Genomic DNA, 72,089 nt, shown 5'->3' with positions numbered 1-72,089 from the left:
ACAAAGCTAAATGAAGGCAAAGCTTAAAAGTAGTGACAAAGTTCAAAAGGATGATAAAGTTTATGGATTCAAAAAGATCAAGAAATAAAGATGATCAGAAGCTCAAAGATAATAGAAGAACAAGGACTTACTTGAAGATCAAAAGAATATGTTTTTAAGGATGTTTTGTATGTAAGTACTTCAAGTGAACTTAAAAAATAAACTGAATTGAAGCCCTCATAAAATCAAAAGAAACTTGGAAGTAAAGTTTTAGTAAAACCCTAAAGTATGTTTTTCAAATCAAAGAAAAGAAGGGTTTAAAGAATAAAAGTTTTTTTAACAAAACAGAAGGGCCAGGTGACTGCCTCTACATGCCAGGCGACTGCCCAAATTAAATGAATAAATTTTAAAGAGGCAGTAGGGTGCTAGGCGACTGCCTGAGAATAGCCAGGTGCCTGGGTGCTCATGTCAGACGTCTGCCTGAGTTCTGGCAGGCGACTGCCAGTGTTCTGTGTTTTAAGTTTCTTCTATGGCAGGTGACTGCCAGGTCGTGTCAGGTGACTGCCACTTGAACGTTTGTTTAAAAACTTCCAATGGGAATATTTTTTAAATGGATTTTTTGGGCACTACTATTTTGAAAAATTTGGGGATTACTTCAAGGAAACTTTAGGAGCAAGGAATTACTTTTAAACATCTATAAATAGCCCCAAATTTCAAGGAATTTATACACCAAGAAATTTTCAGCAATAAAAGTTCTCTAAAAAGCTCTCAAACTCTCTTGTGTTCATCCAACTTCAACTACTGAGTTACTCTTGACACAAACTTCAAAGTAAAGCCTTCAAAGTCTGAATCTTTCAATACTTGGAAGATATTTGGCGATCTAAATTCAATATTGAGCTTCAATCCTTTTATATTTGATTTACTTTGAAGTATTCTTGTGCAGATTGTTGTACTAATCTACTCTATAGTGAGAGTGTCTTTTGTACAAAAAATTTTCTCCATCTTGGTTCTTGTTTATAGACAATTCAAGGTTGAAGAATCGTTGGACCAAATGAGGGAATATTGTTTGGAGAGGCGGTCTCTAACCTAAAGGAAGGAGTGATTGTAATCGACATTATTCCACCCATCAACAGAACTCAACTAGTGAATCCTTTGGTGGTTTGCCAAAGGCGAGGACGTAGGTTGGGTATAAGCCGAACCTCGTAAAACCTTGTGTCTCTCTATTCTTCCTTACTCTTTATTTTTCAGCAATACTTACAACCTGCGTGTATGCTTTAAATTGTTAAATTCTGAGTGTATGGTTGTTAAATAGACCTGAGGATAATTCATTTTGTCTTGATCAGCATTGATGTTGGTTGATCATCCTAAACTTATTAATCTGAAAGTTTGTTTAAAAACTCAACACAACGAAGAAGTGTGAGTTTGGAATAACACAGGGCTTACATAAATTCAGCGTGCTTTACAATTTATTACAAGGCTATTGATACAAGGATCAAGATTTTGATTATCTTGTTGATTGATTGTGGTTGAATTGATTTTGTGTTTACTTTTTATAAAACAAAGTATTAAAAAGAATATAAGTTTAAAAATCCAATTCACCCCCCCCCCCTCGGCGGTCATGGGAAGCTATCATAGAAAATTCCTAACAAGAAGTTATAAAAAGATCTAAATGGCAAACATAGGAGTAGCTCCTTTTGGAGAGGGTCAATCCTCAACTCTTCCACTAATCTTTTGTGGACATAACTGCACTTTTTGGAAAAAGAGAATGCAAATCTACCTCCAACACATGGATTGGAAAGCATGGGAAGTAGTCAAAGATGGAGACCTTATTCCCACTAAAATTGTAGATGGAAAACAGATTCCAAAAGAGAAAAAGGATATGATCGATTCAGATTATAAAATGCTTCAAATAAATTCAAGTGCTCTAAATGCTTTGTATTGTGCTTTAGATGCTAACGAATTTAATAGGGTCATGGCTTGTAAAACGGCTAAAGAAATATGGGACAAATTAGAAATCACATATGAAGGAACTATTGATGTTAGGGATAATAGGATAGACATGTTAACAAGCGAATATAAGGCATTCAAGATGAATCCAGATGAAACCATATCATGTACACAAGATTCACTCACATAATCAATTCCTTAAGTGCCTTAGGAAAAACTTCTACCTCCTACGAAATGATTAGGAAAATTCTAAGAGGCCTTCCCTCCATATGGGAACCAAATGCTACAGAAATTACCGAAGGAAGAAACCTTAAGACCACCTCCTTAGATGAACTCATAGGTTCACTCCTTACCTATGAAATGACTCTAAAAGAAAGAAATCCTGAACCAAAGCATAAGAAATCTATTGCACTAAAAGCATCTAGCCATAACTCAAGTGAAGAAGAAAGTGAAACAAGTGACTTAGATCAAGATGAATTAGCATTCATCACTAAGAGACTAGGTAAGTTTTATAGAAGGAATAAAAGATTTCCTAGAAAGTTCAATAAAAGGAAAACTGAAAAAGGAGAATCAAGTAGAAAATAAAATAAAAGTAAAAATGAACCCCCAAATATGTTATCACTATAAGAAACCAAGGCATATCAAATCGGATTGCCCATTGCTCAAGAAAGACAAGAAGAAAAAGAAGGAAGCTATGAAGGCTCCTTGGGATGACTCAAGCTCCAGTGAAACGAAAAACGAATCAAGTGGACAAGAGATGTCAAACATATACTCCATGGCGAATGATGAAGAAGTAAATTCCTACTACTCTTCAACAGAATCTTGCAATGAATCTTGTGATGAGTCATGTGATAGTATGCCCTCATACAAGGAATTACAAACCGAATTGTTTTCCTTACATAAAAGATTCATAAAAATTTCCAAAAGAAATATAACCTTGAAGGATCAAAATAAAGAACTATTAAAGCAACTTGAATCATTCAAAACCATTGAAAAAGATAAAGACTCTTGTATTGAGAAGTTAGAGGAGGACGTAAGTAAAGTAACTCAAGAATTAGGCAAAACTCATAGAGAAAACTTGAATAAAAAGGATTTAGAAGTGAATGAACTTAAGAAATTAGTGGAGGATAAAGAAAAAAATTATATATAACTTTACAAAAGGTAAAGATAATTTTGAAAAGATGATTGGACAGCAAAGGCTTCATGGGAATAAAGAATGAATAGGTTATAATAGTAAAACAAATAAAAAGAATAAGAAATTATACATGGGATACTTCGTTAAGGAAGCCAAGCACTTGCTAGTACTTCCTCAAACAACAAACATGAACACACTACTTGCTATGTGTGCAAGACTAAAGGTCACGTAATGTTTGATTGCCCACTAAAAAGGAAGTATATTAAAGTACAAGGAGAATGGAAAGTTAATAATGGAACTAACAACAAAACAAAGAAAGTCAAAAGGATTTGGGTTCCAAAGACTAACACAATGAATCATCCATTGCAGGTATGTTTTAGGACAGCATCATCAACGGACAAGTGGTACTTGGACAACGGGTGTTCAAGACACATATCCGGCGATAAGACCAAGTTTACCTCTCTAAGAAAAAATGATGGAGGATATATCACCTTCGGCGATAATGCCAATGGTAAGATCATTGGCATCAAGAGAATAGGTAAAAAACCTTCTATTACTATTGATAATATGTTATTAGTAGAAGGATTAAAACACAATCTTTAAAGCATTAGCCAATTGAGTGACAAAGGGTTTGAAATAACCTTTAAGAAAGAAAAATGTGTTATCCAAGATCCTAAAGAAAATAAAATCTTGTTTATAGCTCATAGGATAAATAATGTTTATTGTATAAACCTTGAGAATCTAATGAATCAAAAGGTAACTTGTTTGGCAGCCATGAATGAAATAAGTTGGCTATGGCATAGGAAGTTAGGACATGCTTGCATGGACCTATTATCCAAATTATCAAAGAAAATACTTATAAAAGGATTACCAAATACCAACTTCATAAAATTCAAGATGTGTGATGCATGCCAAAAAGGAAAGCAAGTTAAAACAAGCTTTAAAAAGAAAAAAGTATATATCTACTAAAAGATCCCTAGAACTATTACACCTAGACTTATTCGGTCCAACTAGAACCTTAAGCCTAGGAGGAAAACAATATGTTTTTGTAATAATGGATGATTATTCAAGATTCACTTGGGTATTATTCCAAGCAAATAAAGATGAAGCTTGTAACATGCTAATCATCTTATGTAAGAAATTACAAAATGAAAAGGGATTTAATGTAACAAGTTTTAGAAGTGATCAAGGTAGGGAGTTTAGAAACAAAAAGGTTGATAAATTCTATAATGAATATGGAATAAATCATAATTCCTCATCACCTAGAACTCCACAACAAAATGGAGTTGTAGAAAGAAAAAATAGAACCCTACAAGAAATGGCAAGAACAATGATAAACGAAAATAACCTACCTAAATACTTTTGAGCTGAAGTTGTAAATACGGCATATTATATTGAAAATAGGGTGTCTATAAGATCAAGTATAGACAAAACACCGTATGAACTATGGAAAGGTAGAAAACCTAATATCTCCTACTTTCATGTATTTGGATGCAAATGTTTTATCCTTAACACTAAAGATGATTTAGGAAAGTTTGATGCAAAATCTGATGAAGGTATCTTTTTAGGCTACTCTACAAATAGAAAAACCTATAGGGTTTATAATAGAAGAACTCTTACTATCATTGAGTCAATACATATAACATTTGATGAATCAAACAATTATGAAAACAAAATTAAGATTGATGAAAAAGAAGATATCTCACAAAAAGAAGAAGATCTTGAAATAAAAGAGGAAAATATTAATGAAACTTCAAATGAAAACATTGTAGAAAATTTAGAACTACCTAAAGAACGGACATATGCTAAAATTCATCCAAAAGAACAAATTCTTGGAGAAACTTCAAAAGAAATAACTACTCGAGCCTCATTGAAAAATATTTGCAACCATTATGCCTTTTTATCTCAAGATGAATCCAAGAATATTGAAGAAGCCTTACAAGATGACTCTTGGATTATAGCTATGCAAGAGGAACTAAATCAATTTGAAAGAAGTCAAGTATGGGAACTTATACCTAAACCCAAAGACAAATCAATCATAGGAACCAAATGGGTGTTTAGAAATAAAAAGGATGAAAATGGGATAGTTATAAGAAATAAAGCTAGGCTAGTAGCACAAGGTTATAATCAAGAAGAAGATATTGATTATAATGAAACTTTTGCCCCCGTAGCAAGAATGCAAGCAATTAGAATGCTCTTAGCTTACGCAGCCTATAAGGACTTCAAATTATACCAAATGGACGTAAAAAGTGCCTTCTTAAATGGATATATATAAATGAAGAAGTATATGTAAAACAACCTCCAGGTTTTGAAAATTCAAAAAATATTGATCATGTATTTAACTTAACAAAAGCTTTATATGGATTGAAACAAGCTCCTAGAGCTTGGTATGAAAGGCTAAGCAAGTTCCTAATTCAAACAATTTTTCAAGAGGAAAAATAGATAGTACTTTATTTATAAAAACCAAAAATAAAGACATGCTTATAGTACAAATTTATGTTGATGATATTATTTTTGGAGCAACTCATGAGGATTCGTGTAATGAATTTGCTAAATCTATGCAAAAAGAGTTTGAGATGAGCATGATGGGAGAGTTAAATTACTTCCTAGGATTACAAATGAAACAAGCAAAAAATGGAACTTTCATAAATCAAACTAAATATATTAAAGACATGTTAAAGAAGTTTGATATGGAAGAAAGTAAACCTATAGGAGCTCCCATGACTACCTCAACTAGTCTTGACAAGGATGAAAAAGGGAAACAAGTAGATACCAAGGATTATCGAGGCATGATAGGAAGCTTACTTTATTTAACAACAAGTAGACCAGATATTATGTTTAGTATATGTATGTGTGCTAGGTTCCAATCAGCTCCTAAGGAATCACACCAAATAGCAGTTAAAAGAATCCTTAGATATCTACTAGGCACACTTGAACTAGGCTTATAGTATCCAAAGGGAACTGAATTTGAAATGATAAGCTATTCCGACACAGACTTTGCTGGAAACAAGATAGATAGAAAAAGCACAAGTGGAACGTGTCATTTTCGAGGACACTCTTTAGTCTCCTGATCTTCAAAGAAACAAAACTCTGTAGCATTATCCACAACAGAAGCAGAATATATAGCAGCAGGGAGTTGCTGTGCCCAAACATTGTATATGAAACAACAACTTAAAGATTTCAAAATTCAATATCAAACTATTCCAATAAAATGTGACAACACAAGTGCCATAAATATTTCAAAAAAATCCAATATCTCACTCAAGAACAAAACATATTGACATAAGACATCACTTCTTGAGAGATCATGTGCAAAACAAAGGCATAATGCTAGAATTTGTAAATACAAATGACCAATTAGCTGATATATTCACAAAACCACTTTCTGAAGAGCTATTCATATTCATTAGAAGAGAATTAGGGATGATGCATATATGAGAAGTAAACTAAACAAGTTCACTACTTGGTAGGCGACTGCCACCTAGGTGCTAGGCGACTGCCATAACACTGACTTTCAAGGTTTTTTGTTTGACAGGTGCCTGCCTTATCCTAGCAGGTGACTGCCTCGCGACGGGTAGGGTTTAAAACCCTATTTTATGTCCTTTTAGCTTCCATCAGGTGCCTGGCACTTCTCCTCTCTCTCCAAAAATCCTCATTCCTACTCTTTTCCAAAAAAAATCCTCTTCCAAATCAGCCTGAAACCGTGAATCAAACCTACCCTCCACATCAAATCGCATAAAAACCTAGGGTTTATTAGCTTCTCTCTTCAAAATAATCATGCCATGGATCAAATCGGTTGGTAACAAGGGTTCCTCCTCCTCCACAAGAATCAACAATGATGAAGTAGAGAAGTGGTTAGTAACTCCTCATGCTAAGAAACTCTATTGGAATCAAATCGCTTCAGCCGAACCCATCCTAGGTAAAATACTTGATGTTACATTCTTCAACTCTAATTTTCCTGAAATCATGGATTTTTTAAAGAAAATTGGGTGGGAACGGTTTAATACGTATCAAGCAAAAGGATACTATCCAAATGTGGTTCGGATTTTCTATGCTAACATGGAGAGGTTTGAAAATGGGATCAAAACAAATCTTCAAGGGCAAAATATTCATCTTACTCGCATATCTTTGGGAAAAATTCTTCATGTCAAGCCAGAAGATTTTGAGGTTCACATTGTTGAGAAACAATGGATAATGTCCCAAGGATTTACTTCAGAGGAATTTTTACCCTTAGTCATAACTGATACACCTATCTCCTTTGGGCATCCACCTCTTTACAAACAGCTCAATCTCCAAGCTTTAATCTTGCACAAACTTATTACATATAATATCGTACCACGTTTCAGTTCTCATGATCATATTTCCTTCTTAGATTGTTTTGTTATGTGGTGTATTCTTAAAGGAAAAAAGCTAGATCTTCCAAGTTTACTTATCAAATGGATCATTATGAAAGTTGATGTCCCTCGTGTCATTCTACCATATGCTGGGACGTTAAATATGGTATTTGCTCATTTCAATGTTCTCACACCATCATTTAACTTCACTAGCAAAACCCATTACGATATTTTTTCTGATACTATTCTTAAGCATATGGGATATAAGCACTCTCTTCAAGGGTGGTTTCACAAGGGACATAGTCACATCTCATCTGCACCACCACCTCAGTCTTCCATGCCAGCCCCTTCAGTACAGCTTGACCTAGAAACTCCTTCTTGGTTCGTTCCATTTTTTAATCACTATATGACCTTCAGTGGTGGCATGCAATCTGGACTTGGTACACTTAGGGAGAAGGTTTCTACTGTGGAAACTCATTGTTCAAGCCTTGTTCAGTGTGTTGACAAGATTGAGAAACATTTGGCTAGCTCTTCCAAAGGTAAATCTCAGATGGATATCAGCTCTACTCCATCTAGTGATGATGAATTTGCTGAACAATCTGGTGAACAAGAAGAAGAAGAAGAAGATGAAAGTGGGTCTATGGAAGCCTTTGATTGATGTATCTCATCTATGTGTAATTTAACACTTTTGTCTATGTATTAGTATCTCTGAGTACTTCACCAACTAGTATTTCTCTTGTGTTTGTAAGATCTATGAGTACTTTGTTCTACAACACTTCACTATGTTGTTTTTGTATCACTCTCTTTTCCTTTTTAATTAATGTCCAAAAGGGGAGAGTGTTTGAGAGAAGGAAGTGCAAAAATGCAAAAATGAATTATGCTATGGTTTGTAAGACTATGAATATGTATGGAATACCTTGTATGATGAATATATATGGGTATGAATTCATTTTGCAAGTGACATGGTTTGTAAAAATATTTTTGGTATATCATGCTTGTTGAAAGGGTGGAGCTATGAGCACTATTTCTTATTATTATTTTTGCTCTCGATTTGTCATCATCAAAAAGGGGGAGATTGTTGGCCTTACAAGGATTACAATTCTTATTTTCTTAATAACAAATCATGATATGTTTAATATGGTTTATTTCAAGTGAAAGTTTTTCAGGAAGAAGGCAAAGCTTAAAGGTAGTGACAAAGCTCAATGAAGGCAAAACTTAAAAGTAGTGACAAAGCTCAAAAGGATGATAAAGTTTATGGATTCAAAAAGATCAAGAAACAAAGATGATTAGAAGCTCAAAGATAATAGAAGAACAAGGACTTCCTTGAAGATCAAAAGAATATGCTTTTAAGGATGTTTTGTATGTTGGTACATCAAGTGAACTTCAAATATAAACTGAATTGAAGCTCTCATAAAATCAAAAGAAACTTGGAAATAAAGTTTTAGTAAAACCCTAAAGTATGTTTTTCAAATCAAAGAAAAGAAGGGTTTAAAGAATAAAAGTTTTTTTTAACAAACCAAAAGGGCCAAACGACTGCCTCTACATGCCAGGCGACTGCCCAAATTAAATGAATAAATTTTAAAGAGGCAATAGGGTGCCAGGCGACTGCCTGAGCACAGCTAGGTGCCTAGGTCCTCATGCCAGGCGATTGCCTGAGTTTTGTGTTTTAAGTTTCTTCTATGGCACGCAACTGCCAGGTCGTGGTAGGTGACTGCCACTCGAACGTTTGTTTAAAAACTTCCAACGGGAATATTTTTTAAATGGATTTTTTGGGCACTACTATTTTGAAAAATTTAGGGATTACGTCAAGAAAACTTTGGGGGCAAGGAATTACTTTTAAACATCTATAAATAGCCCCAAATTTCAAAGAATTTATGCACCAAGAAATTTCTAGCAATCAAAGTTCTCTAAAAAGCTCTCAAACTCTCTTGTGTTCTTCCAACTTCAACTACTGAGTTACTGTTGATACAAACTCCAAAGTAAAGCCTTCAAAATCCGAATCTTTCAATATTTGGAAGATATTTGGTGATCTAAATTCAATATTGAGCTTCAATTCTTTTATATTTGATTTACTTTGAAGTATTCTTCTGCTGATTGTTGTACTAATCTACTCTGCAGTGAGAGTGTCTTTTGTACACAAACTTTTCTCTATCTTGGTTCTTGTTTATAGACGATTCAAGGTTGAAGAATCGTTGGACCGAACGAGGGAATATCGTTTGGAGAGGCGAGCTCTAGCCTAAAGGAAGGAGTGATTGTAATCGATATTGTTCCACTCATCGACAAAGCTGAACTAGTGAATCCTTTGGTGATTTGCCAAAGGCGAGGACGTAGGCTGGGTATAACCAAACCTCGTAAAACCTTGTGTCTATCTTTTCTTCCTTACTCTTTATTTTTCAGCAATACTTACAACCTGCATGTATGCTTTAAATTGTTAAATTCTGAGTATATGGTTATTAAATAGACCGGAGGATAATTCATTTTGGCTTGATCAGCATTGATTGCGGAAACCGAAAGGGACTACGGTTGTTAATCATCATAAACTTATTAATCTGAAAGTTTTTTTAAAAACTAAACACAAAGAAGAAGTGTGAATTTGGAATAACACAAGGCTTACATAAATTTTGCGTGCTTTATAATTTATTACAGGGCTATTGATACAAAGATCAAGATTTTGATTATCTTGTGGATTAATTGTGGTTGAATTGATTTTGTGTTTACTTGTTATAAAACAAAGTATTAAAAAGAATATAAGTTTAAAAATCCAATTCAACACCCCCCCCTTCTTGGGAAGCTATCCTAATTTCACTAGGTACCAATTATGTGCATACAAACATGTTTGCTTATTTGTTCTATTTTGTTCAGAAGAGACGTTTGAGTTTTTATAACTGTGGGATTTGGAATATGAACCCCTTTTCAAAGATTTATTTCTTTTGATTCATAAGGGTTTATCATTCTCTATTTCTTCCTTTAAAAAGATAATTTTTAATATTTTCTTGATTTTTTTTCTTTTCTAAGGTGGCATGATATTTTCTTAGATCTTTTAATTGTTTTGCCAACCTTCTATTTTCATTTTTCAAAGATATTTTTAGTTTAGATACCTTAGCTAGAAGCTTATGCATTTTACATAAAAAAATTTCTAGTTTATCATTCAAAAGCATACTTCCATCATCAAATTCAACACATGATTCATTACAAAATTTAACACAATTATTACATGAATCATTGCATGTGGCATTTACAGTATCATCACAAGCTTCAACAAATGATTCAACACATGATACTATACGACATTCAGCACAAAAATCATTAGTATATGTATTACCATCAAAAAAATCATTAGAGGCAACTGTTGATTCAACATATGATATATTACAGGCTTCGGCATAAGAAACATCGCATATATTAAAAATCAGTGAATGTGGTAGAGTCAGAATCATATACCTCATCGTTTACCAATGCAATTTGATCATGATTGTGGCACGTAACATTTGGAGTGGCAGTCTCCATTTCTTGGGTCACTCCATACTTCCTTTCGAGTTCAACCCAGATTTCCTATGCACTTTTACAGGCCACAAACTCAAGCAAGATATCAGAAACTAAAGAGCAATATAAATGTTGGCCTTACAAGGCTTAAAATCTTGTTATCTTATTTGGATGCTAACAAATAAGTAGAATTTAACGTATTTGTGTGAGTAATGTTATTTCAGGGCTCATATATGAGAAAGCAAGGTCAAAGTGCCCTGATGAAAGCAAGGTCAAAGTGCTCACAATGATCAAATGAAGCTTAAAAGACTCAAAGCATGGATTTAAATATGTTATAGCATGGATTTAAAGATGATATATTAAAACTTGAAGAATATGAGGACATGAATGATTTGTTGAAAGCCAAGGAATATTAAAGCCAAAAGATTCAAATAAAGGCAAAGTGAGAAAGCTCAAAGAATATGAAAGTTTGAAGAAAATATGGACTCAATCCAAGGACAAAGTATGAAGACTCAAGAACCTAGAATGAGAAAAGTCTTAGAAGTCTTTATGTAAGTACTTTAATGTTTAAATATCGTTGGAAATATTATGAAACTCTTAGGTTAACTTCTTGGACCTAGATACCTTTTAAAATACTTGAAAAATATTTTTATAAGGTCAAAAATTATTTTATAAAGGTTAGAATCATTTTTGGACGAAAAGCACCAAAAAGAGTTTTTCCAAATGCTGTTAGTTTTTATACATCCACATTGAGGTGCATGTTTCACTATCAAAACCTCCTTATTTTTAAAAGTTTTATACATGAAAGTTGTAGGATTTTATCTTATATTTCTTTTGACACTAATAAAACCTAATTTGGAGTTACATAAAAAATGTTATGATCAAAATATTGAAATAGGGTCACAGCTGTCAGCCAACTGAACACTATTCACGGGAGGAACTTTAACTGACTGAACAGCACACAAAACCACTTCAGATGACCGAAATGTAACTTCAAATGTCTGAAAAATAACTTCAAATGACTGAAGATTAAGTTCAGTCATTTGAAGATTTTTTGCTAAATTTTCTAAAGAGGCAGAACCTCCTCAGACGACTAAACCCGAAAGTTCAATCATCTGAACACTTTTAACGGGCATATTTTTCAAAAGTTTTTAAATTCAAACTTATATTGCTTGGGCTCCAAACTTTATAAAAACTTGGGAAATTATCTAAGAAAACTTTAGCAACAAGGAAACAAGCTTGAAAGCCTATAAATACATGGTTTTGCAAATCAAAACATACCATGAATTGAAAAATCCGTTTTAGAAGTTGAAAGCACTCTTGTTCTTCCAAAGCTCTCTTGTTCACTCATTACAAATATATTTTGCTGAGATATTCTGAAGTTCTAATCCTTCCTTCTCTGAATTCCTACTGCTAATCCTCATCTAAGAAGGATATTGGTGAATTCTACACTTAAGCTTCATTTTATTTCATATTGATATTTTACATTGAAGTATATAGTGCTGACCTTGTACTAACTTGCTCTTTGTGAGAGCATATTTGTATGCATATTATATCTTGTTTCTTGTAGTTCTTTTATGTTCCAAGGATTGTTTGGATCTTTGGCTAAGCAAGGGGATATTGCTTAGAGAGGCGGGCTCTAACCTAAAGGAGTGACCGAACGAAGGGACATCGTTTGGAAAGGCGGGCTCTAGCCTAGTGAAAGAGTGTTTAAGCGTGGGGTATCACTTGTAAAGGTTTTGTTCCACCCGTCAATAGAACATGTTTAGTGAATCCTTTGGTGGTTTGTCAAAGGCAAGGACGTAGGCTGGGTATAAGCTGAACCTTGTGAAAATCTCCGTCTCACTCTCTCTTTCCCTATTCTTTATTTTCAGTGCATATTTAAATTACGTGGATGGTTTAAATTTGAAAATCATATAAACTACGTATATTTGGAAATCAAACAAACTTAAGGTTTAATTTTGATTTTGGTTGCAAAAACCGAAAGAGAGTACATTGGTTGAACCATTCTTTGCGGAAACCATACGGGAGTACGTTACTTGGTTAAACACCAAAGATAAATTAACTGAGAGTTTATTTGGATTCTGAATATTTGGAAAGAGTGATTGGATGATGCATTGAATATTGTATTGAAGGAACAAATTCATATATACAGGGCTTGGTTCAAATTCATATTAACAACAGGGCTACACACAAGCTAAGAATTTTTATGATTGTTTGGTTTGATCATCATGGTAAATTGATTGGTTTGGTTGAAAAGTTGATTACTTGTTTGGTTAAGTAATAAGTGTTGTGGTTGAAGATTGAATGTTTACTTAGTTCTTATTTGATTGACAAAATAGATAAACAAGTAAAAGAATTGGTTAAATATTAAAAGAAGTTAAGGACTTTAAAAAGAATTAAAAAGAAAATTTTAAAAGCCAATTCACCCCCCTCTTGGGAAGCTATTCCCAATTTCAATAATAAGTCCATGGCATGTGAATTTGCATGTATAACATTATCATCATTTTCAACTACAGGTATGCAAATTCCTTTATCAATCACTTGCCAAACTTTTCAGTTCACAGATTTAATAAATATGCTCATTCGACAAAATAATGGAGGATGGGAAGGTGATCGTCCCTCTACGAATGGGGATACACCAACGAGAGCCATTGCGATCTTTTACAAAAGCTGTTAAGCCTAGTGCAACGAGGCTCTAATACCAATTGTTAGGAATGATGTATTCCCAAGAGAGGGGTTAAAATGGAATTTTAAACTTTTTCTCCTAGATTAAGTAAGATATCAGTATTATTTCGCAACCTAGGGTCTTTCTAAGCAATCCCAAATGCGCAGATAAGATTAATATGCGGAAAGTAAATCCTGTCCAACATTCACAATATAACATACACGTGCAGTAAATAAATTTGTGGAAAAATAAAAGCACACACGATATGTTATCGGGGTTCGGCCAATACTATCTACATCCTCGCCTTGGCTCACAAGTACAAGGTTTACCACTATTGCTCACTTAACGGGTGGAGCGGCACCCGTTACAACTAGGTCAATTAGTGGGGGTGACCTCAACCTAAACACATCTTAATAGGATGGTGCACCTAACTTTCCTAACCGGGTCAAAGCCAATTCGGGACTATTTACCAAAACTAGTCTTCCTTTTCAAGCCCTTGCCTGGAGTACAATAAGGAAATACAATTTTTTGTGTACAACCAAATATGCTTCTTAAACTAAGTAGATGTATACCAATATGCTCAACCAAGTAATGCACTCATATATGATAGGATATCAAGCTCAAATGAGATTTTGTTAACCAATGTGGAAACTCTCAAACAGGATGTAAATCAATGTGTGTATATGAGAGTGGGGCTTTTGATGTCAAGCCAACATGCTTGTAATGTGAGTAATCATAAGCTTTCTATAACCCTTACAAATATCTCAAACAATATTTCTCAATTATCAAGCACGGTAGATAATAAGGTTTTCAATCTTGCTAAAAATGTTTTCATCAAACCACAAATCAAGCTTATATGAAAACTTGCAATGAGTATGCAAGATCTTAAGTCACATAGGGGTTTTTCCTAATCAAATATTTATGAATGAAATATTATAGGAAAAACCTTAGCTAACTCTCCAAAAATCAACTCATAATCAAATATAAACAAGGGAGAGTTTAGCTTTATACAAAAAGTATGAAGAACACTACCTTCTCTCAAGATTAATGACTAGATGAGTATAGGAGGTAGATTTTTGCAATACGATTGAAGAGATATGAAGATATAGAGATTTTGGACAAAGATATTTTCAGAGAATTTTTCCTAATCTCAAATCCTAATCTATGCTTAATTTTTGCAAATGAAGGGCTATATATAGAATTTGGAAAAAATATAGTCGTTGGGGACACGTTGGGTATTTTTGAAAAAGATTAAGTAAGTTTAATTAAAGTTAACCCAGTTTAACTATTGGTAAAAATTCAACAACCCGAGAAGTTCGGTCGACCGAACTTGAGGTTCGGTTGACCGTACTGTCCAATTCAGTCGACTAGGGAAAAATTGAACTGAAAGTATGGTTGACCATCTTGAGGGTTTCAGAGGCGATTTTCCAAATCCGCACAGTTCGGTTAACCAAGTCATTTTGAACTAGGAGGTTCGGCCAACTGGGCGGTTAGCATTTCCCACGTGGTGGTTCGGTCAACCAGGGCGTTGTCCATATAATTTTGGTTGGTCGACCGAGCGGTCAACTTGTTGACTTAGGGAGCTTCGATCGACCAGGTCTTGCCAATATACTTTTGGTCGGTCGACCGAGAGGTCAACATGTTGACCCAGTTGGGGTTCGGTCGACCGAGTCATTTTCTCTTTGAAATGCTGCTCCTATTCATATGATGATTAACTTAAATTTGATAGGGCATTCATTTATGCATGCATGGGAAACTTAAGGTCAGTCTAAGTCTTTTTGAGCTTAAACCCTATCATACATGATATGCATTAATTATTACAGACCATAATGGCTTAAATATTACATGTCCAATTAAAATAGAAATACAACAGATAAATATTCTAGGTCTTTATTTTCTTCAAGTCCATGTGCATCATATAGAAACCTCCAATTGATCCTGCACACAAACTCATCAAACATTAAGTATCAAGGTATTTGTCATAATCAAAACGGGATCTAACCTATAAGGTCAACACAGGATATTAAGGTTGTGGCTCAATTGAATAAATTTTGGCGCTAATGTCTTTAATATCTAGAATTCGCTTCCGTGGATTAAACCATGCATATTCAATTATAATTTTAGTTAAAATAAAAATAAAATGATTATGTAAATTTAAAATATAATTAAAATAAAAATATTCATAAATTTTATAATTTAAAAAAATACTTAAAAATTTAAAAAATATTTATAAAAATAATAAATCTTTTAAAAATATATTATTAACAATTTTCGATGATCATAGAGCAATAAGTTTTTGAAATATTATAATATAATTAATTTTTTATTTTCTATTTGATTATAATATTATTCTAATTTCCACTTATTGTTATAATTAATTCCAAGTTGCCTTCTTTTTTTTCTTTTTGAATAAGGATATTCGCATTGCCTCGAGACCCTTTCCCAAATTAAAGCCATTTGTTTCGTTTCTCCAAAAAATATCCTTTTTTTTTTTACCCTTCATTAAAAAAATATCCTTAAAATAAATTTTTTTAAAAAAATTAAAAAAAAAATTTTTTTTTTTTCATAGATGCTTGATTTTCTTTTCTCAACCACCATCATTAAAATAAAATTTTTTTTTTAATAAAAAAAGAACCTTACCCATTTGAACCCTTCCGGATGATTTGTATGATATAAACCCTTCAATAAAGTAGAGAAAACTCAGGAAATGGAAATAAATTATCCAGCAAGGCCCGAGTCATTGAAAACAACAGACGTGAGGACTGCATTGGCTGTCTGCTCTCGCAATGAGAAAGGGTGAGTGAGTGGGTGAAGTGGTTGAACCTAAAATTTGTTGGAATGATCAGAGAGATCTACTAAAATTTGCTACCATAATGATTAATGATTGTTATTGCTTTTCTACTTTCTTGGTTTTTCACGGTTTCACCAAATCTGTATCTTTTTTCCCAAGGAAAATAAATTCAAGCTGCAAATAATCTTCTCTATGGATGGCAAATGAGTATAGGGCTTGTTCAATGAGACATTTTTTAAGCCTCTATTTGGATCTAGAGCTTTGTTTGAAAGATAATAAAAAGAAAAATAATAAGGAAATCAATTTTGTAATAGATTCGACTTTGTTTTAATATAATTAACATATTTTAGAAAAATTCCAACGTTAGAAGTATGAGAAAAAAATCAATTTTTTGTTCATTGATTTATTATATATACATATATTTCTATTTCTTTTCACAATGTTTTCTAACTTCCGAACCAACATAAAATTGCTTTCATACATGGACAATTATTCAATCAATCTTATTAATATAAAACAACACACATTATTAAACTAGTTCATGTCTATGTGCATGTATCTGATTTGAGAAATATGCTTGTATCTGATTTGAGACATATATATATATATATATATATATATATATATATATATATATATCTCAAATCAGATACAGGCACATAGACATGAATTAGTCTATGATCTTATATCAGTGTGCCTTGCACCACGGACTCCAATGGGTGCGTTTCGAATCTTCTGCAAAGTTCCAAAAAGATACGGCTACCTCCTTCCCTACTTAGATATGTGACTTTTATGGGGAATCACACTTGACTTGGGGTGAAGGTAGGACCTCTCCCTTTTATTTATATAGCAGCACAAGCACATGAGTCCTATCCATCACGGACTCCTTGTGCAAACAAGGCCTAGACACAATACCATCCCATGGTCTGGTGTTTTAAGGCCGATAACAATTATTATGGTGATCACTTTACCATAAGACATTTTAATCCATGCTCTCTTATGTCTGATATCCAATTTAATCTAGGTTTTATATATATATAAACTATGTAAACCTATAAATTGTAACAATCTCCTACTTGTACAACAAAGTTAAGTTTAATTAAAAACCTTCTAATTAGAATACACAAAATATCGCCACAACAAGGAATATTGACCATGAGCAAACACCATCTAATATATATAATGACCCATAACGAGATTATGCATATCCAACCTTACAAAGATTCGTATCCTATAAACATACTAATGTCATACATGTCAAGATACACATAACCTCGTGATCGTGCACTAGGTCCATGATGAAATCATGTATATCCAACAAGGCAAGTATACATACTCAAAAAAGGCGTGAACTATACATTGTAAAATCATACACAATCTACAACATAGGAGTGTAGTCAAAATAACATGGCAAAAATGTGATCAACTTGTCTATTTTGCAAACAGTCCGAGCATTTGTCCAAGATGTTCCACCTTCAAGGAGCTCATTGAGATTAAATTGAACTAATGCCTCAATATATCACACAATGAAACTGGGCCTAAATGTCTCCAATAGCCTCAACATCCTTCGCGATGCATATGCTTCTTGCATAAGTCAATCAAGGTCAATATCAAACCTATCTCTGAAACATACCATGATGAGATTAAACCATAATTTCTCTATGTTTCATAAATGAGGCTTACATCAGAGTATTTAATTGAGATCAATATAAAAAATGTTTCATCATGATACCACAACCTCAAAATTCTTAAATAAGACCAAACAAATGCCTTAACAGATACATATATAAGTTGTAATATGGTCATAACAAATTTAAATAGGTGTGCACACATTATAACAAGAAATCATTAAATTGATCAATAATTATTATTCTTGAGAACAATACAATCATAAAGACATAATTGGCATCTATCATTATGATGCGCTCCCACTAGCTCAAATACATCAAAGCGTTTTGACTACACCCATGCCAGTCACATGCTCCAGAAAGACTTTAGGGGTCAATCCCTTAATTAGTGGATCTTCTATCATCTATTTTGTGGCTATGTGCTTAATATGAGTATGCTTAATCTTTTCTCTAAAAAACAAATATTTGATGTCTATATGATTTAACCACGAAGAATTTTTGTTATTTTAAGAGAAACTAATAGCACCTATATTATCATTATATATTAGTAGTGGTCTCATAATGGAATTAATCATATGGAGTCCTATAAAGAAAAGTTTATGGTCTCTCTTGGCTATATGGTTCATTGGGGGACGAGATCAAGCTTCAAGAAATAGTGAATAGTCTTCCATAACCACAAAATTTGATAAGTCGCCTCATAACAGGCAACAAACTCTGCCTCCATAGTCGAGGTAGCTATAAGAGTTTTCTCAACACTCTTCTAAGATATAACCCCTCCTACCATCATAAAAATATAACCAAATGTGGACTTTCTATCATCCAGACATCCTACACAATTTGCATCAAAATAACCAATCATCTCAAGGTGGTCCAATCGCCTATAAGTGAGCATGTAGTCCTTAGTGCCTTGCAAATATCTCATGACCTTCTTTGCAACCTTCCAATGACTCACTCAAGGACTATTCAAGTATCTACCAAGCACACTAATTGCATAAGCAATATCTATGTGCGTACTTGAGCATACATAAGACTATCAACATACGAAAAACAAGGGATCTCTATTATATATTTTCTACTATCATCATTTTAAGGACATTGTTTTCTTAAGAGTTTCTTCACCATTCACTATGGGTGTTGCACATGATGAACAAGATTGCATATTAAATATATTTAGAACTTTCTCAACATAAGTATTATGAGATAAATCAAGAACATGCTTTGATCTATCATAGCGTATTTGTATGCCTAGAACCAAAGAGGCATCACCAAATTCTTTTATATTAAACTGTAGCAATAGCATCCTTTTTGTGTCTATTAATACATGCATTGTAGATACCCTAATTTTTACCTGGTCATTTCAATTGTGAAATATTGGTCATGAATCAAATTAGTCCAAATTTTGAAGGTTGGGGTTGTTCATCATTAATTGACAGTTCCTAAGTTTCTAAATTGATCGGGTTGCAATTTGATTTACTTAGCCATGTTCATAAGTGTCCTTAATCGGTTATTTCATGGAAATTTAAGTGGGGTTAGGAATGTTTAAAAATCAATGGTATTGTCAAAATTGTTTGGTTAATTGAACCTTTCAGGAATTTTTAATTCCAGTTTGTTTCATACACAAGTGAGAGGCCGACATGCATAATGAATGAAGATATTTTATTAACTGGGCACATGCTCAAATACAGGATACAAAGAAATAATGTACAATGCTAAAATTACAAAATAAATATAGGAGAAATAAAAATCAAATCAAAATCTTCAATTATGCCTGTTGGAATATTTTAAAGCATCCTTTAGGGCCTTGTTCATCAAATTGGAAAGAAAATGTGAGTGAATTATATGAAAAATCAAAAGGAATTAAGACATGTGCGTAGAAGTTATCTCAATGGAAAACCATTTTGGAAATAATCTTCTAGTGAATATTATAAAAGATCAGACGAAATTTGAAATGTTCCCTCCTCATACTTGCTGCTAGAATCTCCATTGATTGGAGAATCAGCCCAATCACAAGAATTGGGGAACAAATCATTGTTGGAAGGAAAGCCAGCAATCGATCATTGCTGGGAAGGAAAGAAAGAAGAAAAAAACTAACTGGAACTTGCCCAAACTAACCTAATACCAACCCTATAAATAGGGAGTCTCGCACAAAGCAGAGGACACACAATAGAGACAATAGAGAGAATAAGAGACATTTGAGAGACCGAGAGAAAGAGTGTATACTAAGATTAAGGAGGACAGACGCTAGAAGAAAGAAGTTGCAGAAGTAGATTGCAAAAGCTATAGCAACATTGCAAGGCTCCTAAAAGTTGGAGCCAACCCCTCAAGTTGCACACCCAATAGTGCCAAACCACCCCATCTAAAGAAGGCACTTCATAGTGCCTACATTCAGAACACATGAGGACATCCCAAAAGAAAGCCCTAGACTAACACCTATAGACTCACTAACAGGAAAAGAAGACCGGAGGAGAAGAAGACAGAAGGTAAACAAAATGACATATCCTTCCTGAATTACATGCTATAATATGATGCCCTATGTATGAGACTCTGAATACAAGAATTCAAACCCAATTTTTCGGTTCAAACCTCACTGAACCTAGCACTGACTGAACCTTGAACCAAACCCCATTGAACGTAGCACCGAACTGAACCTCTAACCAAACACTAGTGAACCTGGTGTTGCATTGAACTCAAACCCAGGTCCACATATTTTAAACCCCCTAGGGCCCAAAAATTTTTAAAACCCCCAAGCCCACTTGCTTTAAAAAACCGAAGTCCACCTATTTTTAAAAAGAAACCCAGACCCACTTGTTTTAAAAACTCAAAGCCCACCTATTTTTAAAAGGGACCCGAGCCCAACACGTTAAAACCCATGGCTTATTTTAAACCAAGCCCATTCATTTTTAAACCAAGCCCATCTTTTTTAAAAAATAACTCAAGCCCAATTTTTTTAGAAAATATCTGAAGCCCACTTTAAATAAACCAAGCCCACACCCATTTTTAAAAGAAAACCAAAGATTGTCTGTTTTAAAAATAACACGGGCCCATGCTTTTCAAAATAACCCGAGCCCACTAACCTTTTTTTTTTACCCAGAGCCTATTTTTCATAAAAGAAACTAGGCACACAAAACATTTCAAAACTAAGCCCATAAAACATTTTGACCCAACCCAGCACATGACCGAGTCCACGCGAGCCCCCTGGGTTGACTCGTGTGAGTCAACTCCATAGCAACTCAACGGGTTAGGGTTCGGATGAGTCAACTCATCCCTGAACCCTAACCTTCTAAATTTGAAACCCTAACCCACCCAAACACGACCTAGAAAATCAATAGTCAATCCATAGACAACAAAGAAGGCAACGCGCACAAACAATCACATAGAAAGATCAAATAGAAAAGGAGGGAGGGGTGATACTTATCTTTTACACCTTTAGAAACTAAGTGGGCCTCCACTAGGCTTCAAATCGGATTTCCCCTTTGGAACACCTTCTGGTTTTCTACTGTTTTCCATTGTAAAGGCAAACAAAACTGAGGTTTCAGTTTAACACACAGAGAGAGGAGCTGTAAAACCGGAGTTAGAGTTTTTTATTTTTGAGAGAACAAAGAGGTATAAGGCTAGGGTTTTCTAATTTTTGAAATAATAGGGGGTTTTAGAAAGGGACAATATGAAGATTTAAAACCCTAGGGTTTCAGATCATTCAAGAGGAAAACAGACAGTGAAAGAGGGTGTAAAGGAAAGGGTGGAGATAGAACAGAGGGTTCTCTTTCCAAAATTGTTAGGTATTTAAGAGATCCAAGACAAACAGAAGAGATTTGAAACACTAGGGTTTCGGATCATCTGAGAAGGAAAGGAGAGAGAAAAGAGAGTCACTGAGAAGAAAGAAAGAAAAGAGAGAGAGCAGAGAGAGCTTCGGATGGAAGAGAGGGAAGTGAATGGCAAAAATGAACGAAAAGATAAAATTTTACCTTTTGTATATTTAATCTCGCAACCACCAGTGCACGACACATGGCGCCCCCTTTTCTATACATTCAGGGTGTTACACGGTTTCCTTGTAGTCGTTTGATTTGTGTTTCTCTGTGACGGCCACGATGGTGCCACATCAACGATCTGAGTTATACTCCATTGTCCCATTCGATGGCCAACACATGGTCGATGGACGTCACATTGACACCATCTCTTGCACGCTTTAAGTATGCGTATATATATAAATTGTGTAGGCCATGTGTCCTCACTTAGAGACGACACATGGTCTGGTCTATGGACCCTTCTTGGTTCTCTGCGAACTAGTTGATCTCACCAAACCAACTGTGAACCAGTTTCCTTTTTATTTTCGTTATTTATTTTGTATTATATTATTTATTTGATTTTAAATTTGGTAAAAATATGGGAAAATCACAAAAAATTAGGAAAAGTCAGGAAAAATTATAAAAAAATATTTTTGAGGTTAGAAAATTGTTTTTACACACTTTCATCCAGAAAAATTAAAAAGTGTCACACATTGATATAACCTGTATTCTTCCTTACTGAGAGGTGTCTCACCCCTATTGTACGTACATATTTTTTAGGTCCTTCGGGTAATCGGAGCTAGCTTCTTGGTGTAGGAGCGTGGTTGTCGATGTACTACGGATAGCACTTAGGTAAGTGCTAGGACTTTTGTTCTCGGGTTGTCATTTTGGGGTATAGTTGGCAACCGAGTGTATGTTTTGTGCTATGGAGTTTGGACTCCTTTTGTATAGACTCTAGTATGGTACCATGTATGTATAAAAAGGCTTTGTTCTGCTACATATATTCTGTTTTATATGGATGTGTATAGGGTGCTTGGGAACCCCATGGGGTTAGACCCTCATTCATTGTACTACATCGATGGTATTTTATATGATACAGGGACAGGTTAGGTTACTAATTCCCCCCTGGGTCCCATTTTCGAGTTCGGGGTATGACAACTTGGTATTAGAGCTAACCAGGTTGTTAGGTCTTGCAGACTTGGTTAGGCATAGTTGTGTGTACATACCAAAGTATAGGATGTTTGATGTTGGTAGAGTTGGTTGAGGGTAGTTCCGTTGCTAGACCGGGACTTGTTGGAGGTATTCTATGTTTTTCCTGGAATGACGATTCCAATAAAATTAGGGCAGACCATTGATGACTTTCGTGTCAGTTTGATAGGACAAACCTGGACCTGACAGGGAGTAGTTAACATGATTAGGGATAGATAATTGTGTTAAGTGTACATATTTACGTGTTATAGGAGTCTTGATAGAACTTTATTGTGTTACAACATGGAGCCTAAGGATAATACCTGGGAAGTGGCTTTGAGGAGACTGCGAGTGACAAGTCTCCTACTTTGCCTCGAGGATTGACAAGGCAGGTTTTGCAGGAGATCGGGCGGAGTGTTAGGAAACACGAATGCTCTCCTAATGTTGCGGGGTGCACCATTGAGAGGTTTACATGCATGCATCCTCCGACGTTCTCTGGGGGACATAACCAAACGATAGTAGAGGACTAGGTGGAGAATACTGAGAGGATCTTGGACGTCTTGCACTGCACGGATAGGCAGCAAGTCCTTTATACTACCTTCCAGCTATATGGGGAGGCGAGTCGATGGGGGACTGCGGTGAGTCTGTTCGAGAAGTAGAGAGTCGGTCTAGTGGAGATGACGTGGAGTCATTTCAAGGAGGTGTTCTTTGATACATACTTCTCGACTTCTGTACGTGACACTAAGTCGGATGAGTTTTCCACGTTGACTCAGGGAAGTATGACGGTGCAGGGGTATGCTGCTCAGTATATAGAGCTATCCCAATTTGCATCGTGTTTGATCTTGAACGAGTACGAGAAGACTCGGAGATTCGAGAAGGGCTTGAGGAAGGACATTCATAGATTGGTGGGTATGCTTCAGATCCATGATTTCTCGATTTTGGTGGATAAAGCCACTGTGATTGAGACCGGTATCCAAGAGCACGAGGTGGATTAGGAGCCGAAGAAGAGGACAACACCTTCTGGTTCTCAGTCTGGATCTTATTAGGGATCATGGAGGAAGAGGAACAGGGGCTCGGGTTACCATCAAAATACTAAGTGCCAGGGTTCTCAGGTGGATCAGTCTCATGATCGCTGTATTAGATGCCACAAATGGCATGATCATGCATACCAGCCGTTTGGGGGCAACTGTTACAACTGTGGCCAATCAGGTCACATGGTTCAGGATTGTCAAGCGCTAAAGATGGGTACGCCTTCTTTGAGTTAGAATTGAGGAAGTAATCAGGTATCCCAGAGGACTTATCAGGCAAACACAGCTCTGGAACGAGTGTATTCGCTTACTCCAACAGATGTTGAGCATGCGGGGAATGTGGTGACAGGTACTATGATGTTGCTTTTAAATAGAGCTGTGGTTTTATTTGATTTGAATGCGACTCGCTCCTTTATATATGTAAATTTTGTGAAACTATGTGGGGTGGAGACCCAGGTCATGGATGAAGAGTTGTTTGCAGTTACACCATCTGGGAGTGTATCATTCTATAGGAAGATGTTGGAAGACTGCCCAATGGTAATTTAAGGGAAGCTGCAACCAGCAAATCTCGTGGTATATGACATGTCGGGTTCAATATCATTCTAGGGATGGATTGGTTCTCCAGTTATGCTGTGATCGACTGTCATAGGAGGGTGGTAGTGTTCAGACCTCCTGGGGAGCAGGAGTATGAGTTTGTAGGATCGTGTGTGCGTTCGAAACCATAGATTTTATTGGCATTGCAGGCAAGGAGATTACTCTTGGATGGATGTCAGGGGTACCTAGCTTGTGTGAAGGAACTACCGTGAGATGAGTTGAGACTCGAGGATATTTGGGTAATCAGCGAGTTTCCGGACGTGTTTCCAGAAGATCTACCTAGTTTACCTCCGGATCATAAGGTGGAGTTTGCTATAAAGTTACTGCCTAGCAAGGCACCGATCTCTAAAGCTCCATACCTAATGGCTCTAGCAGAACTTCAAGATTTGAAGGAGCAATTGCAGGAATTACTGGACAGAGGTTTCATTCGACCTAGTGTTTCACCTTGGGGAGCTCCAGTACTATTTTTGAAGAAGAAGGGTGGGTCGATGCGCATGTGCATTGATTACCATGAGATTAATAAGGTGACTGTGAAGAATCGCTACCCTTTGCCTCGTATAGATGATCTCTTTGACCAGCTATAGGGTACGCAAGTCTTTTCGAAGATTGATCTATGATCAGGGTATTATCAGGTGAGGGTCAGATCTGAGGATATTGCGAAGACTACTTTTCGAACCAGATACAGCCACTACGAGTTCTTGGTTATGCCTTTTGGGTTGACAAATACTTTGGCAGTATTTATGGATCTTATGAATAGGGTTTAAAATCTCTGAAGGAGGTGTATTAAGGTTTAGGAACAGACTGTGTGGTCCGAACGATGATGAGATCAGAAGGACGATTCTGGAGGAAGCGCATCGTTCGTTATATATGGTACATCCCAGCAGTACAAAGATGAATCGAGATTTGCGTGAGATCTTCTGATGAAATGGTATGAAGAGGCATATTGCTTAATTCGTGGAGCAGTGTTTGACGTGTCAGCAGGTGAAATCTGAACATCAGAGCCCAGAAGGGCTGTTGCAGCCTTTACCTATTCCGGTGTGGAAGTGGGAGCATATTTCCATGGACTTTGTGACCGGATTGCCACCAGCTCTTCACGAGCAGAATGCTATCTGGGTGATTGTGGAAAAATTGATGAAATCTGCTCACTTTTTATCGATGAAGGTTAGCTATCATTTGAGTAGGCTAGCAAGTATGCATGAGATTGTGAGAATGCACATAGTATCAGTGTCCATTGTATCAAATCGAGACCCAAGGTTTACTTCTCGATTCTGGTCGATCTTGTAGGAAGCACTGGGGACAAAGCTTACTTTCAATACAGCATTCCAGCCTCAGACTGATGGACAGTTGGAGAGGATGATACAGATCTTGGAAGATATGTTGTGAGCTTGTGTGTTAGACTTCGGTGGTAGCTGGATACAGTTTATGTCACTAGCAGAGTTCGCTTATAATAATAGCTTCTAGGCTAGTATCGGGAAGGCACTATTCGAGGCTTTGTATGGTCAGAGATGTTGATCTCCTCTGTATTGGAAGGAGGTTGGTGAACGTCAGGTGTTAGGACTTGAACTTGTGCAGTAGGCATCTGAGAAGGTGAGTTTGATCCAGGAGAGGATTAAATCATCTTAGAGTCGGCAGAAGAGCTACGCAGATGTTCGCCACCATGAGTTAGAGTTCGAGGTGGGGGGTTATGGTATTTTCTAGGATCACTCTGATGAAAGGGGTGATGAGATTTAGGAAGAAGGGCAAGCTGAGCCCAAGGTACATCGGACCATTCTAGGTTCTTAAGCGAGTGGGTCCAGTAGCCTATAGGATTGCACTACCCCCAGCACTTTCGAGGGTCCATGATGTGTTTCACATATCCATGTTGAGAAGGTACGTGTTGGATCCTTCACATGTTATTAGCTATGAGGATGTGGATATTGAGGATACTTTAGCATATGAGAAGATACCTATTCAGATTCTAGATCGTAAAGTTCAGAAGCTTCGTACCAAGGATATACCGTTAGTGAAGGTATTATGACAGAACCATGAGAATAAGGAAGTTTCTTGGGAACTGGAAATGGAAATACGCCAGAAGTATCCACAGTTGATCTAAGTATGTGTACTATATCCTACTTTGGGTTGGAATAGGTGGTTGGTTGTTGGGAGTTTGTATGTTGTAAACTCCTGAGACGGTTTATATATGTAACCACAGTATTCCTCCAGCATAAGTGAGGGTATGCATCTATTGTGATGGGGCTACTTTGTAGTAGTCGTCAGTTTTCTTTTTTTTCTAGAATTGCGTATATGAATTTTCTTGTATGTTGAGTTTGTGAATGAGAGATGGAAATTTTCGAGGATGAAATGTTTGTAAGGAGGGGAGGATGTAAGAACCCGAACCATGATAGGTGGGTTTAATTAATTAAATGAGGGGCAAAAAGGTAAATTAAGTAGGCCTCGTCGACGAATCCAGAGTTCATCGACGAAGTCTTAAGGATACTCGGTGATGAATTTCAGAGGCTCATCGACAAGGAGAAGTCGAGAGGTATTGGGAAGTGCAACAAAATTTAGGGTTCATCGACGAGGAGAAGCCAAGGGGTTTCGAAAATGTGGAAATCCCAGGCTCGTCAATTTAGGTCATGATCTCATCAACGAGAAGACTATAAGGCCTTGTCGACAAAGTCGACGAGGACGCAATACGTCGTCGAGAACGGCTGAGTCAAGGGTACTATAAATAGATATTTCCATTACTTCTCAGCTAAGAAATCTCATTTTATCTCTCTATCTCTCTAGAAACTAAAACTTGGTCTCCATCTTTCTAGATTTCTTTGTCAATCGTAACGAGAATCGTTAATTTGAGGTTACCATGAGGATCGTGGAAGGATTATCTACAAGTTTTACAGATCAAATTTTCAGTTCGGCTGTTTTTGGGTTTTGGCATAAAATTGAGGTAAGGCTCGGTTTTCGTTTTTGTTCCAATAGTTTTGTAGAGAATGGAGTCATAAGTATATTCTGTACTATGGGTTGTAGGTTTTGGAACTCGGTTCGCTGTTTAAGGGCCTTAGAGTTCGAGATTTGCCATTTGGGGAAAAGCTAAGGGGAATTGTGTTTATATCGGTTATTTTCGAAATCGAACTCGGTGGAATTGTGGTCCACGGTCCTATGTGCGTTTTGGTTACTCATTTGGGGGGATCTAATGGGTAAATTTATGGGTTTTTCATGATTACAGTTTTGGGAAAAGGAGGCGACAAGCTGCATCCCTGGTTTTGTTGGAAAACCATGTGTATATGGTGATTTATACTGTGTAATAAGGATAGTCGTGCCTTGACTTGTTTAAACTGTATACAGTTGGAAAATCATGATTTTAGATTACCAAATAAGTGTGATTTTTTTTTGGTTATATGAGAATGCATGTGTTGTATTTTGGTAAAATAGGAACGGGGTTTCGAATTGTTCCAGGTTTGAAAATCCGGCTTTTTCCGAAGAGTGCGCAATACTACTAGATCGGCCAACTTTCTAGCTAAAGGGTGTGTGAACACCAGATCTACACCGGTTCAACACTGATGCTATGCCAAGTTACTTGGGGCACCGGCGTTTGCCGAAGGGTGTGAAATATTACCAGACTGTTGGCATTTGCCGAAGGGTGTGAAATATCACCAGATTGCTGATTTTTACTGAAAGGTGTGAAATACCACCAGACAGTCCGACTTCGAGCTAAAGGGTGTGACGACACCTGATTGTATTGCTTGTTTTGTGAAAATACTGGAATTGGTTTTGGCTATTGAACTATGCATGTTAGTATGTCATGATAACAGTCATATGTCACACACCAATATAACCTGTATTCTTCCTTACTGAGAGGTGTCTCACCTCTGTTGTGCGTACATATTTTTTAGGTCCTTTGGGTAACCGGAGCTAGCTTCTTGGTGTAGGAGCATAGTGGTCGGTGTACTGCGGATAGCGCTTGGGTAAGTGCTAGGACTTTTGTTCTCGGGTTGTCATTTTGGGGTATGGTTGGCAACCAGGTGTATATTTTATGCTATGGAGTTTGGACTCCTTTTGTATAGACTCTAGTATGGTACCATGTATGTATAGAAAGACCTTTTTTCTATTGTGTATATTCTGTTTTATATGGATGTGTATAGAGTGTCTAGGAACCCCACGGGGTCGGACCCTCATTCATTGTACTGTGTCGATGGTATTTTGTATGATACAGGGACAGGTTAGGCTACTAATTCACCCCTGGGTCCCATTTTCGAGTTCGGGGTGTGACATGGCATAGTTATTTCCATCCTAATACCATGCTCATAGAAAAATTTCTTAAACCTGGTGTCTTCATACTCACCACCGTTGTCGGTTCTCAACTTTTTGATTTTTAAACTAATTTCATTTTCTACCATTGCTTTCCATATCTTGAAAGCATCAAAGACATCTGATTTATATTTTAGAAAGTAAACTCATACCTTCTAAGAATGATTGTTGATAAATGTCATGAAGTAATTCCTTCAGCATGTGGATGAGACAATCGTCAGTCCCTATATGTCTAAAAGGATTAGTTCAAGTCTCTCTTTCTTTGGAGTACTGGTGTATGTCTAGAAACTAACCCTCTTCTATTTTCCGAGTATGCAATCCTTGCACATATCAATCTCTACTGGCCGTAGATCACTCAATTTTCCCTTTTGAGTGCATCACTTTGACTCCCTTCTTGCTTATGTGACCGAGTCGTTGGTGCCAAATGTTTCTATCATCATTTCCTGTAGCAACTGAAATAGACATGCAGACATTAGAGGTCACATAAAGTGTTCCACTTTTCTTACAACGTGCAATCATCAGTGCACCCTTTGATATCTTCCATTCATTGCCAATGAATATTATGGTATATCCCTCATCTTCCAGTTGTCCAATTGAGATAAAGTTCTTTCTCAAGTTTGAAATATATCTGACATCCTTCAGCTTCCATACGGACCCATTCATCTTGATCTTCATAATTCCTTTTCCGACTATGTCGCAAAGTTAATCATTGCCAAGGTATACCTTATCATAGTCACCTAGTGTATACTCCTCTAGGCAATCTCTATTGCAAGTGGCATGAAATGAGGCTCTAGAGTGTAAGACCCAAGAATTCTTCTTGCTCTCCAAAGAGCATATCAACATATCACCTTTTTCTGAAGAAACATTTGCTTCTGTCTTCGCCTCATATTCTTTCCTTGGACCTTTGCACTGATTCCTATAATGTTCGGTATTCCCACAGTTCTAGCACTGAATATTCTTTGTGCCCTAGGAACCTTTGGGATTTCTAGATTTGGACCGCCTAGTCCTAGATCTACAGCAATTTTTTGATCGCCCATGCCTGTTTCCTTTCCATGAATCTTTCCCTCTACTTTCCACGTTCAAGGCTGAACTTGTTGTGGAAGCATTGTTTGACTGCATCCTAATATCTTCCATCAAAATCATGCTGATGATTTCATTATACTTCAGCATTGATTTTCTTGCAGAGCTACTAATCACAATAACGATATATTTCTAACTCTCGGGCAACTGACTGAGAATCAACAAAGCACGGATTTCATTGTCGAACGTGATTTCAACTAAGGTGAGTTTATCAAACAACCCATTCAAATTGTTCATATGTTTACTAAAACTTTCACCAATGGGCATATGCATGGTAAACAACAATTTCATTAAATGTACCTTATTGGCGGCTGATGGCTGCTCATACATGTTGGAAAGTGCATCCATAAGTGATTTGGTGGTTGTCATGTGTTTGATGTTGAAGGAAACAGACTTTGCCAACGTGATCCTGACAGCTCCGAGAGAGCTTCTGATCAAGCAACTCCCGCTCATCCTCCTTCATAAATTCTGACTTTTTCTTCAGTGGTAAGTGCAACTCCTTACCAAACAAGTAGTCCTCGATTTGCATCTTCCAAAAATCTAAATTGGTGCCACCAAACATCTCAATCTTTGAGCTCTTTTTGTTTGACATCTTGATTTGCCTATCTAAAGAGGGAATTTTCTTAAATGGACAGCACGGTTGGATCCAAAACGGATGAAAACCTTGAAAATGGTTCGGCTCGTCTGAAAAATGGACCTAAAATGGCTCCAAAAAGCCTGGTCAAACTTTTTGGTCAAAAATTCAACCCTCCATTAAACTTAACAGAATATCCACTTTTTAACAGAATATTTCTTTAACATCACTGACGTCGTTTGCTAATGTGGCTACTGATGGGTCCCAGTTGATGACATAGCAGCTGATGTGGATGCTGATTGGGATGACACGTGGTGCTGATGTGGACTGGTGCCTGCTGATGTGTTGATGATGTGGCAGCTGACATGGCTACTGCCGCAGGAGAGGTGACACGTTGACGTCAGGTTCTTCTTCAAGCTGCAATAGGTGCATGAGGTACACACGCAGTGGGCTAGCCAGCACGTGTGAGGCGGGTGAGGTCATGTGTCAATGACTTGGTGACGTGTGAAGGCACATGGCGATGATGGTGGACTACCAAAAGCACATATGGGCACATGTGGACTCGTGGAGCCTCCGTTTGAGTTCTAGTTTGCTCCGTTGGCTTCGTCTCATCGAGAGGAACACCCTAGTGTGCTCAAAACTTGATTTTGAGCTACTTGAATTTTCGGGCAATGGCGATTTTGCTCCAATCTTGCTCTGATACCAATTGTTGAGGATCGATGAGCAACAATCACACCACAAGAAAGAAATGAACACCAATATTTAATGTGGTTCGGCCCAAACTAGCTTACGTCCATAGAGCACACCAATCTTCACTAAAATTGGGAGAAAAATACAAGGAGGAGGAGGAGGAGGCAACTGCACTCCACTCAACTAAACTCTCTCTCTTTTGCATCTCTCACTCTCTCACCTTATTCAACTCAATTACACTCACATATATTACACACACACACATCTGCATGTATATAGCCATCGATGGGGATAGATAGAAAAGGTAGGTGGAGATGATATTCAATGAAGGTGAGTTGGAATTGGTGGAGGTGGCTAGAACTACAGCTTAACAGTGCTAGCACTATCTCCATTATAGCTCAACAATACTGGCACCATCTTTACAACTTAACAATACTAGCACCGTCTCCATTACAGCTCATCAATGCTGGCACCATCTCCACTACAGCTCAACAGATACAACTACCTTCTTCCCTACTTTGATATGTGACTTTGATAGAGAATCACACTTGACTTAGGGTGAAGGCAGGAACTCTCTTTGTTTTTTATATATCGACACATGGAATAGTCCTACCCATCATGGGCTCCTTGCCCAAACAAGGCTCAAACACAATACTATTCCATGGATTAGTGTTTTAAGGCCCATAACAATATTATGGTGATCACTTTACAATAACTCGTTCTAATTCATGCTCTCTTATATCTGATATCCAATTTAATTCAAGTTTTATATTTTAAAAAAAAAATCTATGTAAGTCCATAAAGTTCTAACAATAACTTCACTAGTAAGCTATTGCAGAAGAAAAACTAAATTCAAATATGATGTAAGCCCAGAAGCGGTGTTTGCTTCTTGATAAAATGTGTTTGAATCCATAAAACCCTCTCATAGTTATGAATCTCATGCAAGTATGAAGACTAATGAGTAATGGCACATTTGGAATAGCTTTCAAATAACATAGAATAATATCTACAAATTGTTAGAGAGAATATTTCCAAAATCCAAAACTACATGCTATCTTGAATTCTAATGGCTTATTTCATACTTAGTAATGTGTAACAGTCTTGGGCTCAACTCTGGTGAGATATTGTCCACTTTAACCCACTGGTCTCACTATTTTATCCTATAAAAGGCACCTCTTATAATTGGAGCCCAAACCATCCTTATAAGCCCAAGATCTCCTTAGTACACATTTGATGTAGGGCTGTGGCATGCTCCCTCGTCTGATCTCTAATGCTCTCGTTACAACGACTTAGACCTTCGTATAGGATCCACCCACATTACAGTACCCCACCCCCCAGTGTGACTCTAATACCAAATGCAATGGTCTTAGGTCCAACTCCAGTGAGGTATTGTCTACTTTGGTCTATTGTCCTCACGATTTTATCTTATAAAAGATATCTCTCATAGTTGGAGTCCAAAACATCCTTATAAAGCACAAGATCTCCCTTGTACACATTCAATGTGGGACCTTGATATAATGGAATGACATCAAGAGGAATGAAATCAAATTTATGACTTCATTTTCCTTTTACTTCCCATTCAAATTTACACTTGTAGATGGTCTTGGACACATTGAGTACACCCTATACATGTATCATAAATTTTTCATTGCATTCTTTTCCTACCCCATTCCATTTTGCAAGCCAAACATGACGTGAAAGTGATGTTGGAAGATGTTCAAAACTACTTCTGAAATGCAATTTTACCATCATTGTTTTATATTCCTGAGTCCAAACTCTCTCTACCCTTTTGTCTAACTCCTAAGGGAGGGATCCCATTGCAAACGTTGATGAACTTATGTTTAAAATGCAGTAGCATTATTGACCTACCTAAATCATGTGCTTGGTTATATTTAGAAATATATTTGCTGTTTTTTTTGGCAAAAAATGGGATTTATTGGAACTCCAAGACAATAAGAAATATGCAAAATTGTGTGTGCATGTGTTTGTTGTAATCATCTTCAATGACATAAATTTAATGATTAATAAGTTCACAAGGAAAAAGGGTGAAGAGAAAGAGCATTAAAGGGAAAAATTTGGGAAGATCAATACAATATCAATTCTTAATTCAAAGAAGAAGAGATATGAATGCCCAATATGTCATTCAAGTTGTTTTTTTGCTAATTTATGGGTCTTGTTTTCTTTCTAAATAGCTTGCTAGGACTATTTACAATTTGTCTTGAGGCCCTTTGAACAATTTTTGCATCAAATGTCACCCACCACAATTTTCATGCTCGAGTTCAAAATGAGAACAAGTGAATGAGCTGTAGTAAAACAAGCATTGTTGAAATGTAAAAAAATACAGCACAACAAGACCCTGCATAATGCGCAGCCTATGAACATCAACAAATGCATAGTGGCTAGAACTATAGCTTAACATTGCTAACACCGTCTCCATTATAGCTCAACAATACTGGAACCATCTTTACAGCTTAACAATACTGGCACCGTCTCCATTACAGCTCATCAATGCTAGCACCGTCTCCACTATAGCCCAACAGATACAACTACCTTCTTCCCTACTTTGATATGTGACTTTGCTAGAGAATCAGACTTGACTTAGGGTGAAGGCAGGAACTCTCCCTGTTTTTTATATATCGGCACATGGAATAGTCCTACCCATCATGGGCTCCTTGTTCAAACAAGGCTCAAACACATGGACTAGTGTTTTAAGACCCATAACAATATTATGGTGATCACTTTACAATAACTCTTTTTAACTCATGCTCTCTTATATTTGATATCCAATTTAATTTAAGTTTTATATTTTAAAAAAATCTATGTAAGTCCATAAAATTCTCACAATAACTTCACTAGTAAGCTATTGCGGAAGGAAAACTAAACTCAAATATAATGTAAGCCCAGTAGCGGTGTTTGCTTCTTGGAAAAATGTGTTTGAATCCATAAAACCCTCTCATAGTTTTGAATCTCATGCGAGTATGAAGACTAATGAGTAATCGCACATTTGGAATAACTGTCAAATAACATAGAATAATATCTACAAATTGTTAGAGAGACTATTTCCAAAATCCAAAACTACATGCTATCTTGAATCCTAACGGCTTGTTTCGTACCCATTGGGCTCAACTTTGGTGAGATATTGTCCACTTTAACCCATTGGTCTCACTATTTTATCCTATAAAAGGCACCTCTTATAATTGGAGTCCAAACCATCCTTATAAGCCCAAGATCTCCTTAGTACACATCTGATGTAGGACTATGGCATGCTCCCCCGTTTGATCTCTAATGCTCTCGTTACAACGATGTACACCTTCGTATAGGATCCACCCACATTATAGTACCTCCCCCCCCAAGTGTGACTCTAATACCAAATGTAACGGTCTTAGGTCCAACTCCAGTGAGGTATTGTTTACTTTGGCCTATTGTCCTCACGATTTTATCTTATAAAAGATACCTCTCATAGTTGGAGTCAAAAACATCCTTATAAAGCAAAAGATCTCCCTTGTACACATTCAATGTGGGAGCTTGATATAATGGAATGACATCAAGAGGAATGAAATCAAATTTATGACTTCATTTTCCTTATACTTTCCATTCAAATTTACACATGTAGATAGTCTTGGACACATTGAGTACACCCTATACATGTATCATAAATTTTTCATTGCATTCTTTTCCTACCCCATTCCATTTTGCAAACCAAACATGACATGAAAGTGATGTTGGAAGATGTTCAAAACTACTTCTGAAACGTGATTTTACCATCATTGTTTTATATTCCTGAATCCAAACTCTCTCTACCCTTTTGTCTAACTCCTAAGGGAGGGATCCCATTGCTGGTTTTTTTGGCAAAAAAATGGGATTTATTGGAACTCCAAGACAATAAGAAATATGCAAAATTGTGTGTGCGTGTGTGTGTGTTGTAATCATCTTCAATGACATGAATTTAATGATTAATAAGTTCACAAGGAAAAAGGGTGAAGAGAAAGAGCATTGAAGGTAAAAAATTGGGAAGATCAATACAATATCAATTCTTAATTCAAAGAAGAAGAGATATGAATGCCCAATATTTCATTCAAGCTGTTTTTTTGCTAATTTATGGGTCTTGTTTTCTTTCTAAATAGCTTGCTAGGACTATTTACAATTTTTCTTGAGGCCTTTTGAACAATTTTTGCACCAAATGTCACCCACCACAATTCTCAGTGCTTGAGTTCAAAATGAGAACAAGTGAATGAGCTGTAGTAAAACAAGCATTGTTGAAATGTAAAAAATACAGCACAGCAAGACCCTGCATAATGCGCAGCCTATGAACATCAGCAAATGCACCAAAGAGTTGAAAGTTTGTCTCAAAGTTTATCTCAATAACTTTGCAAAAAGTGTGAAGCCTTCGGAGTGTGAATATCAGGTAAGACATCACATCACAAAGTTCTAAACTTTAAGACTCTTTTCCCACATTTTCAATACAGATGATAATATGAAGATGCAAAATATAACCTCTCTAAGGCCCATAAAAATATCGATAGAGAGGCTGCAAACTCTCTGGCCTTTTTTCATTGAAGAACAGAAGAAGAACATACTTGTCTGATGCTGCTCAAACCTACTCTTCCAAGCACGATCGAAATAGTTTCAAAGTTCAAACCCTCTGAAACTTCCACCACAAAATATATATATACCTCATATCCAATCCATGCTAGTTAGATTAGACCATGGCTGCCCTAAGCATTAATCTCCCTTTGTAAAGTAATAAATCATGCTGTAGAAATATGTGTACAAAATGCAAAAAACTACAAAAAGAATTTCTTATGACTTGTTGCTCTAGTTAGAAAAAAAATTCCTTCACCTTCACCCATCCAGGAAATTTTCCATTTCTAATCAACCACTCAGTGACACTGACTAATTCTCAATCTACCCTGTGCAGCCAGCTTGGACAAAGAATTTTGAAGCTTTGTCCCAAAGGGCCCTGCCTTGACAGCATCAATATTGTCCCAAGTTGAACAGAAATCTTCTTGACCCTTTGAACTCTCTCTGCTTTTATTCATCACTTCACCATAATGGCACCATTTTCCCGGCACAATTCCATTAGGCGGGCGGTTTAGGACATTCATATCAACCTTATGTAGCAGTGGCTCGTCTTCTTGAAATGGCCTTGCAAAAACTGCCCCACTTGCTGCCGTTTTATCAAAATGTGACATCTTTACAACATGAGATTCCCCATCCCTAGAATTATCCGAAATGATATACCTTAAATTGTTGTTCACTGTGGTATTTTGAAACTCCGGTGCATTGCAGAGGACGGTGTGGAAGTAGGAATCAAGAGGGGAAGCCACATTGCTGAAGAACATCAGGAGTTTCCTAGGGAGGTTATCCCACCCTTGGATGCAGAATTCCATGAAAGCTCGACTGAGAATCACCCATGGCGAACCTGATCATATAAGAAGGCAGGAACCAACACAATGAATCATATTCAGAAAATTTGAAGAGAACTACAGAATTATTTACATCAACCTCTCATTTTTTTTTTTTTTTCATGTAACATATGATCATATGATTGATATATATCTTGGTTTCCTTGTGTCATATTGATATTTTCCTACTTCCTAGTTAAGTCCTCTTAATTCCATCTTGCTTTTGGCTTGATAGAATCTGGCTCTTCAAGTAGTCACTATGATATGAATCATTCACTTCTTGCTTTCTATATCATGCCAATAAAATCAATATGGACCTTGTGCAGTTTTAAATTTCTCAAGGTTATTTGTGAATGTACCAATTTTTGTACCCTTCTTTTTGCTTAGCTTGCATCACTTTCTAAAATCCCAACCATTTTTTGTGTTAAATCTATACTCTCAGCTTTATTGTAGCTAAACTCCGAATTCAAACTTGCAAATCATGAATATTTTGTTATAGCATGAATAGTTGTTAGTGGCATGTGAGACTAAGTCCATTGAAATTCTGTAGGAAACTAACCAACCTTCAAAAATCTCGAAAGTGTCAGGCATTTCTCGAGTCTCTTCAGCATAAAAGAGTGAAGTGCTCTTTTGCAAATGAAGACTTGGGTCGACGACAATTTGGCTCATCTTCTGCCTGCCCATATCAGTTTCCTCTGTATATTCAGGACAAATTATACAATTGACTTCAAAAGGAGAGATTTAAATTACCAGTTAAAAAAACAGATCTTCTTAAACAGCTAAATAAAAAGTGGTCTGCTTTGAGAATTTACAGGGAAACGGGACTCCTCATTTATGACTAAAACCTTATCTCTACAACAAGATTGGCATTTAGCAATAATCCTCTGTTTATCTACAATGTTCTGCTCTCAAAACAAAAGTGTTTAGGTCAAAAAATGTTTGGAAGCCCCTCAATCACTTTATACAGCAATCTGCTCCACACCTTGTCATTGTACATACTGCATTTGAGATTATGGATTTCAAGCCTTGGATTTGGAGAAAACGCAACACAAAACTCTATTGAGTTTCATCCAATTCCTCTCAATTTACTTAAGACTCCACGCTCCCAAACGCTGTGCTAATTAACTGGTAAACTTAACTTTTCTCCTCCAAGAAGAAAAAATAAAAAGAAATATACATGAAAAGCATCAAAGAGCATACTGCTTACTCCTTCTGGCTTGTGTTGGTGAAATGGATAAAGTTCAGATCTCTTGGCAAGAAAGTGAAGGCATGGAGTAGATCTGCATACAGAGAAGAGTCTTGAGCAGGATCAGTCCCGGAACTTGCATATCTTTTGTATATATGCTGCCATCTAAATTGCAGTGATCTTCTTGAACAATGAATAAGTTCATATATACATATATTGATTGCTGAGAAAGGAAGTAGTATTGCAACTTTACCATCTTGGGTCATAAGCGGATAATCTGATGCGCTTAGAGTGATGAACCAATCCCAATCCCCACTGATCTTCAGCAGCAGTGCAGCAGCATGAAGCACAGCCCCAAGAGCCGATGACCCCATCCGGTTAAGGGCGTAAATCTGGCCGACAACATCCACATTTCCGAAGGCTTCGAACACTCTTTCGGATTGAACCGAAAGCGCCAAGTCCCTCCTTTCGTTGTCCGGAGACTCGGCATCAAGCTGCAGAAGGTACTGGTTTCTTGGATGGTAAACTGCCTTCAGCAGCCTCAGTATCTTCTTACCATCACCACTGGTACCCAAAATCCAATAGGCTAAAACAGGAGGGTGGCCAGGCCCTTTGGATACAACTCTTTTGCTTGATGAGAAGTGCAAGTCCTGGGCATTTGTGCTGAACTGCCCCTCTCTAAAGTATGCTCTTGAAAAAGCCACCAGAAGTGCTAAACTCACTGCAGAAATCAGAATCCAACCGCGACTACCCCAAAAGGATGCTGAAGAAGCTTTTGCCATCCTCATTCAGGATTAAACAGGTGTTTTCAAATTACTCGAATATAATATTTTATCTATACATCACCACCAGATAGCACCTGATAGCTCAACAAATAGAACCCAGTTTAAATTTGAAGTTAGAAGGAAATTAAAAAGCTAGGGAGAGTGTTATCGAATGGGATCTGCTGCAAAGGGCGTATCAGCAGTACTGGCAGCGTGAGATTCATGCATAAAATTAAAGGAGCTACAACAGAGGAGGATATCTGAAACTTGATATGATGGGATGAAGACATAAGAAGAGATCAGAAGAATAACAAGTCAATATTAGATTATGGTGAAATGAGGCGTTCGGCGAAAATGAAACTGTTGAAGTGTCAATATGTCATGTTTTCAAAAACTTCAGATGAAAGCGAGAAAACAAAGGAAGTTGATTTTTCAAAGCAGGATTCCGTCCAACATAAGGGAAAGAAAATTATCATAGAGAGAGAGAGAGAGAGGCTGTGTTTGTCTTGGCTTTACATCGTATTAGCAGTCCCCGTGATACCAGCAGGCACTAAAATTGTATTTTATTTATATTTTTAAAGAATATCTATTCATATTTGTTTTTTTTTTTTTTTGTCGTTTCATTTTTAGAGTTTTTCCAAAGTTCAAAAGATTTTGGTATAAACTTTCAATGCCATAACTACAGTTATAATGTAATTTTCAAAAGCTCAAAACCTATAAGTATAGGTATTTGATTAGGTTTAAATATTTTTCATTTTCAAATAAAAAGTTGGATGCAGCATGTTTGAAAATAACAGGCTTCCCGATAATAAATAGTGTTCTAGGATGATCCGAGCACTAGATCTAGGCTATCGCAAAGTTCATTTATGTTAATCAATTCAAAATATTTTAAATTTTTGTCAAACACTCAAGATCAATATCTTCTTTTTGGTTGTTCTTTTTTTTTTTCATGATGACACAAAAATCCAAATCAACTTTTTTTTTTTTTTCCAAAAGTTTCTTTTTATAAAAGCCAAAGTCAGCCTAAATTTGTGTTATATTTTAAAAATAATTTAAAATTATTATATATTAGAATCATATTACATCAATATAACATCTTCTTTTTTTTTTATGCAGATATAATAATAACTTAATGTTGTGAAACGTGCGACACTTATGATGAATAATACGGAAAACACACGGATTTAACGTGATTCGGCAGTATGCTTACATCCACAGGAACGAGCGACCGTTGAATTTCACTATATCAAAAGTAGGGTTACATCATATGTATTTATATTAATTTTAACCATACATAAGTATTAGAAAAATTCTTTAAATATCCCAATACCATAAAAAAATTGATGCCAAAAATGGAGAGGAGTGGGTGTTCCACTTAATAAAAGTCACATATTACAAAACTTATCAATCTCAAAAAGAAAAGCAGAACTAGTTTTTTAACAAGAGAGCGTAATCGCATTTTAAATATATATTGTGTTTAAACAATTAGACCTATTTTCAAGTTTATTATTTAAGATATGCATTCATTGTATTTTACAATTTATTTAATTTTTATTCTAAAATATTGAATGACTTTAAATACCCTTTCTTTCTTTTTTCCTCATGTTCTACTTGTTCTTTGGTTTAAATGCGGCTGACAAAATTAGCCTTAGCAGAATGTCTCTATTTAATTGAACCTAAAAGAAATACATTAATAAACGGTTAAGTTTGACTCTTTGCATTAAGGTTGGGTCCTAACAAAACCTGAAAAGTGAAAACCAAAACATTAATCACTTGAAACAATATTAAAAGCTCATTTGCATTAAAACCTAATAAAAGTTTCCAAAGTTATGAGGGTGAACTTATACATCCTAAAAAACTAGTCGGTTAGTATTATTTTCAAAAATTGAGGATTTATTTAATATTATTTTTATTTTATTTTTCTATTTTCATTTCTGTACAATCGAAAAATGGATTATGAAAACGCGTTTTTATTACATTTTGGAGCCTAAATTTCATCAAATCTTGGATATGGATTAAAGTAGATTTGGACAAATTTCAATACAATGTTGTGTTTCATTTTATCCATTTTCAAAGTCTGTCCCAACATAGGGTTATTTTTCTATTTTTTATTGATAGTTTTCATCTGTTTGCAAAAAAATTTTAAAAATATTATGGTTTTAAAAATTTTATCAATTTATTTTTAATAGAAAATCACTCAACCTTTCATACCAAACTCTAGGAGCTTGTTTTAGTCATTATAAGACTTAAGTTAGTTTAAAAATATGATTTAAAAATTTATGATTTTTGAAGCCTGGAGGTTGCTCCACATATACCTTCTCATTTATGTAACCATTTAGAAATGCACTTTTAATATCCATTTGATATAATTTGAAATCCTTAAAAGCTGCAAATGCTAATAAGATTCAAATGACTTCCATTCTAACTACAAAAGCATAGGTTTCCTCAAAGTCTATTCCTTCTTCATGATTATAACCTTGGGCAACTAGTCTGACTTTATTCCTAATTGCAACTTCATTCTCATCTTTCGTGTTCCTATAGACCCATTTTGTTCCACTGATAATATGATCATCTGGTCTAGGAACCAAGGTCTAGACTTTGTTTCTCTCAAATTGGTTTAACTCTTCTTATATAAAATACACCCAAGACTCATCCTCAATTGCCTCATTCATATTCTTGGGCTCTTCCTGATACAAGAATGTCATGTGGCTGCACATGTTTCTAAGGGATGATTGGGTGGCTACACCTCGTGATGGTTCACCTATAATTTGATCTATAGAGTGATTTTTTATTTTTTTTTTACAATTTTTCATTCCTTAGGTAATTACTAAAGCTCACTTTCTATTTGATTGCCTTTAATAGATGTTTCTTTAATTTCTGTGCTCTTTTCTTGATTATTCTTAATGGATAATTTTTCTAATCCCTTTCCTATTTTAAGATCATCCTCATCAGTCTTGTGAGGAATGGTGTATTCTCAAGAGGGGGAGGGTGAATTGGGCATTTTCAAAATCTTAAGTCAAATATGTCTGACTCGTTCTGAGTTATGCTTCCAAGTGCAGAAGTGTCAAGTTGTATTAAGGATGAGTCTAGGATCGTATTCCACAGGGACCACTGAGTATCAAAGTATTTATGTAAGTTTAGCGAACTCCTGTTGCTGTTAAATAGGGTTTGAAAATCTTTTTAGTCTTTTACGATTTTGAAAACAGTAAACCAAGTGAGAGAAGCTTGAGTAAACTATCAAAATGAAATTGAAATTTTATCAATTCTCCAAAAATGTAAACCTACTAACGCAATCAAATTAAACAGATTAACTGAAACAATTTACCAAATACTCGGATTACGGGTCAATGTCTGCTTGCTTCCATCATCTACTAATTCCCTAGGCCTTACTCCTCTTCTTGTTAATCCAATCAAGGCATTAATAAGATGAAATTTTATTACTAAGCTTGAGTAAATTTGCCACATCCAAACAGAAGAAAATACAAACTCTCATTAAACATCAACCGAATGTCGTGTAAATTAGTTGATGAAAATCTTATATTAAATCAAGGTTTTGATGTGCCCAACGTCAACAACAAAACAAGAAATAAGAGCCAGCGATTTATCAACGACGCCTTAAATTTTCGGTTTCGACCAAATAAAAGGTTAGCAATAATATTTTAGGGAAACTAATAAACCATGGAACGCAAACGACATCGACCCACAATCCGAGTTACCGAACTTAGCCACTCATGCTTGCAAAGAAAAAAAAAACAAGTATGGAAATCCTAGTCTACTTAAGGAAATACCTAAACACGCATTAGTAAAGATGGCAACTACAAATAAGGATTTAAAACGTGCAATGGAAACTCAATCAAACTCACACACACACACTATAAATCAAACCTTTAATATGGATCAATAATTCAAACCAAGAACTCGAACAAAAATGCAAACACATCAAAAAAAAATCTAAACTTTGAATGATACCGAAAAATAAAAAAAATAAAAATACGAACTTTAGCAAAACTGAAAAAAAATATGAACTTTGACGAAACCGACCCTAATTAAATTAATTAAATAACTTGGAATATTAAACTAATCTACGAAAAAAAAAAATTAACCGAAAGAAAATAATAAAAAAAAAACAATTAAACTTCACTAATCATGAAACACCCCAAATAATGTTCAAAATCTAAAAATAACAATAAACTCAAATAAAAGGTTAACAAAATTTCAACTGATTAATTAGTAATGATGAAAGAAAGAGAAAAGATAAAAGAGAGAGAGAGAGAGAGAAAAAAAAAAACTGCAGGGGAGAAACACATGGAGCTGCTGTCGGCTGGAGAAGAGCCGAGGGTTGGGATTGTGCAGCAGCTGCAGGGAAGACAGCACAGCAGGTCTTCAGAACTGTGTCCTCTGGTGGTGTTTGCCGGAGTCTGGAGCAGCCCTGGAGTGGCGTACCAGCAAGCAGCTGTGCAGGAGGGCCTTCGGGCTTACAGAGGAGCTGGGCAGGGGCTGTGCTCGCCTGGCAGTGGTGGGGTTGCAGAGGTGGCTGCTGGTGTGGTCTTCACGGGAGGCTACTGGTGCTGGCTGGAGCAGGTCTCTTGGCTGGAGTCTGCTGGTGTTTGGTTGGCTAGTAGGGGCTGTGGGTGGGAGTGCAGAGGGGAATCTAAGGGAAGCTGTGGAAGAGAAGAGAGGGTGAGGGAACTAGAGGGAGTGCAGAGGGTGCAGCGGAGGCACACCGAATAGGGGAAGGAAAGCAAGTATAAATAGGATAGGGGAAAAAAAAAAAAACCCTATGACCCTCTGGTAGCTAACTCGACCGGGGCATGCATGGCCGGGTCACATCAACACAAATATATACATATATATATATATATATATATATATTTTCAGTTTTTGTTCTTCACAAACACGGTCTATTTTTACCTTCTTGGAGCCCATTTCTCACAAAACTCAAAAGATGAAAGTTGTAGACAATCCGTTCCTCTTTCTCCAAAAATTTGAGTCGTCTCGATCGGAGCTTGGATAGAAAAGTTATGCACAAAATACGAACAAGTGTCGGAATTGGCTCCCGGGACTTTTCCTGCGACAAAAAATTACCAAAAATTCATAAATTGCACAATAAAACTCAAGAATGATAATTTTGGAACTTTATTAAAATATTGGATAATTTTGGACATTTAATTAAAAATATAAACTGTAAAGCCCGGGTTAAAACATCCAATTACGCAGTTTCGGCGCGTAATCACACCCCCTTACTAACGTTTTGCTAGTCTCTAGCAAATGACGTGAATGAATCTTAGGGTGGTATCTACAACTACATACTCCGGTGATCATGAAATCAATGCACATGCGACATAACTATACCACTTCACATACAAGAACATAACTGAATTTCACACAAGCTCGTTCATATTCAATGCACATGACTCCAAAGCACATCACTCATGCAAGTTTCATCGTTTATATGTGATTTGAGAGCAGTATACTCACATGAAGTTAATCAGAGGCACATTCAGAGTTAATGCAATCATATAAGTTCGAGTATAAATAGGTAAACTCTCGAGGTGTGTGTGATGTGTGTGACTCAGTACACCTAAGACGCTAGTGGACACCTACAGAACGGTCGCTTTGACTCGGCCTAATTGATATACCCTAAAAAACACTCAAAAAGAAAGAAATGGGTTCGCTCATTATATGTGAGGAGGAGTGTTGCAATCAAACATCCCACATATTAAAGGGAACAACGCTAAGTATATGGAGTGATTTAGTCTAGAAAGGATCCAGCCTATCAATGAGGTGTCGGGTCCTTCACCCTAGCATCTTCTCACCTACTCGCCACATCCAACTGAGACCACCCTAGATCAACTTATTCACAAACTTGTCGTGAACACATCTGAGGCATTAACTGGTTGAAGAATCTTCGTACGTAGAGAACATGTGTTGTGTCCTTGACTTTTTGTGATATTTCTGTGGAGCAGACATTAGCATTTCATTTCACGCGCATTTTTATCTCTTATCCTTTCTTCTACTTGTTCTTCATTTATTGTCTTTTCTTGAACACTTAAGACAATCATTACACTTCGTTTGTTATCTTCATACCATCAACAGGAATTGAGTTCAAATAGTGGTCCGTGAACTAAGTCTGTCTTTAGGGGTGGCTCAGCCTTCACATATTGAGTAGGCTACAAGACCTAGGTTTCTATCTCCCCACTAAAAGTCACCTCTAGGCTAGCAAATTAAAACATAGACTAGTGTACAAAGGAATCATCCATAAAAAGAGAATTGAGTTCCATGAACTCTGATTTGATATTAACGCTCAAAAGGACGATAAATAGTTCAATGATATCTCACAAGGTGTCATAGTCGCCACGGGTGTTCTCTCAGTGCTCACAAGGAACCCTAAGTGTAATGAATCACGTAAATATGTTTATTTAGCCTCGTGAGATGCATGTAGATACAGGAAATTATATAACCAAATTAACACGAATGTACTACCAATCGATTATTCATGGAGTCATAAAATCATAGAAAGAGAAACTACGTATAAATGACTTAAGTGTGCAGTTCTTAGGTTATATGTAGGTATGTGAAGGGTACAAGTCAATGTTAAGCATAGCATAATTCAATGTAATTCCTCACTACTCTTCCTTTCTTTCTTTCCTTCTTTGTGATCTTTGTGATCTTTTGATGATTTTTTTTTTTGTTTTTTTTTTGTTCTTTTTTGTGTGTGTGTGTGTGTGTGTGTTTTTTTTTTTTAAAATAAAATCCAGTACGTATACGTGCATAGTGTCATATGCAAATGCTTACCCCCCCAACTAAAATAGAACATTGTCCTCAATGTGAAAGCATAGGGGAAATAGAAAAACTGTGCACGGGAAAAGGGGGGCGTACCTGGATGAAGATATAATGGAAAAGGAAAACTGAACTAAAGGAAATTGTACCTATCAATAAACTCAAAATAAAATAGAATGAAACAAAATGAAATCAAAGGAAAGAAAAACGTCACAGTGTGTCTGGAGGAGGCTCGGGAGGAATTTTGTCTGGTGGGTGCAGATTTATAAATTGAACTAGCGAATCTCCAAATTTGAGTCATCATAATGCATCAACTTTGTTATCTGCACAGAAGTTATCTATGAATAAATCAATACTTTCCACAATATCAGACAACACATTTTCAAATTGTCTTTCTTGTTTTAACAAGAAAGGATCCTTATCCAGTATAGTTTCTAGGAAATATACTTCTTTAAGAACCGGCCTTTGAGGAAAAGTTTTCGGAACAATTACCTTTGGATCTTTAGAAGCATCAACATTAAAATTTGTACCTGATTTCTTGAAGGTTAAAGTCTCACCATTCTACTCAACTTATTCATCTAGTGCACCAGTCACCTTACCATAGCTGAGATTTGCTTCGGCATTGCAATCATTGACATTTGCTTCAATATAGGATGACGGTTCCATGATTGCAATATGTACTTGAGTATCTAGCTGGGCTTGAAATTGGGATTCATCTATCTCCAAAGCATTCAATAATGTGTTCAGCCTAGTCAATTCAGTGCTTATCTCGTTGATGGCTTGAGAAGTTTTAGAATTGATCACATTTTGGCTTGCCATGAACTGTTGCAAGCTAACGGTTAGCTGCTGTATGGAATCTTCCATTTCCCTTCTTTGCATCGGAGGAGGCTGATTTGCAAAGTAAGAGGGTCCCGAGTCTTGGCCAGATGCTGCATAAGGAATGTATTGACTTTGTTCTTGGGGAGATGGCTCCACTTGGTCATTCATCCAACTGAAATTTGAATGACTTCTACAACCTGCATTGTAAGTATCAGAATAAGGTTCATAAGAAATCTCAGAAACCATATACACCGAGTTCGACTGATCAAGAAAAACTTCCTTAAAAGCAGGAATAGTTGGACATGCATCAGTCGCATGCCCTAGATCCTCACATATGCTGCATTTTTTAGAAGATGATGGTAAAACATGCATTTCATTTACCTCCTTAAGCTCAATGGAATCTAACATTTTGGAGATCAATGCAAGCCTAGCATTCAAATCATCAACTTCTTCCAATTGATACTTACCACCCCCACTAATACATTTTTGCTTTTCAAATTTATCATACACATTAGAGACATCCCAAGATTGGGCGTTTTCAGCCAAATAATCAAAATAGTCAAAAACTTCTTCAGGCTCTTTATTGGAAAACTCACCATTACACATTATTTCCACAAATTGCCTCATCTTTGGTTGCAACCCCTCATAGAAAAAACTGATGACCCTCCAATTCTCATACCCATGGTGAGGACATGCATTTAAAAGGTCTTTGAAACGTTTCCAACCCTGATAAAATGTTTCCACATCCTTTTGGAAAAAATTCATGATTTGTCTTTTCAAAGTATTAGTTCTTTGCATGGGAAAAAATTTCTTTAAAAACTCAGTTTGCATTTCTTGCCAAGTCCCAATGGATCTTGGCCTTAAGGAATAAAACCAGGTTTTTGCCTTATCTTTTAAAGAAAAGGGAAACAATTTCAGTCTTATTACCTCTTCAGTGCATATTCTATCCATGAATATGGCACAAACTTCTTCAAACTCTTTAATATGCAAATATGGGTTTTCAGATTCAATGCCATGAAAATGAGGTAACAATGGAATCTTCCTAGGTTTAAAATGAAAAGCATTTGCATTCAAAGGTAGAATAATGCAGGATGGGGTGCTGGTCCTAACAGGTTGCAAATATTCTCTGAGTGTCCTATTAGGGTTCTCTATATCGTGAGGTTCATTTTTAGCCATGATGCTACACGTGTCAGATGGTGATTCAAGTGATTCAAGTGAAACAGGTTCACTCGATGATGAGACGGATGAGTCTGTCTTGACTAGTCTAAATGTGTTATCTCTAGCCCAACCAGTCATACAAACTTAGTATAAATGCAATAAAAGCAAACAGGTCAAAGGAGAGGAAGTAGATATCACCTAGGCTGTGAAGACGTTCACAGCTCTAAAACACCTCTCTGAAATTTGAGAAACACTTCGATGACACCAATTAATCCCCGACAACGGCGCCAAAAACTTGACTCATTCTGAGTTATGCTTCCAAGTGCAGAAGTGTCAAGTTGTATCAAGGATGAGTCCAGGATCGTATTCCACAGGGACCACTAAGTATCAAAGTATTTATGTAAGTTTAGCGAACTCCTGTTGCTGTCAAATAGGGTTTGAAAATCTTTTTAGTCTTTTACGATTTTGAAAACAGTAAACCAAGTGAGAGAAGCTTGAGTAAACTATCAAAATGAAACTGAAATTTTATCAATTCTCCAAAAATGTAAACCTACTAACGCAATCAAATTAAACAGATTAACTGAAACAATTTACCAAATACTCGGATTACGGGTCAATGTCTGCTTACTTCCATCATCTACTAATTCCCTAGGCCTTACTCCTCTTTCTTGTTAATCCAATCAAGGCATTAATAAGATGAAATTTTATTACTAAGCTCGAGTAAATTTGCCACATCCAAACGGAAGAAAATACAAACTCTCATTAAGCATCAACCGAATGTCGTGTAAATTAGTTGATGAAAATCTTAGATTAAATCAAGGTTTTGATGTGCCCAACGTCAACAACAAAACAAGAAATAAGAGCCAGCGATTTATCAACGACGCCTTAAATTTTCGGTTTCGACCAAATAAAAGGTTAGCAATAATATTTTAGGGAAACTAATAAACCATGGAACGCAAACGACATCGACCCACAATCCGAGTTACCGAACTTAGCCACTTATGCTTGCAAAGAAAAAAAAAACAAGTATGGAAATCCTAGTCTACTTAAGGAAATAGCTAAACACGCATTAGTAAAGATGGCAACTACAAATAAGAATTTAAAACGTGCAATGGAAACTTAATCAAACTCACACACTATAAATCAAACCTTTAATATGGATCAATAATTCAAACCAAGAACTCGAACAAAAATGCAAACACATAAAAAAAAAATCTAAACTTTGAATGATACCGAAAAATAAAAAAAATAAAAAAACGAACTTTAGCAAAACTGAAAAAAAAAATGAACTTTGACGAAACCGACCCTAATTAAATTAATTAAATAACTTGGAATATTAAACTAATCTACGAAAAAAAAATTAACCGAAAGAGAATAATAAAAAAAAAACAATTAAACTTCACTAATTATGAAACACCCCAAATAATGTTCAAAATCTAAAAATAACAATAAACTCAAATAAAAGGTTAACAAAATTTCAACTGATTAATTAGTAATGATGAAAGAGAGAGAAAAGATAAAAGAGAGAGAGAGAGAGAGAGAGGAGGAGAGAGAGAGAGAGAGAGAGAGGAGAGAGAGAGAGAGAGAGAGAGAGAGAGAGAGAGAGAAAAACTACAGGGGAGAAACACATGGAGCTGTTGCCGGCTGGAGAAGAGCCGAGGGTTGGGATTGTGCAGCAGCTGTAGGGAAGACAGCACAGCAGGTCTTCGGAACTGTGTCCTCTGGTGGTGTTTGCCGGAGTCTGGAGCAGCCCTGGAGTGGTGTACCAGCGAGCAGCTGTGCAGGAGGGCCTTCGGGCTTGCAGAGGAGCTGGGCAGGGGCCGTGCTCGGCTGGCAGTGGTGGAGTTGCAAAGGTGGCTGCTGGTGTGATCTTCACGGGAGGCTACTGGTGCTGGCTAGAGCAGGTCTCTCGGCTGGAGTCTGCTGGTGTTTGGTTGGCTAGCAGGGGCTACGGGTGGGAGTGCAGAGGGGAATCCGAGGGAAGCTGTGGAAGAGAAGAGAGGGTGAGGGAACTAGAGGGAGTGCAGAGGGTGCAGCGGAGGCACACCGAACAGGGGAAGGAAAGCAAGTATAAATAGGATAGGGGAAAAAAAAAACCCTATGACCCACTGGTAGCTAACCCGACCCGGCCATGCATGGCCGGGTCACATCAACACAAATATATACATATATATATATTTTCAGTTTTTGTTCTTCACGAATACTGTCTATTTTGACCTTCTTGGAACTTGTTTCTCACAAAACTCAAAAGATGAAAGTTGTAGACAATCCGTTCCTATTTCTCAAAAAATTTGAATCGTCTCGATCGGAGCTCAGATAGAAAAGTTATGTACAAAATACAAACAGGTGTCGGAATTGGCTTCCGGGACTTTTCCTGCGACAAAAAATTACCAAAAATTCATAAATTGCACAATAAAACTCAAGAATGATAATTTTGGCACTTTATTAAAATATTGGATAATTTTGGACATTTAATTAAAAATATAAACCGTAAAGCCCGGGTTAAGACGTCCAATTACGCAGTTTCGGTGCGTAATCAATGTCCTATTTAAAACCACAATCAGTGTTTCGTAACCTAAGGTCTTTCTAAACAATTGCAATACCCATAGAAATTCAAGCACGCAAATTTTTAAAAACAAATATAACAATCACAATGAATTAAATATAAGCATGCAGATACTAACTGTAAAAAGAGAAGGGAAGAAAGAGCGCAAACACAAGATTTTTTATAAGGTTCAGCTATACCCGCCTACGTCATCGCCTCAAACTAACCCGCTTAAGAATTCCACTACCTTGCTCTCTTACCGGGTGGAGCAAAGCCGTTTACAATACTCCTTACAGGGTGGAGTCCTCCTAACTCTGTTAACCGGGTAGAGCCAAACTGTTACAAATCTCCTTGCAGGGTGGAGTCCCCCTAGCTTACTTAACCTGGTGGAGCCAAACCTTTACAACCGCTCCTTACAGGATGGAGCACCTACTCCTCTGGCGATAACCCCCACCAGGAATACAAAGATGTGAAAATATTTTTAATACAAAGATATGCTTCTCAAGTAAGCTAAGATGCACAAATTTAAAGCACTATTTGCACTCTCAAATGATATGAAGTAAAGATCAAGAGAGTATGAGTATTTTCTCAAAATAATTTTTGCAATCATCGAATGAGATGTATATGATATATACTTCAAATATTCAACCCCAATAAATATTTCTCCAAAAATATTTTTCAATAAAAATGTAGGAGAACATAGGGTTTTGCTTTCAAATGATTTTTTTCAAAATAAGATATATTTATAAAAGCACAAATGCAAAGAGTGTTGGCCTAACAAGGCTTACAATTCTTATTTTGATGATAACAAATCAAGATAAAATTGATATGGTTTCAAGTTGAACTATTGCAGGAAGCAGATAATAAAAACCTCAAGATGGGCATATTCTATAAAAGCTTGAAGAATGAAAGAGTATTGAAAGCTCAAAGAATGCTTAATGATCAAGGAAAGAACTCAAAGCAAGGACTTTCATGAAGACTTAAGAAGCTCAAGGGTTTAGAGTCTTAAGAAATTCTTTATGTAAGTACTTCATGTAAAGCTCAATATAAATTGAATTGAAGCTCATTAAGAACAAGAAAATAAGAAACTAATTTTCGAAGACCTTAAAATATGTTTTCTTAAATTAAAATAATAAAGGTCTCAAATGAGAAGAAGTTTTCAAAGTTAAATTTAGTTTTCTAGAAGCAAGGCAATTGCGCAATTCAAGTAGGCAACTGCTCATTTTAGAATTTAAAATATGGCAGATAGTAGGGTCTCAGGTGACTGCTAGGAACCTGCCAAGCACTTGGGTGGTCAAGCCAGGCACTTGCATGTGCTTTGGCAAGAGATTGCCTACCTTCTGAGTTTCAGGTTTGAACCATGGCAAGCAACTGCCAAATCATGGCAGGCAACTACCACTCCAACAGTATGTTTAAAACTCCAATAGGAAATTTTTTAAATTTGGTTTCCTGGGCACTACTCTTGTTGAAAACTTGGTACATACTCCAAGAAGACTTGGGGGACAAGGTATTATCTTTTAAAAACATCTATAAATAGCCACTAAGACAAGATTTTTAAATACCAAGAAAATTTCTCAACAATCAAGAATTCTCAAAGTACTCTAAATCTCTCTTGTTCACATCTTGCTTTCACTACTGAGTTGCTGTTGATTCTAACTTCGAATTTTTGTTTTCAAAGTCTAAATCTTTCAATCTAAGGAAGATAAATTTGGTAATTTAATTCAATCGAGCTTCAATCTCTTTATATTGAATTACATTGAAGTATATTGTGCTGATTATTGTACTAACCTGCTCTGTTTGAGAGTGTCTCTTGTACACAAATTCTTTCCTACTTCTCTGTTGTTTCTAGATGATTCAGGGCTATTAGATCGTTGTAACCAAGCAAGGAGATATCGTTTGGAGAGGTTTCTCTTCCTAAAAAAGGGAGTTTTGTAAAAGGTTTGTTCCACCCGGAAAGGAGCATTCATAGTGAAATCCTTTGGTAGTATTGACCAAAGGTGATGATGTAGGCTGGGGATAAGCCGAACCTCGTAAAAACGCGGTGTTCTTCTTACCCTATCTTTTTAATTTTAGCACTATATATTGTATGTGTATGCTGAGTGCAAGTTGCAATGCTTGAATAACTAAAAAATGAAGACTCTTAATCTATAGAAAGTACGTTTTCATTAACCGTTTGTGAAAACCCACAAGAGAGTACGTTGGTTAATTTACAAAAATCTTAATTAAAAGAGTGCAAACAAATTTCCAAAACAGGGATTTTCAAATTGCATATAGGGTTGCTTACAAAATCTAAAGTTACAATTTCATAAGAATCTTTGAATTAAGATTGGTTTGGTATTTGGTATTTGTGATTGTTTAATTGGTTGTTTATGGTGTAATTTAAATTGTGAATTGTTTTATTTTCTTAAGGCTGCTGTGTGTTTTGAAACAAGTAAGTAGAATCTAAAAAGAACTTAAAATTTTCAATAACCCAATTCACCCCCTCTTGGGATCACTATTCCACTTTCAATTGTTATCAGAGCCTAGTTATAACACATCTTAAAAAGTACTTATATAAAGATCTTAAATGGCTCATAAGGAGTAGCTCCCTTCAGAGAGGGCCAATCCTCCACCCGACCACCAATCTTCAGTGGACGTAACTAAACCTTTTGGAAAAAAAATGCATGCAAATCTACCTACAAACTATGGATTGGAAAGCTTGGGAGGTTGCCACAGATGATGATCTAAGTCCTCTCAAAATAGTAGATGGAAAACATATCCCGAAGGAGAAGGACATGATTGATATAGATTACAAAATACTACAAATAAACTCAAGTGCTATCAATGCTTTGTATTGTGCTCCAGATGCTAATGAATTCAATAGAGTCATGGCCTTCAAAACAACCAAAGAGATATGAGATAAGTTAGAAGTAACCTATGAAGGAACAATTGGTGTTAGAGATAATAGAATTGATATGCTAACCAGGGAATACGAGACCTTCAAAATGAATCCCAATGAATCCTTAATTGATATGTTTACTAGGTTCACACATATAATAAACTCCCTCAATGATTTAGGAAAAACTTATTCAACATATGAGATGATCCATAAAATACTTAGAGGGTTGCCACCCATCTGGGAACCTAAAGCTACAACCATTACGGAAGGAAGAAACCTTAAAAACACTTCCCTAGATGAACTTATAGGATCTCTTCTAACTTATGAGATGGCCATAAATGAACGAAATATTAACAAGAATAAAAAATCAATAGCCCTTAAGGTAGCCAAAGAAAACTTAAGTGAAGAAGAGGAAGAGCAAAGTGACCTAGACGAAGAAGAACTAGCATTCATTACTATGAAGTTTGGAAAATTCTTTAAGAAAAAAAAAATATTTTCTAGAAAGTTCAAAGGATCAAAATCTGAAAAAGTAGAAGGTAGTAAAAAAGAAAACAAGAAAGAACCACTTACTTGTTACAATTGTAAAAAGGTAGATCACATTAAACCCGATTGTCCATGGCTCAAAAAGGACACCAAAAAGAAGAAAATGAAGGCAATGAAAGCTACTTGGGATGACACCAGCTCAAGTGAATCATAAAGTGAAGCAAGTGATCATGAAATGGCCAACATATGCTTCATAGCGCATGATGATGAGGTAAATTCCTACTACTCATCAAATGAGTCTAGTGATAGTTCTTGTGATGATTCTAGTGATAGCATGTCATCATAAAAAGAAATACAAACTGAACTCTTTGCCTTATACAAAAGATTTGTAAGAGTCACAAAAAGGAACATTGCTCTAAAAGAACAAAATGAAGCTTTCAAAAATCAACTTGACAAATTAAAATCAGTTGAAACAGAAAAAAAAAAATTCACACATTGATGAACTAATGAAGAAAATAAATGACTTATCTCAAGAAATAGTCAAAATGCAAGCAAATGAACAAAGTAAGATGGATTTAGAAATCAAGGATCTTAGAGACAAAATAGAAGATAAACAGAAAATCATATACAATTTTACCAAAGGTAAACAAAAGATGAGGCTAGATAAGGAAGGAATTGGATATAATGGACTTAAAAACAAAAAGAAAAAGGGTCTATATGGGATATTTTGTCAAATAATCAAAATAATATGCAAGCACTTCCTTAAACAATATCTATCAACACACTACATGTTTCCTATGTAAGAAAAAAGGACACATTAAATTTGATTGTCCATTTAAAAGAAAAGGTGCAAAAGTAAAGAAAGTATGAAAAATCAAAGTAAATAAAGATGAATCAAAAGGTTCTAAAAAGGTTTGGATTCCTAAGAATAACACATTAAATTCTTCCTGTAGACAAACCGGAGATAGGTCCAAATTCACCTCACTCATGCTAAAAGATGGAGGATACGTCCCTTTTAAAGACAATGCTAAGGGAAAAATCGTTGGAATTGGTAAGATAGGTAATGAACCCTTCCTTATCATTGATAATGTATTATTTGTAGAAGAATTAAAACATAATCTCTTAAGCATAAGTCAGCTAAGTGACATAGGATTTGATGTAACCTTCAAACAAGATAAGTGTGTTGTTGAGAATAGAGTAAAACACAATGTTTTCTTCACTGCTCAAAGAATTGACAATGTATATTGCATAAACTTTGAAAAGCTAAAATCTCAAAAAATTAAATGCTTAGTATCCATGAACGAGCCTAGTTGGTTATGGCATAGAAGACTAGGTCATGCTAGTACAGACTTATTGTCAAGGTTAGCCAAAAAGAACTTAGTTAAAGGACTTCCTAATACAAGGTTTGTTAAAGATAAAATATGTGACGCTTGTCAATTAGGAAAACAAACTAAGTCCATCTTTAATAAAAAGAAACATATCTCCACTAGCAGGCCCTTAGAACTTATTCACCTAGATTTGTTTGGACCAACTAGAACACAAAGTCTAGGAGGAAAGCAATATGCTTTCGTCATCGTTGATGACTACTCTAGGTTTACATGGGTACTCTTCTTAACCTCAAAGGATGAAGCATACAAAATGTTAATGGATTTAAGCAAAAAACTTCAAAATGAAAAAGGATATAGAATTATAAACATTAGAAGTGATCAAGGAAAAGAATTCAAAAATAAAGATGTAGAAAAATTCTGCAATGATAATGGAATAAGTCACAAATTCTCAACTCCAAGAACTCCACAACAAAATGGAATTGTTGAAAGAAAGAATATGACACTACAAGAAATGGCTAGGACCATGTTGAATGAAAATAACTTACCTAAATACTGTTAGAATTGGTATATTCCCAAGAGGGGGGGGGGGTGAATTGGAATTTAAAACTTTTTCTCCTGGGTTAATCTATCCAAGAATAGTTTATACACAACCTAAGATCAGTCTATGCGTAGATAAATATAAAATATGGAAATTAAGTCATACGCATCATTCACCCATAGCATACATGTGTGGTAAATATAAAATGCAGAAATATAAACAAACACACGATATGTTATCGGGGTTCGGCCAACTGTGCCTACATCCCTGCCTCTAGCTCGCAAGCCCGAGGATTCCACTAAAAGCTCACTTAAGGGTGGAGCGATACCATTTACAACCAGGTCAAATTAACACAGGGCTGACCTCAACCTTAACCAGCTCAATTTACGGGGCTGACCTCAACCTACACGTCTTAACAGGACAACGCACCTAACTTTCCTAACCGGGTCTAAGCCAAACCAGGACTATTCCAGGGCTAGTCTCCCTCTTCAGGCCCGTGCCTGGAAATACAAAAAATGTATATTAAATCAAATGGTACAATGATTATGCTTTCGTGTAAAGCAGATATGTACCCAGATATGTGCAATAATATACACCACAACATGATTCAATATGTAAGCTCAATGTGGTCTAAATAGTTCAACTCTCAAAGGTATTTTCTATCAGTGAAATGCGTACGTGAGAGTGTCAAGCAAGCAATCTTTGTATCACAAGATATTCAGCCAATAAGTTTACACAAAGATATCAAGTCTCAAGTATTTCATTCAGCAGGTTTTCTTAAGCATGCAAGTATCAAATGATGTATATGCTTGGTTTGCAAAATATGTGTAATCTTTGTATTCAGCAATTAAAATATGAATGAGTGAAATATTGCAACAAAGATCACAATCACACAATCAAATATCTCTTCAAATATTTTTCAAGATAAAGCACACTAGATATTTGAAAGTATTTTGCAAGAAAAAAAAAATTCAATCTTCTCAAGATATTGCAATAAAGGTGCAAGCTTAGAAGATTTATCAAAGTCTTCTTAGGATAGACTTATCAACAAAGTCTCCTAAGAATCCTTAGGTTTTGCTCTCAAGAAAATCGTATCAATCAAAATGGAACAAGGAGAGCAAACTTTGCCAAAAACAAACACTCAATCGACTTATAGAGGATTTAGACAATAGTAGCAGGTAAGTATGAGTGAATGAAGCTTAAAAATGAGTAGTATAGGCTTTGGATTTTTAGAGAATTCTCCCCTAATCAAAGTAGCTAATCCATGTTAATTTTCACAAATGATCTTATATATATAGACATGGGAGGAAATATGACTATTGGGGACCTATTGGGCATTATTAAGAAAGTTTAATGATGTTTCAAATATTTTAACCCTGTTTAAAAAATATTTAACTACGGTAAAAATCAGGGCAACCCGAGAGGTCCGGTCAACCAGAACTCATATGGTTCGGTCGACTAGGAGTATTTTGAACTAGATGGTCGGTTGACCGAAAGTCCTCTTCCAAAGGTGATTTTCCTATTTTATCGAGGTTCAGTCGATCGGGCCATTTTGAATTGGTTGGTTCAGTCGACCAGACCATTGGGATTTCTCCCGAGGACCCTCGGTCGACCAGGTAGTTGGAGTACATTTTTGTCTCGGTCGACCAGATGGTCAAATATTTGACCCTAGGAAATTTCAGTCGACTAGGGCTTTTTGAACTACCTGGTTCGGTCGACTAGGGCCTTGGTCAATTGTTGACCCAGACATGGTTCAGTCGGCCAGGGCAGAATGAACTACCTGGTTCGGTCAACCAAAAGTGCACCAAGTGTGCATTTCGGTCCTGTCTTGCAACATATAAACCCTATTCAAGTGCCTAATACATGCAAGTGCAAATGTGAGTATCCTAAGGTAACTTGGGGTCCAATTTGAAGACATTGAAAAAGTTCAATGTCGGTCGACCGAAGGGTAAACCCTAAGGTCTCTCTATGGTCATTTTCATTTTATGGTTTGTTGAGCTCACGTAATAAATCATACATGTGTTGTGTGTGCTTATTACAAACTAAATAGCTTAATTACTATTATAGACCAAATAGATATGAAATGCATTGCAAAACGAGATTTGGTCTACAACTTCACTTTCTCTTTGTGCTGTCAATGTATCCGCTAATGTGGACATGCACAAAACCTCAAATACCTATTAGACACAATGAGTATTTGTCATAATCAAAACTAAGCATGACCAATAAGGTCAACAAATGCTTTTAGGCTGAAGCAATTAACACTGCATGTTATGTAATAAATAGAGTATCTATAAGATCAAGTTTAAATAAAACTTCATATGAATTATGGAAAGAAAGAAGACTCAATATAACTCACTTTCATGTATTTGGATGTAAGCTCTTTGTGCTTAATGACAAAGACAACTTAGGAAAATTTGATGCAAAGTCGGATGAGGGTATCTTCCTAGGTTATGCAGCAAATAGCAAAACTTATAGAATCTACAACAAAAGAACACTCACTATTATTGAATCAATCCATGTAACATTTGATGAAGCTAATCCTTACACCAAAAAAAATCAAATTGAAGAGAATGATGACACCTTACATATTCTAGAAAATTTAGACACTGAAGAAGTAAAAGAAGATAAACAAGAAATCATTAAAGAAACTACAAATGATACTCCTACAGAAAATTCTGAATTACAGAAGGAATGGAAATACATAAGAAACCATCCTAAAGAACAAATAATAAGAGAACCATCCAAAGGAGTAACTACAAGATCATCATTGAAAAATCTATGCAATCACTATGCATTCCTATCACAAGAGGAACCCAAAAATGTGGAAGAAGCTTTAAAAGATGATTCTTGGATAATTGTTATGCAAGAGGAATTAAATCAATTTGAAAGAAGCAAGGTATGACATTTAGTACCCAAACCCAAAAATCATTCAATCATTGGAACTAAATGGGTATTTAGAAATAAAAAGGATGAAAATGATATAGTCGTTAGAAACAAAGTTAGACTTGTGGCTAAAGGATATAACCAAAAAGAAGGAATAGACTATAACGAAACCTTTGCCCCTGTAGCTAGAATGGAAGCAATAAGAATGCTATTAGCTTACATATCCCACAAAGAATTTAAATTATACCAAATGGATGTTAAAAGTGCTTTCTTGAATGGATATATAAATGAAGAAGTATACGTAGAATAACCATCAGGATTTGAAGATATAAAGAAACCTAATCATGTATATAAATTAACCAAAGCTTTGCACGAGTTAAAACATGCTCCTAGAGCTTGGTATGACAGGTTGAGTAAATTCTTACTAGATAATGATTTCTCAAGAGGAAACATTGAGATTACCTTATTCTTAAAGTCAAGAAACAAAGACATGCTTATAATCCAAATCTATGTTGATGTTATAATATTTGGTTCTACAAATGAGAACTTATGTGAAGAAAGAATTCACAAGATGTATGCAAAAAGAATTTGAAATAAGCATGATGGGAGAATTAAACTATTTTTTAGGACTACAAATTAAGCAAGCTAAAAATGGAACCTTTATAAATCAATCTAAATATATAAAAGATATGTTAAAAAAATTTGACATGGAAGGAAGTAAGCCTATAGGAACTCCTATGAGTACATCAATAAGCCTTGACAAAGACGAAAAAGGAAAACCTGTAGATACGAACTATTATCAAGGTATGGTAGGAAGCTTGTTATATTTAACGGCAAGTAAACCGGACATTATGTTTAGCGTATGTATGTGCGCTCAATTTCAATTTGCTCCCAAAAAATCTCATCAAATCGCTGTTAAAAGAATACTAAGATACTTGATAAGAACTATAGACCTTGGATTATGCTATCCTAAGGACACTAATTTTGAAATAATTAGCTATTCCGATGCAAACTATGCAGGGTATAAAATCGATACAAAAAGTACAAGTGGAACTTGCCACTTCCTAGGACGGTCATTAGTATCTTGGTTTTCAAAGAACAAAACTTCATGGCCTTTTCAACTGTTGAAGCTGAATATGTAGCAACCGAGAGTGCTCAAACACTATATATGAAACAACAATTGAAAGATTTCAAACTTGAATATCAAACAATCCCAATTAAGTGTGACAACACAAGTGCTATAAATATTTCAAAAAATTCAGTATCTCACTCAAGAACAAAACATATTGACATTCGACATCACTTATTGAGAGATCACATACAAAAAGAGGAAATAAATTTAGAATTCATTAATACAAAGATCTATTAGCGGATATATTCACAAAACCACTCTCTAAGGATTGATTTATATTTATTAGATGAGAATTAGGACTGATGCATGTTTAAGAAGTTGTTTTAAGAATATTTTAGATCATGCTTGGCAGGCGACTGCCACATGAGTGTCAGGCGACTGCCATGCTACACCCTTGGTGACTTTTGGGTTGTTAGATGTTTGCCTCGTGGCGGGTAGGGTTTTAAAATCCTAGTTTCCTTTATTTTAACCTCCATCAGGTGCCTATCATTCTTCATTTCATACCCAAATGCCTCATCCCTATTCTTATACAACCCTATTACTCCTTAAAATTCTTCTAAAATTAGAACACCACATCAGAACCCTACATTTCCATCGTTCAAAAACTAGGGTGTCTTGGTTTCCATCTCCAAACAATCATGCCACTAACAAAGATGATTGCAAACAAGGGTTCTTCCTCCTCCTCACATATCAACAACAATGAAGTCAAGAAATGGCTAACTACCCCTCAAGCCAAAACTCTTTATCGAAATCAAATCACTTCATCAGAAACAATACTTGGTAAAGTTATTGATGTCTCCTTTTTCAATTCTGACTTTCCTAAAATTTTAGAGCTTTTCAAAGATATTGGATGGGAAAGGTTTATCTCATATCAGGCCAAAGGGCATTATCCAAATTTGGTGAGGATTTTCTATGCAAACATGGAGAAACAAGACGATGGAATAAAAACATACCTTTTAGGGCAAAGTATACATATCACTCCATTATCTTTAGGAAAAATTCTTCGTGTCAAACCTGGAAATTTTGAAGTTCAAGCTACAGACAAACAATGGATTATGGCACAAGGGTTTACCCCAGAGGAATTTTTACCACTTGTGATGACTAATGAACCTACTTATTTTGGTAATCCACCTCTTTATAAACTGCTGAACCTTCAAGCCATAATTTTGCATAAACTCATTATCTACAATATCCAGCCTTGCACCGGTTCACATGATCATGTCTCCTTTCTCGATTTTTTTGTTATGTGGTGCATTTTGAAAGGTAAAAAGTTGGATCTCCCTAGCCTTATTATCAGATGAATAAATATGAAGGTTGAAGCTCCTTGCATTATTCTTCCATAAGCCGAACTATTGAATATGGTGTTTGCTCATCATAACATCATCACACCATCATTCAACTTCATTCAAAGAACTCATTATGACATATTTACTGACACAAATCTTAAGCGAATGGGTTATAAGAAAACAACTCAAGGCTGGTTTCACAAAGGTCGTCGACACCTCACACTAGAGCCTCCTCAGCCTTTTGTGCTAGCTACTTCAGTTTAACCAGACACAAATACTCCTTCCTAGTTTCTGCCATTTTACACTCACTATCTAAACTTCAGTGAAAGGATGCAATCTTGCCTTGGTTCACTTCAAGAAAAGGTTTCCACTATAAAATCTCACTGCACCTCCCTTGGTCAGCGTGTGGATAAAATTGAGAAGCATTTGGCCCACTCTTCTAAAGGCGCAACACCAATGGACATTAGTTCAGTTCCTTCTAATGACACTGAATTTGATGAACATTCTGAGGATCGAGAAGGTGGTGGATCTACATTCAAAGATGATTCAGAACAGAGTGATTGATCCTAGTTGTGTTTTGCTATTTTGTCATATGTATTGTACTTAGTACTTGATGTTTTTATGTATAACACCAGCCAGTTTTTTTGCTTGTTTATTCTGGATGGCTTTAGTATTTTGTAATTTCAAACTTGAATATTGCTTATGGTTGTTAAAGCTCTTTGCCTTTTTGATTGGTGTCCAAAGGGGGAGAGTATTTGTGAGAGCAAAAGAAGAATATGAATATGTTTTTTTTTTTTTCATATGCTTTATCTTATAAACTTGTTTGACAAATTTATGCTTAAGAATTTTATCTTACATTCATGTTTATCTTACATTCATGCTTATTGAAAGGGGGAGCTATGTTTATTCTAAAGGGAAGTACTTTATGGAAATATTTTCTCATTTTGCTCCATATTGTCATCAGTAAAAAGGGGGAGATTGTTGGCCTAACAAGGCTTACAATTCTTGTTTTGATGACAACAAATCAAGATAAAATTGATATGGTTTCAAGTTGACCTATTGCAGGAAGTAGATAATAAAAAGCTCAAGATGGTTATATTCTATAAAGCTTGAAGAATGAAAGAGTATTTAAAGCTCAAAGAATTCTTAATGATCAAGGAAAGAACTCAAAGCAAGGGCTTTCATGAAGACTTAAGAAACTCAAGGGTTTAGAGTCTTAAGAAAGTCTTTATATAAGTACTTCATGTAAAGCTCACTATAAATTGAATTGAAGCTCGTTAAGAACAAGAAAATAAGAAACCAATTTTCGAAGACCTTAAAATATGTTTTCTTAAATTAAAACAATAAAGGTCTCAAATGAGAAGAAATTTTCAAAGTTAAATTTAGTTTTTAGAAGCCAGGCAACTGCCCAATTCAAGCAGGTGTCTGCTCATTTTAGAATTTAAAATATGGTAGACAGTAGGGTCCCAGGCGACTTCTAGGAACCTGCCAAGCGCCTGGGTGGTCAAGCCAGGTACCTGCCTGTGCTTTAGTAGGTGATTGCCTACCTTATGAGTTTCAGGTTTGAACTATGGCAGGCAACTGCCACTCGAATAGTATGTTTAAAAATACAATGGGAAATTTTTTAAATTTGGTTTCTTTGGCACTACTCTTGCAGAAAACTTGGTACATACTCCAAGGAATGTTGGGGGACAAGGTATAAATTTTTAAAAACATCTATAAATAGCCCCTAAGGCAAGATTTTTAAATACCAAAAAAATTTCTCAGCAATCAAGAATTCTCAAAGTGCTCTAAATCTCTCTTGTTCACATCTTGCTTTCACTACTGAGTTGTTGTCGATTCTAACTCCAAATTTGTGTCTTCAAAGTCCGAATCTTTCAATCCAAGGAAGATAAATTCAGTGATTTAATTCAATCGAGCTTCAATCTCTTTATATTGAATTACATTAAAGTATATTGTGCTGATTAATGTACTAACCTGCTCTGTTTGAGAGTGTCTCTTGTACACAAATTCTTTCCTACTTTTTTTTTTGTTTCTAGACAATTCAAGGTTGTTGGATCGTTGTAACCAAGCAACAGGATATCGTTTGGAGAGGTTTCTCTTCCTAAAAAAGAGGGTTTTGTAAAAGGTTTGCTCCACCCGTAAAGGAGCGTTCATAGTGGAACCCTCTGGTAGTACTGACCAAAGGTAAGGACGTAGGTTGGGGATAAGCTGAACCTCATAAAAACGCAGTGTTCTTCTTACCCTATCTTTTTAGTTTTAGCACTATATATTGGATGTGTATGTTGAGTGTAGGTTGCAAGGCTTGAATAACTAAAAAAAGAAGACTCTTAATTTATAGAAAGTACATTTTCATTAACCGTTTGAGAAAACCCACAAGGGAATACGTTGGTTAATTTGCGGAAATATTAATTAAGAGAGCGCAAACAAATTTCCAAAATAGGGCTTTTCAAATTGCATACAGGGTTACTTACAAAAGCTAAAGTTACAATTTTATAAGAATCTTTAAATTAAGATTGGTTTGGTATTTGGAATTTGTGATTGTTTAATTGGTTGTTTGTGGTGTAATTGAACTGTGTGTTTTGAAACAAGTAAGTAAAATCTAAAAAGAATTTAAAGTTTTCAATAACCCAATTCACCCCCATCTTAGGATCACTATTCCACTTTCAAAGAGTTTTTTTAAGTATAATATATATATATATATGAATGTAAATCTATGCTCAAGCCCTTTTGAATAACTCAAAAAATTTCTCCAAACATGATTTTTTAAAATGAATGATGGAGAGGAGAAATTTGATGTGTAGTATAAAGTCTTTCAAGCAATATATATGAGTTTATATATGCTCAAGACTTTTACAAATAACCCAAAAAGAATTTCTCCCAAGAAGAGTTTTCAATATAGAAGAGTGGGAGAGAGTGGAGTATATGCTCTTCAAAGAATTTTGTTGGAACTGGTGTATTCCTAATAGGGGGGGGGGGGATTTGAATTTTAAACTTCTTCCTAGGTTTAACTAGATATTAGCAGTATTTCACAACCTATGGTCTTTCTAAATGGATTCAATTACTCACAGTATTCAAAGCATGTATGTGAGAGCAATCAAGACAATAAATAATTAAACATACATTAACTGAATTCAAAGTGTGGAAAATAAAGTGCGCAATGAAGATATCAACACATGATATGATATTGGGGTTCAGCTATTACTGCCTATGTCCCTACCTCTAGCTTGCAACCCCAAGGATTCCACTATTGCTCAGTTAACAGGTAGAGCAATACCGGTTACAACCAGGTCAAATTACCAGGGCTGACCTCAACCTTTATAACCTCTCATTACAGGGTAGAGAATACCCACCTCAGGCCAACGCCTGGAATCCAACAGATCAATATAATTTTGTGTACAAATAAAGATGCTTCTAACACAAGAAGATTTGTATTGATACGCACAAGCAATAACCAATGCACTTAAATATGATAGGAAATATAAGCTCAGTGAAGATATATGAAACTACTCTCAACATAATGTCCATATGCAATCAAAGTGTGAGAGTGAGTTTAGCAAAGTTTCTTTGAAACAATATATATCAATCAAAAATAAAGTTGTAAAGATTTTTAAGAGTATAATCAAATATCTCATAAATATTTTCAAAAAATTAGGCACAAGAGATATTTAGAACACAAGCTTGTTAAAAATTATTTTCTTCAAAGAAAACACAAGACAAGCTCAAGAGTCTTGCAATAAAAATGCAAAGACTCATAATCTAATAAAAATTTCCCCACAAAAAGGATTTATGAATTAAATCTATGGGGAAAAACTTTTTTGCTTTACTCTCAATAAAATCAGCAAGCAATCACAACAATGAGAGTATAAACTTATATGTATAATCTCTAGAAACACTCACAAAGGATATCTTGCAATAGGAATGAGTGAGAGTAGGTTTTTGAAGCTTGTATGAGAGAAATAGGTTTTTGAAATTTTAGAGAATATTTTGCTAATGATGTTTGCTAATCTATTTCTAATCAAACCAAATGAGGGAGTATTTATAGACACTCCAAAAAATATAACCATTTGGGACTCATTTGGTATTTTTGGAAAAGTCTAAGTATGGTTAATTAAAAATAACCCCGATTTTACCTCGGTAAAAATTGGATAACCCAAGAGTTTCAGTCGACCATAATAAGGGTTCGATCGATCACTTTAAAAGCGTTGGTTGACCATAGCATTTTTAAACTACGAATATGGTCGACTGTAGTGTAGGTGATTTCGAGAAATTTGAGGTTTGGTCAACCGAAAGAGGAAACGATTGACTACTCATTAAGTTCGGTCGACCGTGGCCAAATGTATTGAAAGTTTGGTCGACGAAAATGTACGGGGTGTCAAGCACGTGTCATTTCAGTCGACTGATGATGGCCTATTCAAAAATTGTTCAGTCGACCATGCCGAGTCAAACTGTTGACTTCCGTATGGTTCGGTCGACCGAATTAATTACACTGCAAATGTTCGGTCAACCAAGGCCCCATAAATGTTCATTTAAGGTCCTAATTTTTATCAAAAGTCACCCGTTTTCATATAGGTATAACTTTTAAGTTACAGGGGACTTTTCATGTGATGTTTAGGGACCTAAATTCAATCTAAGGTCTAGGAATTTTAATTTAGCCTAAAAAACCTAGCGTCGGTCGGCCCTAAGGTCTTTGAGTTTTTCCTATGGTCCTTAGTGAGCTTATAGTCCTATTATGCATTAATTATTACAGACCTTGGATTAATATTATAGACCTAAATAAAATTGAATATAAAATACAAGTGTTACACATTATAGGTCTTCATTTCCCTTCAAATCTCCATACGATGCCATATGATTTTGCCAATACATGCAAGACTTATCCTGCACACAAACTCGGCAAGCATTAAATACCAAGATATTTGTCATAATCAAAATGGGATATGGCCTATAAGGTCAATAATTTTTGCAAATTAAAAGAGTAGAAGAGCTTTGATGTTTTAAAATAAATGCCCAATAATTGAAAGAATATATATCTATAATATCAACGACCAATTTAAGAGCTTTGGGCATGTATTTATAGACTTTTCAAAAATATGACCGTTTTCTACTCATTTGAGTATTAAAATAATATTATGTTTGAATTTTTGACCATTTTTTGGATTGAAAAATTGTCCAACTCAAGAGGTCCAGTCGACTAGGACTTGGTCTGGTTAACTGTCCTAAGGCAAAAATTTAAATCTGCAAGAAATGACATGCCGGTCTGATGATCCGGTCAACTAGGCTTTGAAGGCAAGTTGATTGGGGTTCATAGGCTAAAAATGGATTGTCGAATGAGGCTTACAAAACTGGCCAATATGGTCAGGCCGGTCGACGGGGGATTATAACACATGAAAGGGTTGGTCGACTAGGTGCATACAACTTTAAAGGTTTGGGCCATGTGTAAGGCCAATCGACTGGGGCAACAAGGCTTAATCGAGGCCGGTCGACTAGTGCTTATATAAAATTAAATTTTGGCATGGCCGGTCAACTGGGGCTGCAATGCTGGTCGACTGGGCCTTAACAAATTTTGAATTTTGGCCCTGATTTGTTTTCAAAAACATTTAAAAACCTTTGTATAAGTTTAACTTTGTGTGCATAGGTTTTTCATAAAAAAAATTGTTCTCCTAAGGTCAATCTATGGTCGTCTGAGCTTTTTATCATACCAAGTAAGATATGCATTATTACAATTTATACTAAATGCAATTACAAATAAAAATGAATGTCTTCACTTCTTTGCTCTTTAATTCTTCATGAAATACACCATGAAATGGCCTTTAAGTCCCTTAATGGCTTCCATTTTCCATTCCCTTATGTGCGTGCTGTATTATAAATCTGTTCACATACTAAATACACATATAAGATATTTGTGCTTTGTCATTATCAAAACAGGGATCGAACTCTAAAAGTCAACAATCTCCTCCTTTTTTATGATGACAAATACACGAGCAAAATAGGTTTAGCCTTCAAAAGGCCCCCTTTTACAATATGCATAACTTTAAAAATAAACAATATAGTTCAAGCATATCTTAAGAAAGAAGACCTTTTAATATAATTATGCATTTAGTTTTAGCAATAAAGCACAGATACTTATCTCATTTAAAATTTAAAATGCAGGGAGTACAAAAAAAATTAGCAACATTTTGCTCAAACGTATCTCTCCCTTTTGGCATCAGTAAAAGGACTAAACTAAGTATAAAACAAATTGAGTATTTAACAAAAACTTAGCTTAAAAAGAGAGCTACCGCTTTGACATAAATAATTGGGCATAAAAAAAATTATAGCTTGTTTAAAAAAAACATTTTTTAATTTTACACACAAAAATGGTATAACTGGCCATTAAAGATTAAAATCACATATTTAAACATGGTCAGACCAGAGATATCCACAAATGTTTTCAACTCACATATTACATAAGACCTGCAAAAGATTGAAATTCAAAGCATACGACTTATGATAGCTAAATATAGGTTTGAGCATAAAATCAATCTAATTAGTTAGCATGCATTTCTAAACCAGTAATACAATGCCCTTTTTTAAAAATATATATATTTTTAAACTTCATGACAAAAAATTTTAAAAGATAGCACATGTCGTGAAAGCACATTTAATCATACAAGCAAGAGATAAAACATATCCTAGTTTAAAAACACTTCTTACCATAAAATATTTTATTTAAAAAAAAATTCTCCCCTTTTGAAAGTATTGGGGACTATGTTTGCTGAAAAATAGATTATAACACGAAATTTTAAGCAAGTTTCATTTTTCTGGTTAAGCATTTAGAACAATTCATAATATAACCAAAAAGATCAACCACATAGATCCCAAATATATAAGAAAATTTAAAAATAGGGATCATATGGTTATGAGCGACCTATTTTCAATTAAAGAGGGGGGGGGGGGTGAATTGGGTTTTAAGAAAACTTTTCAGATTAAATCAAACGGATTCATTGAATCGTATTCCATTCAAAATATAAGCGTGAATGTAAAATGATTAAAACAATGAAAACAAACATACATGTGTGGAACATATCCCATTTAAATTAAATGTGTGTATGCAGAATAATTATAACAATAAATGAACAAGCATACACATATGGAAATTGAAGAGCGGAAACATAAACAAGATAGAGAAAGAGAGAGAGAGACACGCATAAGATTTTAACGAGGTTCAGTCAATCCTGCCTACGTCCTCGCCTTAGGCAAACCCCCCAAGGATTTCACTATCCATACTCACTTAACTGGGTGGAGTAGAAACTGTTTACACTCCTTACAGGGTGGAGCCCCCTAGCTCCCTTAATTGGGAGGAGCCAAGCCATTACATACTCCTTACAGGGTGGAGTCCCCCAAGCTCACTTAACCGTATGGAGCCAAACCATTACATACTCCTTATAAGATGGAGCCTCCCTAGCTCACTTAACTGGGCGAAGCCAAACCTCTCCAAGTGATGTACCCTCACTTGGCCACGGTTCACAACCCTAACCGGGAAGGGTCTATTTTGAAAAACAATTTTTTTGTACCATTACAATGCTTCTCAAGAGCTGATTTGTACAATATGAAGATCTAAATGCATTCTTATACGTTTTAAACATGAAGCTCAATAGAGTTATGATTTTTCTCTCAAAAATATTTTTCAATAAAATGTGAGAGTAGAGAAAATGATTTTCTTTTAAAATGACCTTTTAAACACTTTCAAAAACTAAAAGGCTTCCAAGAAAAATATATTGAATTGAATATATGCTCTAGCCTTTTCTCAAGAAGCTTATCAAGCAAAATGTATATTGATTAATACATGCTCAAAGGTTACTTGAATACCCCCAAAGAATTTCTCTAAAGAAATATTTTTCAAATAAAATAATATGGGTGAAACTAGGGTTTGTCATAAAAATGATTGACCTTTATAAAAATCAAATGCAAGAAGGCATTCAAGCAAAATATATTAGAAAAAATATTAGCTCATGCCTTCAAGACATTTTCAAAAGAAATTTCTTCAAAAATTATTTTATAAATAAAGAGTATGAGAGAATTTATGATCTTTGAAAATATACCACAAATAAAGAAGAAGGCCATCAAGCAATATATATGATATATGCTCAAGCCTCTCCAAATAAAACCCCCAAAAGTATTTTCTCCAAAAAATGATTTTCAAGTAAAAGTGTAGGAGAATTTGATCTTTGAAGAATATGAAATAAATAAAATGAAAAATCTTTCAAGCAAACATATATGAACTTGAATATATTGCTCAAGCCTCTTCAACCAAGACCCCCAAAAGTATTTTCTCAAAAAAAAATTTCAAGAAGGAGAAAGTAAGAATTTAAAGCTTAAATAGGGTATAAAAATAGTGGGAGAATCAAAAGATGTTTAACATAAATCACAAAGGGATTCTCCCACATTTTCAAGGTGTTTAAGGCCTGTAATTATAGGTCAAAAGGAGATATAGTCGTTATATGGCCGTTGGAGGGTTAAAATATTATTATATTTCAAAAACTAGCCATTTTTCAGCTGTTGGGGTGCTTTCCTGAGAGGGTAGTCGATTGGAGCCAAGCTCGGTAGGCTGGGGCTTCAAATATGTGAGGTTCAGTTGACTGGAGTGAAGAACTAGTTGGCTAGCCTCGAGTTTTCTATGCAAACACCCTTCCATTTTTTGGGCATAACATTTTCTATACAACTCCAAATTTGACATTATTAATATCAAAAGAAAGCTAAGAGAAAATACCACAACTTTCATGTTGAACCTTGTTTAGGATAAAGAGTGATTGATTGAGAAATTTGCTCATCAATGAGGAGGCAAAAGCATGAATGAAATTTTTCTGCTACGAACACATTTCAGTATTTTAGGCATTACTTCTAGAAAACTTCAAATGTGGTGTTCTTGGTATCAAAAGAAAGCTAAGGGAAAATTTCATAATTTTTATGTTGAACATATTTTAATATGAGAATCAATTGATTGAGAAAAGCACTTATTTTGAATGTCCATTCGACTGGGGCTTAACAGTCGGTCGACCGGAGCCTTTGAAAAAATATAGGTTTGCCTTCATTTAAGTTCAAAAACCCCTTCAAAAACCTTCTGTAAGTTTTGAATTTTAAATAAAAGGTTTTTCATGTTTCTTGGAGGTCCCTAAGGTCAATCTAAGGTAATTTATGAGTTTCAAATTAACCCATATGATATGCATGCACATTCAACCCTAATTACTATTACAATTGAAAGAATAATAAAGTCTTCAAGTATTCTCCTCCTTAATATGCCATGGAATACACCGAGGATGTGTTTGTTTAGGTGCTTCTCGGCTTCTTTTTCTCATCTATCATTTGTGCTTAGAAAAATGAACCTATTCATACATTTAGAGCACAGATGAAATACTATCATTTGTCATTATTAAAACAGGGATAGGACTCAAAAAGTCAATAGATTACTATGAGCAAACAAGTCATTATGCTTTGAAACACATGCCAGAGCAAGCTATAAGTCTAAGCCAAAGTAAGGTAAGCACAGGAATCAGAGTTTTATAAAATCTCCCCATTTAGATTTGAATGTTAGCTTAGATGAAATGAACTCCTTATACTAACCAAAGATTAATTTCATTAAGAGTGTCAAGCAGTATAAGCAATTATTTTAAAGCTTTTAGAACAATTATATTGGATATTAATTAATTCATTTCAAACATACAACTAGTATATTCAATCCTATAAACCATAAATGCATCAGAAAATACATATTAAGGCATAATATAGCGTTTATAAACTTGAGAACAATCCATATCTATATATAGAGCTTTAAGAGTAGGATATGACGTTCAAAGTTTTTAGAAGAACCTCAATATTCAAAAATCGAAACATGATGCAAATGAGTTCTCAAGATATTTATTTTTAATTATTTTATCTAAGGATGGAGCTCAGCTCCCTTGAAGGTACATGAAAAAGCATTTTCAGCTAAGGGTGAAGATAATTTGTTTTAAACTTTTATTATTCAATCATCCTTCAAGGGAAATTTAGCATGCAGTATGTTATAAATATCTAGCACAAAGACATCTGCATATTGCATTCTATTCAACACTCAATAGCCAAAAATGCTATACTTAAGTAATCATGAAAACGTTATGTGGTACAAACATGCATGCATCAAATTATAATCATTTTAGCACGTTATTTATAAACTTTGACCATTTTAGGAAGAATTAATTCTAACAAAATTTAGGCAGCATGCCGTCTATAAATAGAACATTTTTCCTTCCTGCAGATCCGAGAACATGCACTAGATAGCCTAGAAGTTTCTACAGCAAGCAATTCAAAAATCACCGCATCAGCCATACAGGTGCCATTTAGTTTAGTCAGCATGCAACACCTAGATCCACTACCATCATGCAATACACAAGATACTACATTAGCCATGCAATTGGCATTCAACACAAGCATGCATTCTAGTATTTCAAACAACAATCCATGTAAAATAAAATCATCCATCAAAGAGATTTAATCATTTAATACATTATGGATAGTAGGCTATACTGCTGATCTTATAAGGTAGATGGACAAAAATAAGGTATGATCATGGGAACATTTAATTTATATAGCCATGAAAGAGAAATTCTCCCTCACAGTTATGCACTCTACCATCTTATGCTTTTTTCTTCTTTTCATTTTTTAAGTGCTTAGCCAAGTACCCTAGATTTTTAGTGATTTAAAATTTGGCTTTAAATGCCTAGGTTTAGAGGACCAAAAAGTCATAATGAATATTCCTTTAGGTGTAATAAGCCTATTTATACCTCTTTTCTTATGAATCTCAATACGTGAGAGGCTCAAATTTGAATGGCTTTCAGATTTAACTACCCGTGCATAGGTTTCTTTGAACTTTGAACTGTCATCTAGATTGAAACCTAGTGCAATCATCTTAGCCATTCAATACATCTGTAGGGATATAAAGCTCTAAATTATTTGACTTAAAGTCTGAGAGCTTATGAAGGGAGTATGAATAAATACTCTTAAAAAAAATTAATTTACTAATAGGTTCCGAAGAGTATTCAGAGGGGCATGACAATATTCAAAATATTTTCGTGTTGGTGAATATGTCCTAACAGATTAGACAAAGAGCACTTAAGGGTATATGAATTTCTCAAATATTGCTCTTTGGTCATTTCTTAATTGCTACAATTGGAAGATATCCTTTAAATATGATCACTATTTTAAGCAAGGGTACGAACCAATGAAAGAATGAATCTTTACATGATATAATCGTGGTTTGGTAAAGATTTCCTATGGAGGATAGGACCTTTTGCATGAATCAAAATTAAAGGATATTTATGTTTTAAGTACAAAAGGAATATTTTGTTTAACTAGATGAAAAGCTTGAATCTTTTAGAAGATGCCCCTAATTTGATTTTGGGAAGGATGTCTTTAAATGAGCACTTAATAGATATGGACTTCGTGGTAAATAATGCTTATAACTAAAGTGATGACTAAATTTTGATCATGGCTTGTTTAGGGTAAAATGATATATAGTATGAGGTGGATCCCTAAATCTCAATTATGTGTAATGGAAAAAAGATGCTTAATTTAAGATATTCATATTTAGTCACGACTTAAGCATTAAGAAATATTTACCAGGTACAAATACCTTTGTCCATTTTGAAGTGGATTTCACTCAAGCCGTCTTCGGAGATATCATAAATGATGATTTGTG

At 35.5% G+C, this 72,089-nt stretch overlaps 1 protein-coding gene and 1 non-coding gene across 2 annotated transcripts; one reads left to right on the top strand and one right to left on the bottom strand.

The window, feature by feature from the left end:
• Positions 1-35,528: 35,528 nt before the first annotated feature.
• On the bottom strand, positions 35,529-39,076 carry LOC131157628 (beta-glucuronosyltransferase GlcAT14A-like). Its single transcript, XM_058111926.1, has 4 exons — positions 38,033-39,076; positions 37,801-37,873; positions 37,157-37,269; positions 35,529-36,610 (listed from the first exon to the last, which is right to left on the bottom strand). Exons 1-4 carry the CDS (start codon positions 38,565-38,567, stop codon positions 36,069-36,071), a joined length of 1,263 nt encoding a protein of 420 aa, XP_057967909.1. The 5' UTR covers positions 38,568-39,076; the 3' UTR covers positions 35,529-36,068.
• A 7,741-nt stretch (positions 39,077-46,817) lies between these two features.
• Positions 46,818-46,927, top strand: LOC131159035 (small nucleolar RNA R71). The gene has a single exon (XR_009137650.1). It is a non-coding gene; the product is annotated as a small nucleolar RNA R71 (small nucleolar RNA).
• Positions 46,928-72,089: the final 25,162 nt, after the last annotated feature.

The sequence above is a fragment of the Malania oleifera genome, chromosome 6 (genome assembly GCF_029873635.1).
Source record: "Malania oleifera isolate guangnan ecotype guangnan chromosome 6, ASM2987363v1, whole genome shotgun sequence".
Classification (NCBI taxonomy): Eukaryota; Viridiplantae; Streptophyta; class Magnoliopsida; order Santalales; family Ximeniaceae; genus Malania; species Malania oleifera.
Note: the sequence above shows the minus strand (reverse complement) of the source record. Positions and strands in the feature narration are given on the sequence as shown.

Coding starts and splice junctions, on each gene's coding strand:
- LOC131157628 (XM_058111926.1), bottom strand. CDS start 38,567: ATGAGGATGGCAAAAGCTTCTTCAGCATCCTTTTGGGGTAGTCGCGGT. Junction 37,874..38,032: donor TCCGCTTATGACCCAAGATG/GTAAAGTTGCAA, acceptor CTCTGTATGCAG/ATCTACTCCATGCCTTCACT. Junction 36,611..37,156: donor CACTTTCGAGATTTTTGAAG/GTTGGTTAGTTT, acceptor TTATATGATCAG/GTTCGCCATGGGTGATTCTC.